The sequence below is a fragment of the Saccostrea cucullata genome, unplaced genomic scaffold (assembly GCF_032062105.1).
Source record: "Saccostrea cucullata isolate Sc308-1 unplaced genomic scaffold, CSIRO_AGI_Scuc_v1 ctg249, whole genome shotgun sequence".
Classification (NCBI taxonomy): domain Eukaryota; kingdom Metazoa; phylum Mollusca; class Bivalvia; order Ostreida; family Ostreidae; genus Saccostrea; species Saccostrea cuccullata.
The window spans coordinates 638,105-696,443 of record NW_026936117.1 but is presented as its reverse complement, the minus strand read 5'-3'; the positions used below and the strand labels follow the sequence as shown (position 1 = coordinate 696,443).

General features: G+C 33.5%; 6 protein-coding genes across 6 annotated transcripts; 2 read left to right on the top strand and 4 right to left on the bottom strand.

Annotated features, from left to right (window-relative positions):
• Positions 1–6,716: 6,716 nt before the first annotated feature.
• On the top strand, positions 6,717–24,810 carry LOC134244820 (uncharacterized). The gene is made up of 11 exons (XM_062727075.1): positions 6,717–6,804; positions 10,213–10,369; positions 20,825–20,864; positions 20,954–21,112; positions 21,202–21,257; positions 22,857–22,994; positions 23,121–23,292; positions 23,391–23,498; positions 23,770–23,985; positions 24,380–24,587; positions 24,713–24,810. The coding sequence occupies exons 3-11, from the start codon at positions 20,826–20,828 to the stop codon at positions 24,745–24,747; spliced, it is 1,131 nt and encodes a 376-aa protein (XP_062583059.1). The 5' UTR covers positions 6,717–6,804; positions 10,213–10,369; position 20,825; the 3' UTR covers positions 24,748–24,810.
• A 1,580-nt stretch (positions 24,811–26,390) lies between these two features.
• Positions 26,391–29,399, bottom strand: LOC134244821 (prostaglandin E2 receptor EP3 subtype-like). Its single transcript, XM_062727076.1, has 2 exons — positions 28,569–29,399; positions 26,391–26,647 (listed from the first exon to the last, which is right to left on the bottom strand). The coding sequence occupies exons 1-2, from the start codon at positions 29,340–29,342 to the stop codon at positions 26,444–26,446; spliced, it is 978 nt and encodes a 325-aa protein (XP_062583060.1). The 5' UTR covers positions 29,343–29,399; the 3' UTR covers positions 26,391–26,443.
• A 5,632-nt stretch (positions 29,400–35,031) lies between these two features.
• Positions 35,032–36,243, top strand: LOC134244778 (prostaglandin E2 receptor EP4 subtype-like). The gene is made up of 2 exons (XM_062727019.1): positions 35,032–35,852; positions 35,940–36,243. The coding sequence occupies exons 1-2, from the start codon at positions 35,055–35,057 to the stop codon at positions 36,156–36,158; spliced, it is 1,017 nt and encodes a 338-aa protein (XP_062583003.1). The 5' UTR covers positions 35,032–35,054; the 3' UTR covers positions 36,159–36,243.
• A 132-nt stretch (positions 36,244–36,375) lies between these two features.
• LOC134244786 (uncharacterized) lies at positions 36,376–48,604 on the bottom strand. Its single transcript, XM_062727026.1, has 25 exons — positions 48,195–48,604; positions 47,961–48,106; positions 47,727–47,819; positions 47,432–47,588; positions 47,223–47,262; positions 46,901–47,059; positions 46,721–46,776; positions 46,337–46,474; positions 45,733–45,904; positions 45,512–45,619; positions 44,986–45,201; positions 44,437–44,644; positions 41,577–41,805; positions 41,009–41,154; positions 40,797–40,889; positions 40,528–40,684; positions 40,034–40,073; positions 39,361–39,519; positions 39,132–39,187; positions 38,847–38,984; positions 38,540–38,711; positions 37,905–38,012; positions 37,609–37,824; positions 36,618–36,825; positions 36,376–36,459 (listed from the first exon to the last, which is right to left on the bottom strand). Exons 1-25 carry the CDS (start codon positions 48,377–48,379, stop codon positions 36,425–36,427), a joined length of 3,435 nt encoding a protein of 1,144 aa, XP_062583010.1. The 5' UTR covers positions 48,380–48,604; the 3' UTR covers positions 36,376–36,424.
• Positions 48,605–50,254: 1,650 nt separating this feature from the next.
• Positions 50,255–52,195, bottom strand: LOC134244785 (anti-sigma-I factor RsgI6-like). The gene is made up of 6 exons (XM_062727025.1): positions 52,035–52,195; positions 51,598–51,769; positions 51,237–51,344; positions 50,809–51,024; positions 50,466–50,673; positions 50,255–50,333 (listed from the first exon to the last, which is right to left on the bottom strand). Exons 1-6 carry the CDS (start codon positions 52,193–52,195, stop codon positions 50,296–50,298), a joined length of 903 nt encoding a protein of 300 aa, XP_062583009.1. The 3' UTR covers positions 50,255–50,295.
• Position 52,196: 1 nt separating this feature from the next.
• On the bottom strand, positions 52,197–57,207 carry LOC134244817 (uncharacterized). Its single transcript, XM_062727072.1, has 6 exons — positions 56,599–57,207; positions 56,305–56,397; positions 55,854–56,010; positions 55,316–55,355; positions 53,202–53,360; positions 52,197–52,328 (listed from the first exon to the last, which is right to left on the bottom strand). Exons 1-6 carry the CDS (start codon positions 56,675–56,677, stop codon positions 52,245–52,247), a joined length of 612 nt encoding a protein of 203 aa, XP_062583056.1. The 5' UTR covers positions 56,678–57,207; the 3' UTR covers positions 52,197–52,244.
• Between the last annotated feature and the right edge of the window lie 1,132 nt (positions 57,208–58,339).

The window sequence follows — 58,339 nt, the reverse complement described above, 5'->3', positions numbered from 1 at the left end:
AATGCTTGAAGATTACGAACATAGAACTTGAAGATTTCGAGATTAGACTAAAAGAAGCACAAGTATTACAATTATTTGAACATGAAATTAAAACAGTAGGCAGTAAATTCCAGAGGTGGGATCAGATGCCAAGGAAGAGCAAGTATTCCCTATTGACCAGTCACACTCACCGTGAGGTCTGGACGTTGATATGACAGACAGAAATTCTGTAGTCATCTTAAGCATAAACAAGAGGCCCATGGGCCACATCGCTCACCTGAGTAACTTGGGTAATGCAGTTCTTACCAGATTCCCCCTCTTGCTATATCTATCATGTCCCACTACCCCCTTCCCTTTTATGATTTTAAAACTTTAGAATCTAAACTACCCCAGGATGCTTCCACATAAGTTTTAGCTTTCCAGGCCCAGTGGTTCTTGAGAAGAAGATTTTTAAAGATTTGTTTTATATATTTATAATTTAATTTTATTTGTATTCTCGCCTCTCATTGGTTGATTACCAAAAAGGAACGCATAACATTTTGTATAATCTGGTTTGGTATAATAATAATAATAATAATAATAATAATAATAATAATACTTTATTTAAAGAGGGTAACCCGATTAGTGCAATGCACTAGTCTTCCTCGGGGCCCTCTAAACACATTCACAATAATGCAATATTAAAAACATCGTACAATATTATAATAAATAATACAACGTGACGTGAAAAAAACGTACATATACAGATTGATTCAAGAACATGAAATTATATAACTTTTAGTTTCTACATGTTATAATGAATTTTTCTACATTTTTACGAAAAGTTTGTACAGTTGGTGAGAAACGGATATGCAAAGGTAATTTGTTCCATAAATGAACTCCAGAATAATGAAAAGAATTTTTAAATTGATAAGTTCGATATTTTGGTAGTTCGTTTCAGATCGTAGAACATAACTATTAGAGGAAATAAATTCAAAGGAGTCTCTTAAATATGTTGGTGCCATACCATGAAGTGTTTTGTACAGTAATACATATTTATGAAAATCAATTAACTCATAAATGGTCAGCCATCCAAGTTTTTCAAATAATGGTAGTGAAGGGGCATCATAAGCTACATCTAAAATAATCCGGGCTGCCCTTTTTTGCAATTTAAAAACTCTATCTATGCCAGCACCTGGCGCATTACCCCAAATAGTAAGACAATAATTCAAAGAAGGCAGAATGTATGCATTATAAAATATTTTTCTCGTGTGTAAGGGAAGAAACTTCTTAATTCTGCGTAAAGTATACAATTTATAAGTCAAAGATTTACAAACTGAGTCAATATGATAATTAAAGCGCAATGAAAGATCAATATGTACTCCCAAAAGCTTTTCAGATTCAACATTTTCAATTAATTTGTTTGACGCATATAAATTTAGTTCAGGGGAATTTATTCTTGATTTTCTCTGTTGAGTTCCCATGAGCATACATTTTGTCTTGTTGGTATTTAACACCATTTGATTTTTGGAACACCAATTTTCTATCCGACACAAATCAGAGTTTAGGGCATTTTCAATATCTTCTACATTTTTATGATATGTATGTAAGGTTGCATCATCAGCAAACATATCAATATCTGTTCTATTTACATGTAAAGGGAGATCATTTATATACAATAAAAATAATAGGGGACCTAAGATAGATCCCTGGGGCACTCCTGTTGTGACGGGCAAAAAATCAGAGGAATATGTACCTATTTTTACACACTGAGACCTTGAGGTTAAATAAGATTGAAACCATTTAATAGCCATTTGGTCAAAGTGATATGATTGAAGTTTACTTATAAGAATATCATGATTAACCAAATCAAATGCCTTGCTAAAATCGATGAAAGTTATGCCTACTAAATTTCCTTGGTCTATAGCTTGAAGCCAATTATCTGTAAGTTTTGTTAGAGCCGTTTGACATGAGTGAAATTCTCGAAATCCAGATTGTGATTTAAATAAGAGATCAAAGCTATAGGTAAAGTTACGTATCTGATTGGCTATGTGTTTTTCAACTAATTTTGATAATGTTGGAAGAATGGATATCGGTCTGTAGTTCCCTGGATCTGCGTGGTCGCCATTTTTGAAAATAGGAGTAACTTTTGCTTGTTTTAAACGGGATGGAAACACTCCATTAGTGATGCTAGTATTTATAAGATGTGTAATAGATTTGCATATAACATTTGCCGAAAGCTTTAGAAGACGAGGTCCAATCAGATCTATACCGGCTGACTTGTTTACATCAAGTGTATTCAACATATTTAATACTTCAAACTCACTTATATGATTTATACTGAAAACATTTTCTTTCCCTAGTTTAGTTTCTGTAAAACTATTTAATAATTCTGAATCAAAACTTTCTACTGACATATCTGCTAATAATTTACAGGATATTTCAGTAAAGTGTTTGTTAAAAATATCAACAATATCCTGTAAATCTTCGAAATCCGTACCATTTTGTGTTATACGGGTAGGTGTGAAATTTTTTGAATCTGATGCCAATTGGTTTAAATAACTCCACATTTCTTTAGGACTTGAACTATCTTCAATTGCTGATTTGTAATACTTTGATTTGGCTTGATCTATTAATTGTGTGACTTTATTTCTCCAAAATTTGTAATTTTCTGAATTTCTTTGTAGATGGTATGTATCACGTAAATGTCTAGCATCATTTATTTCCTGAGTAAGCCATTTAGGTCGAATTTCAGTCTTGACTCTTTTAGTTTTTACTTTGGCATGCATGTTAAGAATATCATTAAATAATTCATAAAATTTAATCATGATCTCGTTTGTGTATTTTAGCTCAAGAAGTGAGTTAAAATTTGCATTTTCTAAATCTCTTAAAAACTCATTTTCATTGAATTGTTTAAAATCTCGATATTGGATTTCAGTATGTTTTCCTCTACGCTGTATACAATTAGTTTTCCGTGTCAAACATACAGGGTAGTGGTCAGATATAGCAATAGGGGGTACATTTGTTTCACATATGTTTTCTGGTTTCGTTGTATAAAAATGATCAATTAAGGTACTTGAGGTACTTGTTATTCTAGTAGGAACAGTAACTATCTGTGAAAGTCCAAACTCCTCTAAAGCAGATGCCCAGTATTGTGGGGGGTCTTTCATTAGATCAATATTGAAATCACCTGATAAAATTATTTCAGTATCGTCACAGCAGGAGGCACGGTTCACCTCCCTTGCTAGGTCCTCCGCCCAGCAGGAGGGGGCAGATGGTGGACGATAAGCAGAGCAATAAAATATAGGTTTTGAATTTTTCAGATTTATCTCTAGCCAGATTGTCTCAATGTTACTGATTTCTAAATCAGCTCTACGTTTATATGAAATTTCATTTGAAATGTATATTAAGATTCCACCACCTGCCCTTAGTAAACGATCTTTTCTTTCAAAGACAAAGCCCTCAATATTCAATTCAGAGTTGCCTATCTGCTCAGTCAAAAATGTTTCACATAAACCTAAAATATCTAAAGTTTGTCTGTTTTGAAGTAATAGTTTAATTTCATCTTTTTTGGGGATAATATGACGAATATTTAAATTTCCGAATCGTAAACCTTTTTTTACCAATCCAAATCCTTGATTTTTATGTGTTGTTTGAATATCATTGTTATGGGTCAGAGGAACCGTTTTCTTTACTTGTGAAACAGAATTGAATGAGCCTGGCATAGGAGAAATGACAGTAGTTTGTTTAGCTGAACTAGGGCTACTTTTAGAATTTGTGATCGATTGATTCTTACATTTAACTTGTGGTTCTCTTGTCAATTTAAAATTTGTAGAGTTATAACAGTTATCAGTATCGTCACATAAACATTGAAAGTTATTACATTCATTACAAATAATGCTAAGGATAGAAAAAGTACTAGAATTTGATATAGATTTAGTACGGTTGTTAACGGCTACGCATTCTTTGCCTGATACCTAGAACATGTAAGGACAGGATTTCGTCTTGTGTCCTAATTCCCCGCAATTCCAGCAATCAAGCTTTCGTCCGTGTCTACAGTGGCGCGATGTGTGTCCGTGTTCACTGCAGAAGTAGCAAGTCACAGACTGGTAAAAACTTGCATTGGAGTCCGCTATGTTTCGACCGGAATTTCCCCGTAGAATTGAAACTTCCCTATTAATCCGTCTGAGTAGCATCGACGTCCCCTTGTCTGAGAGATGAATCCCATCTTTCCAATACTGAATGCCCTTTGCCTCCTTGAATTCACCTTTGTCGGAAATAAAGAGAGCTCCATACTCATAACAAACATATTTAAGTGTGGTATTCACATGGGATACATCCACATCCCGTCTTGGTAACACTTCGGAGAAATACACTTTGGTACCCGGAGAACGGTGTTTGATGCTGGAGATGATTTCGGCAGCGTCATGTTCAATGGCGTCCATGTCCCGATGAGATGAGGCATCATTTCCCCCGGCTTGGATAATAATGTGCGAGTATTCTGCTACATTTATTTTGAGAAGCTTAGCTTTGATGTTGGAAAGCTTAGCCCCTCTGTTTGTCCGTACATGAACACCCTTTTGTAGTCCTCTGGTTCTTATCCGTTGTAGAATTGAACTGCCAATTATAAGTTTGGCAATCCCAGAGTTTTCCTGTTGTTCATTCGTACCCGTAGATCTTGGAGGTGTTTGTATCGGATGGTTCCGTGGTTCCGTGTTCGTGCCAGAATCAGCTGTAGACTTTGCGTTCTTTTCCGGTAAAGGATGTTCGCATTGAGTATGTCTAGAAACAGAATTATTTGGCACCAAATTCAAACCGCGTACGTCTGTTTCCTTGTTTTTCACAACCTTGATTGACGTCTGGGTATTTTTGTCAAGCATTATTTGTTTGTCATGATCCGTTTCTTTTCGACACTTTAGTTTTTCTTTCAGGTCTTGTAATTCTTTTGCTAAATTACTAATTGCCAGTTGTAAAGATTGAATTGTACTTGCGCACTGTGTACAATTTTGTACATCACTAGACAGACTGGTCGACATAAGAGAAGCACTTTTGACTGGTGTTGATGCCATTTGTGGTGTTGATTGTTCAAGAACATTACTAGTATCGTTAGTGTCCTTACTCTTGATGTCTTGAATGAATTTGTCAAGCCAGGTATTTGCTGACGAACCTTGAATATGTAAGACGCTTGTCCCAGCATAGAGAGTGGCCGTCACAGAATCACAATCAGACTTGAAAATCTGTCCATTTTTTCCTACTTCTTTAATTGTTTTTAATTCTTCTTTCAAATAGTTCAAAATTGTTTCATATTTCTCCTGTTGGAATGACACAGTTATACTGTACTTGTTAAAAGTCACGTTTAGATAGTGTGGTATACTCACATCAGTAGTGGTGATATTTTCATCTCCATCAAATGATTGTGTAAGTCCAGAAAATGATTTAAATAAGCTTGAATTAATACTTTGATCCATATATTCATTAGACACAGCCATATATTTTGGCTAGGGAAACATAACACAATTACACATGGTAATTTAACAAAGACAACAGGTGAGATCTTGACGACCAGCTTAATCATCATATCCATGCAATCCCCTCATTTCCAGTCCTCGGAATCCATGGAAAATTCCAGATTTAATAAATGTACCTTCAACTTTAATCAATTACTCGTTCTTACCTCATGTAAACAAACATCATGGCTGCTAGATCTATGAATCAGTCATTACCTCCCCTCGCTTCAAATCACTTCCGTTACTACGGTTGTATTATTGCGCGGTAAATTTGAACTTATAAAAAGCAACACAATTTTACATCAAAAGTTGTTTAATTATTTTAAAATTAAATTATAAGGAATGACTTTAATTCTTGGCCATATTATCGAGTATAATCTGGTTTGGGTCAGTTTACGCGTTTTTATAATACGCGTGGCGGATTATAAAGCGTAAACTGACCCAAACCAGATTATACTCGATAATATGGCCAAGAATTAAAGTCATTCCTTAAATATGTACAACTTGGAATTCCCTATTGTGGCCCCGCCCTACCCCAGCGGTCATGATTTTAACAATTTAATATTTACACTACCCAAGGATGCTTCCATATAAGTTTCAGCTTTCCTGGCCCAGTGGTTCTTGTGAAGAAGATATTTAACGATTTGTTCCTAATCTATTTCTATGTAAAATTTGGATTCCCTATTGTGGCCTCGCCCCCGGGGGTCATGATTTTAGCAGTTTAATATCTACACTACCCAAGGATGCTTCCCTATTAGTTTCAGCTTTCCTGGCCCAGTGGTTCTTGAGAAGAAGATTTTTTAGTGATCCCTCCTATTTTTGTCTTTTCTTGATTATCTCCCCTTGTAAGGGGACTTAGCCCTTCTTTTCAACAATTTAAACTCCCCTTCACCCAAGGATGTTTTGTACCAAGTTTAGTTAAAATCGGCCCATTGGTTCTTGAGAAGAAGTCGAAAATGTGAAAAGTTTACAGACGGACGGATGGACAGACAGACGGACGGACGACGGACAAAATGTGATCAGAAAAGCTCACTTGAGCCTTCGGCTCAGGTGAGCTAAAAAGTGTATGAGACTAGTGTGTCAAAAACGACTCAATGATAGATCATAGATTATTTGGCTTGCAAGGCCATTTCAACAACCAAATTATATCTATAGATTTTGTACCGGTACATCCCAATTTGTTTAATACGGTTTATTCACAAAAATAAATATAGTTTAGTTATTGTTTTATTTTGTTAATTTAAAGGTAGAGTTCACAGAATAAAGACTGCTGTGCTTCCCCATCAAGAACTGAGGTTTGGATGGACAGAGATAAGCGGAGATTTCTTTGTACCAGCAGGTAAAAATTAATGATGAAATCAATAACAAACTGGTTAAATGGGACTTGTTACACGAGATGGTGGCTTTCCAAATATTATTGTCCCACCTTCGCGAAAGCGAGGGGACATTAAATCTCATTCGTCTGTCTGTCTGTCCGTCAGTCTGTCCGTCACAAAAACTTGAACCTTGCCCATAACTTGTCCTTTAGTGGAGCTATGACTTTCATATTTCACATGTGTATTCCTTGTGACAAGACCTTTCTTTGGGTACCACCAAATTTGACCTTTTGACCTTGATCTTGGAGTTTGACCCACTTTTACACAAAAATTCCAAACTTTTACTTTGGCCATAACTTTTGAATAGTAGGTACTAGGACTTTCAAATGTCACATATGCATTGTTTGTGGCAAAACCTTTCATTGGATAACAACAATCTTGACCTTTTGACCTTGATTTTCGAGATTTACGTACTTATGAAAAAACTTTAACCTTGACCATAACTTTTGAACGGTGAGGACAAAGGCTTTTGTACTTCACATATGTAATCCTTATGAGAAGACCTTTCATTAGATACCAATAACTTTTGCCCTTTGACCTTGACCTTGGAGTTTTAATTACATTTTAAAAACTTTAACCTTAGTTACAACTTTTAAACAGTAGATACTAGGACTTTTATATTTTACATATGTATTCCTTTGGCAAGACATTTCATTGGATACCAACAACCTTGACCTTTTGACCTTGGAGATTTATGTACTTATGAAAAAACTTTAACTTTGACCATAACTTTTGAACGGTGAGGACTAGGGCATTTGTACTTCACATATGTGATCCTTTTGAGAAGACCTTTCATTGGATACCAATAACTTTTACCCTTTGACCTTGACCTTGGAGTTTTAACTACTTTTTAAAAATACTTTAACTTTGGTCACAACTTTTGAACGGTAGATACTAGGACTTTTATATTTTACATATGTATTCTTTATGGCAAGTCCTTTCATTGGATATCAACAACTTTGAATTTTTGACCTTGACTTTAATGTAACCAAGCGGAGATGAAGAACGCAGGTTCAGTTTAATAAATTTATTTGGAATGAAAAAGCAATGGCAGATCTACAAATACAAAAACATATATACAATATCATAATACACATAGACACTGAGACAAAATACTTTTATTTCCTATTCACTACAAAAATAAGAAAATTTAAGTTTACTAAGCCCAAAAACGTCAATTTCATAGTTTAAAATACCTTTCTCTCAAAATATGAAAAATACTTGAGATTATAACTTGGACTTAATAAATAAAATACAAAAATTTGATAGACTAAGAAAATTACCTTTCAAGTGGTGACAACGGGCAGCTGGTAATATGTAAGTTAAATTTCCCGCACTAACAGGGATGGGCCCATGCCTCAGTATATATAGCAGAAAAACTGGTTAAACAAGGGGGTACAAGTTTACTGGCCAATGAGATTTTGTGAGTAGAACTCATGAATGGAGACTACTACCAGATATGGCATAAAGTAAATTATGGCTCAGTAAGGCATTCAATAAAGATAAAAAATTATTTTAAATAAATATGACTCCGCCACATTAAAGATTTATGTACTTATAAAAAAAACTTTAACCTTGACCATAAATTTTGAACAGTAAGGGCTAGGGCTTTCATACTTCACATATGTAATCCTTGTGAGAAAACTTTTCATTGGATATCAACAATTTTGACCCTTTGATCTTGACCTTGGAGTTGACCTACTTTTAAAAATCTTTTTACTTTGGCCATAACTTTTTAACGGTCAGGATTAGGGTTTTCATCCTTCAAAAAAATCAACTTCAGTGTTACTTTTTAAATAAATGACATATGATAGGATGTTCGTATTACACACAATATGTCATAAAAATAACATCTCACCCACAAAGACAACGAAAGCGGGGGACCACAATTCTTTGAATTTGCTTGTTTGTATTGCCGACTACGCATGGAACTGATTTTTGCTTCATTTCAAGTAATTTTATATAAAATAAGTAAGTGAAAAAAATATGTAAACTAATATGCAGCTTAAAGAAATATTAAAATAGGTCAGTATTAAAACAAACACAAAAATTATTTTTTATGACATATTGTGTCTAATATGAACATCCTATCATATGTCATTTATTTAGAAAGTATCATTGAAGTTGATTTTTTTGGAAGGATGAAAACCCTAATCCTGACCGTTAAAAAGTTATGGCCAAAGTAAAAAAGTTTTTTTAAAAGTAGGTCCAAGGTCAAGATCAAAAGTCAAATTTATTTTTATTCAATGAAAGGTTTTCTCACAAGGATTACATATGTGAAGTATGAAAGCCAAAGCCCTTACTGTTCAAAAGTTATGGTCAATGTTAAAGTTTTTTCATAAGTACGTAAATATTTAAGGTCAAGGTCAAAAGGTCAAAGTTGTTGATATCCAATGAAAGGACTTGCCACAAAGAATGCATATATGAAATATAAAAGTCCTAGTATCAACCGTTAAAAATTTGTGTCCAAAGTTAAAGTTTTTTTAAAAAGTAGTTAAAACTCCAATGTCAAGGTCAAAGGGTCAAAGTTGTTGGTATCCAATGAAAGGTCTTCTCACAAGTATTACATATGTGAAGTACGAAAGCCTTAGTTCTCACCGTTCAAAAATATGGTCAAGGTTAAAGTTTTTTCATAAGTACGTAAATCTCCAAGGTCAAGGTCAAAAGGTCAAGGTTGTTGGTATCCAATGAAATGCCTTGCCACAAGAAATACATATGTAAGATATAAAAGTCCTAGTATCTACTGTTAAAAAGTTGTGACCAAGGTTAAAGTTTTTTAAAAGTAGTTAAAACTCCAGGGTCAAGGTCAAAGGGTCAAAGTTATTGGTATCCAATGAAAGGTCTTCTCAAAAGTATTACATATGTGAAGTATGAAAGCCTTAGTTCTCACCGTTCAAAAGATATGGTCAAGGTTAAAGTTTTTTAATATGTACGTAAATCTCCAAGGTCAAGGTCAGAAGGTCAAGATTGTTGTTATCCAATGAAAGGTCTTGTCACAAACAATATATATGTGAAATATGAAAGTCCTAGTACCTACTATTCAAAAGTTATGGCCAAAGTAAAAGTTTGGAATTTTTGTGTAAAAGTGGGTCAAACTCCAAGGTCAAAGTCAAAAGGTCAAATTTGGTGGTACCCAAAGAAAGGTCTTGTCACAAGGAATACACATGTGAAATATGAAAGTCATAGCTCCACTAAATCAAAAGTAATGGGCAAGGTTCAAGTTTTTGTGACGGACAGACTGACAGACGGACAGACTGACGGACTGACAGACTGACGGACAGACGAATGAGATTTAATGTCCCCTCGCTTTCGCGAAAGCGGGGGACAATTATATTTCATAAATTTAATATAATTTTTGGACTTTTCAATAGGTTCAACCAGTGTGAAGTTATTCCTACAAGTAACTGAGCCTTCTGTGAACTACTTACTGGACGACTGTAGTTTACAACAGCTTCCTCATAATCAACACTGGCATACTGATGCTGTCAGTAGAATAAGTAACATCAGGAAGGCGTCAGTGTCGCTCAGGTATCGGCATCAATTAAATGTTTGATAACGGCAATTGATGGCCACATTCGATTCCAGAATTTTTAACTTAGACAATAGAATAGATTCCAAAATTTTTAACTTAGACGATAAAATTCCAAATATATTTATAGAATGGCGCACGGAACACACGCTGATGGTATATCAATACAGGTAGTAATATTGTCTGAAAGACGATAATCTTTTTGATATCTGTTTTTAAATTCAAATTCGATACACCATTTCTGTTTCTTTACTGATTGCCTGTCCACAAAAAAGACCAAAAAGCTGAGCATTTAATGCACTGGACTTTTAGTCCTTTGCAAATTTATTTTTTTTTTAAAAGATTAGTTAAAGCTGCAAAAAAAATTTCTTCAAAGAACTGTTTTCATGCTCGGGACACGTTTTACAGCTTGTTCAGCAGAGACACGCCTTTCCGTTTGGTACAGCAGTAAAAGCATCTTTACTGGTTGATGACGCACACCATGCCTATCAGGACTTTATATATAACAATTTTAACTGGGCTGTCCTGGAAAATGCTCTTAAGTGGAGACTCCTTGAATGGACAGAGGTTAGATTTATAGCTGGACAAAATATCAAAAAGAATTCAGAGCACAAAAATAGGAAACATTATTTATTTATAATTTTTACTTACAGGGACACACAAAATTTGATACAGCAGTGAGAGCGATAGCGACACTACGATCACATGGGTAAACAGTTTCTTCTTTCTATTTAAATTCTTGTTCTCAGTTCTTGAAAGGAAACCGTCATTAATCTTTTAAATAATACTCACATGGTAGGAGTACACGCCATGTGTTACCGGTCTGCAGGGGATGCTAACTCTTCCATGGGATCTTATCCCATGTTTCCTAGATCCTTGTTTGTTTTGCTCATAATTTTCGTCGTTTGAATGGAATTTTAGGCTTGAATACTGTTTGTAATCTCCATATATTTCATGTAAATGTTTGTAGATTACATGTCAGGGGACATAACGTATTTTGGGCGGTAGATGGACATTCACCAAAGTGGTTAGCAGGAAAGTCCCATACGGAATTTATCAATGAAATGAAAAGGCACATCAATGACGTTGTATCGAACACCAACGGGACGTAAGTTGGGACTTTCGGTTACAACTAGAAGCAAAAAAACACATCATATAGCTCGTTAAAACGCTGATTCATTTTCAGTGCAAAAAAAAATACAAAGGTTAGCTAAAATCTCAAATTTCGTACGAAACTTTTTATCCAAATCATGCAAGTATTTACTATTTAATTAGATAATTATAATTATACAAAAGAATCAGAAAAAGCTAAATAAACAGTTTTTAAATTTTCAAATGATGTAGGCTCCTTTTTATAGGTGCTTTTATTTTCTCAGAAAGAGGAGGTTATATTGTTTTGATTCCAATTTTGCCTTTAGATTGATAAAATTTAATCCATTTTTTTTCTTACATAGTTTAGATCACTGGGATGTTTATAACGAAGCATTACACGGACGTTACTTTGAGGAACACACTGGCGACCCTGATATCATCCAAAAAATGTTCAGTTGGCTTCATGTCGCTCAGCCACAAACAAAGCTATTCCTTAATGACTACAATATTGTGAATTCAAATCTTTTTACTACGGTTAGTGTAAAACGAACTCCATAGACAGGATTCAGAAATAATTGTAAGCAACCGAGTTAAAAAGTGTTAGATAAAGTGTTTAATTATTTCGATTTCCTTTCGGACTTAAAGGATAACAGTATTGATAACACTTACTTATTTGTTCCTTTAGGCTCTGAAAAACCAGGGACTACAGCTAATCAAAGACAGAGTTCCATTGCATGGGATTGGTATTCAGAGTCACATTAAGAACTCTCAGATAAATCTTGATGTACTTAAGGTACCTTAAATTCACAAAATGTTCAGTAGTAATTAAATTGTTTCTTTACAAATATCTAAGTACGTTAACTTGACGTTTTTAAATATTGTATAATCAGTTTCTCAGTATTTTGAAATCAAAAAAGAGGATAACAAAAATAAATGTCTGGTGAGTATTGGTATGCTTTTATGTCACATGCGATGACTATTAAATTACCGCACTCATATCTAAAGCCAAGCATATACTGTATAAACACACTAGAAAATCATTAAGTGCTCATGGCTGATCCTTTCTAATATTCTTTAAAAATTCACCAATGCCATGGTATTCAACAGTAATTTTGTCTTTATAGTGTATAATGAATAATAAGATATTTTGTCTTTGTTATACAGAAAGGACAAAGAGGGTTTTTGTATTTTGTAGTACAGACTGGATAAGGTAGCAGAAGCTGGACTGAAGATCTGGATAACAGAGCTAACGATTCTAGAATCCGACAGTACCAAAAAGGCAGCGGCTTTGGAGGAGCTTCTTACTCTGTATTTTAGTCACCCTGCGGTAGAGGGCGTTCTGTTGTGGGGGTTCTGGGACGGAGCAATATATGATCCCAATGTGTCACTGTTTACAGGATCTTCTATAGCAGTGAGTATCCAATGTGTCACTGTTTACGGGATCTTCCATAGCAGTGAGTATCCAATGTGTCACTGTTTACGGGATCTTCCATAGCAGTGAGTATCCAATGTGTCACTGTTTACGGGGTCTTCCATAGCAGTGAGTATCCAATGTGTCACTGTTTACGGGGTCTTCTATAGCAGTGAGTATCCAATGTGTCACTGTTTTCGGGGTCTTCCATAGCAGTGAGTATCCAATGTGTCACTGTTTACGGGATCTTCCATAGCAGTGAGTATCTATTGTGTCACTATTTACGGGGTCTTCTATAGCAGTGAGTATCCAATGTGTCACTGTTTACGGGATCTTCTGTAGCAGTGAGTACCAATGTGTCACTGTTTACGGGATCTTCTATAGCAGTGATTATTTCATCATGAATCAACTTTGGATGGTAATTTGTGACTGATTATCGGTTAACTATCAAGAAAATGCCCAACTGTTTAAAGTATCCTCTATCCTCTATTAAGTAAGTTTAACAATACATTACAGCATTAACAGTTAATATTTTCAGGAACTTTCGTATTATTTTGGAAATTCTGGTGCGGCTGTAAACATCCTTATAACCAGAATGCTACAAAACTAATGCTACAAAACTACAAAGGTTCATTCTCTATAAGGCCATTTTCCGGCCTACGATAAAATCACTTTAAAATGTGATTTTATATAACTATAATCATTCCAGTTCATGATTTTGATGTTTGTTTTTCAACATCAAACATCTAAGTCACGTGATTTAGAGATAAAAAATGGCTGTAAGTAAAAAAAAATTGAGGGTAGGTCTATTTAAATCAAGTTTCTATGCATGTTTCTGAATGTAAATTATCAAAAATTGTTTCTTTGTGTCGGAAATACATAAGACTTAAGCAATAAATTCGAGGATTTTTGAAATTTAAGGTTCAAGATATTTTTTATGACAAGAATTCCGATGCATCCACATTTTGCATATTTTGAACGCAAATCTTTACGAAATTCACACTGTATGGTGCTGAAAAAAGTTTGATTGGCAATTTATTGAAAAGTTTTAAATCATATATAATTATATTGTAATTGTATATCATTTCTATAGATGTGGTACTTATCTTACGCATAAAATAATCATGTTAGAAATGAGGTTTCTAAACTCATAAGTTTCTATTGAACTCTAAAAGTTACGTATCAAATGTTGAATGTACTTAATGGATTTTGATTGTGGTTAAATAAAAAATTAAGAAAAGAAATTCAACAATTGCAAAAAATAAAGAATTAATAGCTTAATAATATCAATGCAAGTACATGTTGACTATCCATATACGTATAAATAGTCAATACATATAACTCAGAGCGGTTGCATTAAAATATCCATCTCTAAGTAAAATGAAATAGCGTCGTAAAATAGCTTTGCTTTTATTTTATTACTCTTGTTGCACGATACATACAATTAAAAATGCCATCTAAACTTTATGTATTTACATGTATAAAAGTTGACCCCCCCCCCCCCCAGTGTCTAACAGCACAACATAAAATGGAGTAGAATTTTAACAGTTCCTTCAAATATGCATATCAGATTCTAAAGTTTCCGTATATTAGTATACGGACTTAGGAGTTCTACAATATCCCAGATACAAAATGAACCCTAAGGGTTTGATGGGCCTTTCCAATCTTGAAACCTGTAGGTTAAATTCAGTCTCTTTCCCAGTGCAGCGTCAAAAACTTGTTTAACACGGATAGTGACAGTTCCCTGCCTAGGTCTTTAGCATTTAAGGTAAATGTCATGGGTCTCTTGGATATTATCTTTTTTTATATATAAAAAAGGTCCCGTCCTGCGTTGGGCGTTGGTTAGTAATGCAACTATGCATAAACACTTGACCTTAAGTGGATGATCTCTTTATCTGGTTGAAAAGTCCTTAAATGGGGTAAAGCAACATTCAATTATCAATCACATATTGCATTTAGGAATCTCTCTCCTCTTTACCAGTTTATTTTTCTAAGACAGGACTACTGTTCTCGTAACATATATCGATGCTATCAAAGGAGTGTGATGAAAAGACAGTCCTCTCAATATTAAGACCTAGTTTACAAAATATGGATCACGTGATACTCGTACGGAAGTGTCCATATAAAAATTATGTGTGTACCCATAGGAAAAAAAGTCTATAACACATATAATAAATGCATGTTAGCGCTTCAACCAAGATTGCTTTTATCATTTCTAGAACATATACAGCACTCATAAGGAAATACAAAGAATATATGCAATACTCATAACGGAATTCAAAGAAGTAGCATATAAAGATAAACTAAATTATCATTATAAATATAAAAGATAACTCATATTTACACCTTAAAGCCTATAAAAAGTTTTTATTTCTTAATTTTTATCAGACATTTCAAAGAAACGTCTCCACTTGTAATTTCATGACATCCAGTCTTCTCAGTCCTTTGATTTTTAGATTTTTAAGTAAAAAGTTAACATTTTTTAAAGTAAATATGCATGACTGATATTAATCTTAGTAAATCAATAGAAAATTGTACTCTAACCAAAAGTTCATATAAAGAAATAATCTACATAGGCTGATATCATTCCTTGTGAGTACTTAGCTTTTTCTGCAAATATCATAAAAATGAAGTGAAAAGTTTTTATTTAGATGTCATAACCACCTTTAACCAAATTCATAATTTGGTAGTCACTTTTTATGTCTATAAGAAGTTTACATGCAAATTTTGGTGTTGGTTAAAGGTGGTTATGTCATGTGTGGGTGTTATCTAACACAGCCACCCTCTTGAGTTTTTCCATTACTCTAATGCTAATTCGGACCGATAGTGTCTTACTTTGGGACCCTATATCATTAAAAATACTATTGTATCATTAACCAACCAATATTTATCATTGAATTGGAACATAAGCCTAGTGATTCGTGCAAAGTTTAAGGAAAAAATGCAATCTGAAAATTTGAAGTCATTGTAGGCCGCAAAACGGCCTTATAGAGAATGATCCTTTGTAAAGTATAATTGTGTTGTGCCAGTTTGTCACGATTATTCGATTTCAAAAGTCTGTACTTATAGTGCTACAATGTTTGCCTACGTACATGTGTATTGTTCTGATAATGGCCAATCCAACGAACCATCTAATCTTTCCAGTATTTCACCATCAGAATCAGAAAACTATATTCACATAAGTTCTTTAGAGCGTTTGATCGACCATTAATCTGTACTTACCTTTTTCGGGAATGAATACATATATTTACATTTGCAAGTGTTTTCCTTTATATAACACTACTGAAAGCAAGCGTTTTTATAACTGTGTAAATACAGGTATGGGGTCAAGAGGTCATAGATGTGCGTTTGGATAAACGTTCGACGTAATTTCTCTGTGACGTCATAAAGGGTCGACGCGTGTTTAGTGGATTACATACATGCCGTTGGGTTTGAAAAATTAACGCATTTCACGCGTTAAAAGTAACAATCAGGCAAATATAAAGTATGAATAAATCACAAATGTAAATATAAGTAATAAGGTATCATTTTTTGAGTTTTGTTGAGATGTAAAACGGGTTGGCACATGATCAAATCTTCCATAAAGCCCTTCGGGCTTTATGGGATTTGATCACGTGACCAACCCGTTTTACATCTCAATAAAACTCAAAAAATGATACCTTATTTCTTAAATAATGACATATTTTTTGCAAGGAAAAACAAATTGTTTTACAGGCAAATGCTGCTGGACAAAAATATTTAGATTTAGTGAAGAAAGCATGGTGGACAGATTACACCCATACAATGACTTCCGGTCAAGTATTACATACCAGTGTGTTTAAAGGAGACTACCAACTGCTAGTTAAGCATAATGGAAATACAATTCATCAAGAAAACCTGGTGATTGATTCTGCAGGGAAGGATATTACAGTCCATGTAACGGGTATGTTTGATTAGATAAAGATAAAATATAGCATTTACATCGTTCCTGAATGAGACGCTCCATAGAAAATTATCTTTGATTTCCTTTCAGACGACCATCACGTGACACAGATTGCATTCGGCTAAAGAACGATCAAAGGAAAATTTTAATAATGTTCTTTATTTTTGTTTAAATCAGCATTGGGTTATTAAACAACATGTAGTTGGCAGCATGGTCTATTTAATTATATATATTTGTATTCTGTTGGCTTTTATTGAAGTTCAAAATTGGATATTAAGCCATGCCCAGAAAAGGCAAACGAAACTAACTGAACCTTTCTTTATCTGATAAAAGGTTGAAGTAAAAATATAGTACACTAGTCATTCTTAGATTATCAGAAAATGCACTCACTTCCTCTGTGGTTAGGTCTTTCTTTTGTCGCCTCTCTCGTTGAGGCTGCAACTGAATATCTTCACAATGCGGACTTTGAGAATACAAGTTTTAATGGGAGTTGGGTTTGTGAGGATTGTATCATGACGTCATACTCAGCAGACGTTTACCATGGGAGTAAATCAATCAAAGTTACAAACAGGTGAGTTAAATGGAAGGTTTAACTGATCTGGCAGTATCAATGGATATGTTTCTATGAAGGAATATATAAATCAAGTAAGCTTTCTTCGTCTTTAACTTCGTATAATATTATATGAAATTAATGAACAGTGAACAAGCTCAGAATACCACTGAAATAATATAAATTCGGAGCAGACCCCGGATCTCTAAACAAATGTTTGATATTTTATCCTCATTAATTTGTCAATAACATGTTAATTTTTAATATTGATCGTAGGTGCTCTTGGACATCAAATTATCTGGGAGACAAATCTCTAAAAAAAAAAAAACAAACACTGATCAAGCTCAAAAAGCCATTGAAACAATACAGATGTCATTGTATTCACCAATGAATTCGCAACACTTTTCAACGAGAGGGTTATAATTCGATGGGACCTTCTAAATGGTGCATATATATTTTTTGAATACGGGTGGCTGCTGGCAAACTGAATTATTTTCCTATTGAACCTCCTTCCAATGAGATTTATTTTTCTAAATTAACAGCCTACCCTTTATATGTTAAAATAAGGTAAAATAAACCTAGCCCAAGGCTTTACATGTATATGCTAAACCAAGGTAAAATAAAACTTAATTTTACCAAATGTCCTTTCTACCAGACATGACAATTCTCGCGTGATCATTGGTAATACACTGAAATGAAATACGGAGAGAAAAGTTTTAAAGTTCAAAAGTCCTTTAAAACAATGTAAATCGGGACCAGAGCAAAAACACCTTTAAACACATCAGGGGATGGATCAGGTGCTATGGAGGAGTAAGCATTTCCTATCGACCTTAGGGTCCATTTGTTCATGTATTATTTTTTCCCACTTTAAGACATGTTTCATACAAAAGTGAATACTGCTACTATTTTTTATTATAAGAAAGGTTATATTTCAAAGGTCAAGGTTATCTAGTCTTGAATGAAGTGTTTTCGTCAGTGATTCCTAATTAGTTCTCCTCTTGATGAGTAGAATGATAAACTTTCGGTTCTGGATTTATTTTCATTTTCATTTTTTCATTAAAGATATTGTATTTTAAATCTGAGGATTTCATATTTTTCCCCGTAAAGTATACCTAGTTTTTTGTAGATTCAATTGAATCCGTTTTCAGAATTATTATGGATAAATTTTATTTACTTATTTAAATTCAGATAAGATTTTGGGATACTCCATTGAACGCCTTTCCAGCAATGTTATGGATATTTTCTATAAAGCGATATCAGACAATATAACTGGTCGTCACCCCAGGCCAACGTACACGTCCCTCCCGGACACAACTATGTCGGTAGGATGTATTTCAAATTGCTTGATATGCCAAACAATGTGACTACTGTAGAGGTTGATCTAATGGCTGCAGTCAACACTCATGGTAAGTTCTAATGGAACATACGGTGTATAGTAAAATACCATGGTGTATATACGGTATCGGTAACATCCTATTGTTAATACATGCGGGTATCTGCTTAAGTAACTTGGCAACATGTTATGTAATCTGAGTAAGAACACAGTGTATGGTATGTACTTTGGGATCCATATCTTCTTTACTGTTTTTATTTTTAACGTCAAAGCAAAAAAAAAAAGCCAAATAGTTTAGTCTTTACCTCACATTCTTCCCTTATGCAATTTAATCTGGTTTAACAGATATTTACAATTAGTTATCAGCTTTATCTTTTCAATGTTTCAAGGGAAAATTCACGGAATAAATGTCGCTGTACTTCCTTATCAAGAACTGAGATATGGCTGGACAGAAATAAGCGGCGATTTCTTTGTACCCGCAGGTAAAAATTAATGAGAAAATCAAAGCAAGATGACAGGATTGAAGATTATCGAAAGAGAAGTTGTTTTTAGATGCTTCTCTTTATACTTCTCTGAAAGAGAAATATTTTTTAACATTATGACCTAAATTTTCCTACTAACAAATAAAGTAACAATACTCTTTAGATAAGGATATATAATAAAAATTAAATAATGTTACTAAATAAATAATGTCACTAAATAGATTTTTAAAAAAATACGAATGTAAAAAGGCTACTGACGAATATGTCGATATTGTAGGAATGTCAACAATGGGGTTGAAAAAAGAGTTTTGCAAATTCCATAGTCGGGGTGATGTCCTTGTTAACGATTCAACCCTATTTTTAAGTCGTATTTGGCTGAAGTCTTTCATGCTAATTGTTAGACTTTATTTTATATAAAATATGACTACGAGTTGTTCTGTTTATCTACTTAATACATAAGGCTTATAACCGATGTGTCCTGTCAACAGGGATGCTTACTCCTCTTGGGCACCTGGTTCCATCACCTGAATTTCCGTGTCCTATCCCCTGTTTAAAGATTTGTATTGTTTTTATAGATCAATCACTGTTCAATACCTTATTTTCTTCATTGGGGTTTGAACAATAAAGTTCTATTTTCTCTGTCAATATTTAAACTTTTACCTATTTTTAATTGGATATTACAAAAATGTGAATGATAAAAACTCTCACTAGTCCTAGTTTACTCATATTGTTTTTATTCTCCTACTATAAAAAGTATATGAAATCAATGTTCAAATTAAAATCCTGAAATATGTTGTCTTGTGGGATTTTTTTTTCATTATTACTTTTCACTGCATAACATTCAAAATTTAATTATAAGCATTTATAAATGAGCTTTGTCAAAGGTTATATTTTCATGTTGATGTATATATATATATACATGTAACACACATAAATTTCTGAGAAAAAATCGAAAAAACTATTACAGTATGTAAAAAATAAACTTAGTAAAATTCCCTCTGCATTATCGTAGATTTAACCTTTTTAAATATAAAAGTACTAGTACTAGATTTTGAAATTGTTCTTGAAAAGCATTGATATTGATATTTATTTATTATTTCATCGTGTCTATTTGAAACCTGCTTTATAAGATATTGTGCTATTTTCTCAATTAAAACCATCAGTAATCATTATATTTAAGACATTATGCCAAGGATTTCGTTTTGTTGATTACATATTTAACAATCACTAACTTTGAGGGTAACTTAAAAATGTTTGAACATTTCGATATAAAATATCAGCCTATCAAAATTATCCATGAAAAAATAACTTAATCCCTACTACTGTGTACTAGTACTTCCCCAGCATTTATATAAGGTCAGTACTTTCTTTTATGCATTACTCTGCAACCGTTACTTTATTCAATTGGCCCTTTCAATAGGTACAACCAGTGTGAAGTTATTCCTTCAAGTAACCGAGCCTTCTGTTGACTACTTACTGGATGACTGCAGTTTACAACAGCTTCCTCATATTCAACACTGGCATTCTGATGCTGTCAGTAGAATAAGTAACATCAGGAAGACGTCTGTGTCGCTCAGATATCAATAAAATAGTAAAAAAAGAATTTAATTGATAACCATTTTAAAAACCATTCATAAAAGATGAATCGCAAAATCAATTCACAGGATGGCGCATGGAACACAAGCTAATGATTTATCAATACAGGTAAATGTATAAGTATGTTTTATAAATAGTTGATTTTGATAAGTTGTTTTATATACCAACATATCCATAACAAAAGAACATTTATACAGCTTGTTCAGCAGAGACACGCCTTTCCGTTTGGTGCAGCAGTAAAAGCATCTTTTCTTGTTGATGACGCCCACCAGGTCTATCAGGACTTTGTCTTTAACAACTTTAACTGGGCTGTCCTGGCAAATGCTCTGAAGTGGAACCACGTGGAGAGGTCAGAGGTTAGATATGTATTTAAACGGAATAACCTTGAAGACATAACAACTGTTTAAAAGTGAGAAGTATCATTGATTTATATTTTGATTGACAGGGGAATTCCCAGTATGATACAGCTGTAGCAGCAATATCGGCACTACAATCACATGGGTAAGAATGTTCTTATTCTTAGAAGTGTGATACATTGGCATATAAAATGATCTTTCTCTTTCAAAATGCGCGTAATATGGGTAAATGAGGTGTTCTTTGCCTTTCAATCTGTTGTGTCACATGGGTAAAATACGAGGGCTGTTAAATAAATAATGTCCTCGGTGCTCGACAAGAAGCAATAGACGCTTTTGAATGATTTAGTCTTAATGATTTAACTTAATATTCTCTTTTAATTAAAATACATGTCCGTAACATTTTTATCCAATTTCCGATTGTTTTTAGAACTCATTTTTGGGTATGACCTTTAGTATACTGGAAAATGGCAGATCCTGTGATTTCCTTGACTTGTTTCTTCCTTCTGAAAGGTATTTTTCAAGTTTGGAAATAGAAACAAGTCAAAAGGTCAAAGATCTGGCGAATATTGTTAATGTGAAAAAACATTAACTTTCTGTTTATCCCCAAAACTCCTTTACTCTTCAGGGCGTGAGGGTTTGGACGCTGTCATGAAGAAATTTAATGTAGTGGATTCCTGATTCTGGGTCCTTCCTTTAATAAACATTTCGATTTTTTTTACACAATATTTGCTTTAAAGAATCCTCCACAAATTAAACTGTCTCCCCGAATATGAATTTGAACAACAATACCACTGAAATTTAAGAAAATTGCATATAAATATGTCTTTGTGCTCTTGCAATTCTTTGCGCTTGTCAGATCTTCGCTGTTTTTGTCAAGTACATCTTATGGTAAATTTTGTTTTGAGGGTTTTAAGCAATAGATTCAAGTTTCATTATCTGTTTGAATTTCAAACAAATGTGGATAAGTACAATTACTGATATTTAAAAAAAATTGTTAAGACATTCGTACACGCTGTCGTTTTCACTCATTTTTTAAATTATAGGGTGACCTTTGAGTACTAAGCTTTTTTACGGTCAAACGTTTCTTAAAAACAGTGTAAACTACTCCCGAAATGATGTCTATCAAATTTGCTATGTGTCTTAAAGTCAATCATACATCATCAAATATCATTTGTTGAAATTAGGCAAACAGTACATAAGTTGTTATAATTTTTTGTTGGCAAGGACGGTACCCATTTTTGATGCCAATTATATAATTTTTTATCATTGAAATCCACCTGCTCATTTGTCTATAAAACAGGCTTTGATTGCTGTAAATTTCACATATTTCAGTAAATATTTCTTTGGGATTTTTAACAAGTTTTACAGCAGCTTTAATGAAGCTTTTATTTTCACTTTAGTTTACTGATTCTTTACCATTCATTTATAATGCAGTGTCTCGAATAGCCCTTGTTTTCCAGCTTCTCACAATGAAACTATGTGATGAAAAGTGGTCACATAAACGGTTATATATTCATTAAAGATTCAATAATGAGATAGCGTCAAGCTTAATGTCATATGATATCTGTATTGTATGTCATACTGTTCAGGACATTATTTATTGAACAGTCCTCGTATGCTATCTTCCTTTCCTTTAAGATTTGTGTCATATGGGTAAAAAGGGGTTTTTTTTCTTTTAATACGTGTGTATTGTTTGTTTAAGGAAACCGTCACCTTGTATTAAGAAATATTTTAATGTTTCTAGATTGCATGTAAGGGGGCATAACTTATTTTGGGCGGTAGACAGACATTCACCAAAGTGGTTATTAGGAAAGTCCCACACATGTTACATCAATGAAATGAAGAGACACATCAATGACATTGCGTCACATACTAATGGAACGTACGTTTGGAGTTACAATTAAATAATTGTTTTCTGAAAAAAAAATTATTCAAATGATTTTTTTCTTACAAATTCATTTTTTAGAAGAGGTGCATTTATAAACTTGGTACTTTTCTTGAAACATAGTTTAGATCACTGGGATGTTTATAACGAAGCATTACATGGACGCTACTTTGAGAAACACACTGGTGACCCTGATATCATCCAAAAAATGTTCCACTGGCTTCACGTCGCTCAGCCCCAATCAAAACTGTTCCTTAATGACTACAAGATTGTAACTTCAAATCTTTTCACTACGGTGATTCTAATTTTATTTCCCCTGAATTTTAAATAATGTGTATAAAGATATGAAGCCTTGGCTTTAAACATTAAATGAATTAATTTAAATTTCTGAAGGCTCTAAAGAACCAGGCACTACAGCTACTAAAAGACAGAGTTCCGTTGTATGGAATAGGTATTCAGAGTCACTTCAAGACTTCTCAGATCCACAAGGATATAATTAAGGTGCATATACAGATTGCTTAATTATAAGTTGTATAGTATGAAGTTCATCATTCAATACAAACAATATCTAAATCGTAATTTTCTCGAAACTTGTATATCAAATGCGGTAAAATATCAGAAATCTGAATAGGAAATAAACGGTTTTTATATTTAAAAATTGAATTCTTCAATTCAAAATAACCCTGCACAAATGTGAAATTAATATTATGTAATATCTGAAAAGCTATGTATTAAATGCAGATCAGATATAGGGTATATTTTGTCTTTGTAGTACAGATTGGATAAAGTAGCAGAAGCTGGACTGAAGATTTGGATCACAGAGATGACGATTTTTGAATCAAACAGCACCAAGAAGGCAGCGGCTTTGGAGGAGCTTCTAACTCTGTATTTCAGTCACCCTGCGGTAGAAGGCGTTCTGTTGTGGGGATTCTGGGATGGTGCCATACGTGATCAGGAGAGATCACTATTTACTGGACCATCTATAACGGTAAGAATCCACACGGCTGCTCATTCGGTTGAGCGCTCGCTCCGTGATTGAAAGGTCGTGCGTTCAAGCCTCGGCAGGTACTGATCTCAATATTTTAAAAAAATGGCATCAACAATTCCTTCGCTAACTTTCGGCACTTTGAAGTAAAAATTGCGGGTCCTTCGGACGATACAAGCCGAAATAACAAGGTTGGAACAATAAAAATCCTTCACTGCTCAATGACCCTGGACATGCATGCCGATCGAGTAAAGGTCTAAATTTGAAGCCCTTCATCGGGATGTTTTCGAACGGGGCGTAAAAGAACATAACGAACAATCAGTCAATAAAAATTGTGCATGCGTACTACTGTAGTGCAATTTGTGTTAAGGTCAAAGTTGCAAATTGCCTTTTACAGGCAAATGCTGCTGGACAAAAATATTTAGATTTGGTAAAGAAGACATGGTGGACAGATTATACCCATACAATTACTTCCGGTCACGTGTTACATACCAGTGTGTTTAAAGGAGACTACCAACTGCTGGTTAAGCATAATGGAACTACAATTCACCGCGAAAACCTGGTGATTGATTCTGCAAGGAAGGATATTACAATCCACGTTACAGGTTTGTTTATTTCCTTCTTAAAGTGATAGATTTCTTTGAAAAAACATGTTTTATAGTTTTAAGACTGATTTCGTTACAGATTGTTATAGAAATAATTATATTTTCGACTCTCTTTTTTTTTTCAGACGACCATCAAGTAACACAGATTGCATTTGGATAAAGAATTGATCAAAGAGAAACCATTACAATATCCTGAATTTTTATTAAATTTAACATGCGGATTTTTTAAAAACGTAATTAAACTCGACCTTCTTTGTTTTCATGCTTTTCAATTTCAATATTAGAGAGAAAGGAAGCTATTTGGATACGGAATATTTTTATTTTATATTTCACCTTCCTTTTTAGGGAACACGGTTAAACAAGTTACTCTGCGACAAAAAATAAGCCCAGCCATGATTAACAGAAAAACTGCTTTTTCCAGACGTTAAGATTTTCTTTATCTTCCCCAAATTTTTACCCTATTCTAAGGTCCTTGCATAACTCCATGTGGTCAAGAATTGAAATAAGTTGAATATGCAGTACAGTAACTACAACAGGCTGTTTTAATCAGTTTGATGTCTTTTACCCCTTTTCATTTTGAATAGGAATGTCTGTTATAAACATCCAATAGAATATTTTTTTTTTAAATGACCCTTTACCTGACCCTCATGGTTCCACATAAAAATGTCTGTAGTTTTTGTGCAGATTTTCAGTATCTCTTACCGAGAAAATTTAATGTTCATAAAGTCTTACCACTATTGATGTCATAGTTTAAACAAATTCAACTATATGCTACATGGAGATGCTTCTTTCATATCAATATGATTTATCCTGTCCTTCTTGGCTTAAAACTTCACTTGAGAACAAAGCTTCTAGGGATCCTTAATCTAAACCTATTTCTAGTATATTCTAAATCAGACTTATCACTATCTCATTACATTACATGTATACAAGAAAAAGAGTCGATATCAAGTGTAGAAGACATTAAAATTATTTTAATTTCTGACAATGTTTAAATTTATTTATTTTTAATTCTATTATAATATTATCCAATGATAAGTTTTAATAAATATGTCTTACAATCTAATGACATAAACACCGATAGGTCAACAGACCCTAGTCACAATAAACCTGTCAATGAAAAACATCAACTTTCAAGGTGTGGTACAAATAATGACTACAGGTAAATGGTTTAAAAAGGTGAAAATTACAAAAAGTGATCTACATGTGTCACAAAAAGGCTATAAAATACAAATTTGTGATCGTGGCATAAAGCATGGACCCATGGAAATTCCAGAGGCGGGATGAGCTACCAAGGAAGAATAAGCATCCCCTGTCGACCGGTCATACCTGCCGGGAATGAATGGGGTAGATGAAAATAAACCAAAGTCAAATTAAAATTATAAGCAATAGCCTTACAATTGGAATTACACTTGTTTGTCAAAATATGATTAAATAATTGTTTCTGTTGCATTTCCTCAATTTTAAATGACCACTATACTGTTTACAAAGAGATTCAAGACTCAGTTTTCTCAGCTTAACGAATAAAATGATTTTATTTCCAAACAGCATCATTACAACGACCAAAGAATTCAAGATCTTATATAAATGAGGTTGTTAAAATTTCATGAAGAATATACATAAATATAATCGCAATGCATCGTTCAATGAAAATGACAATATAAAGGCATATTAAAGAATTATTAAATAGCAGTTCCATACAAAAGAGCATTAAACATCTGCATAGAACAATGCATAATAACTATGTAAAGTATCTGAATCTAATAATCATTTAAGAAAAACATTGATTTTTTTTTCATTTGAATTAACATTTTAAGGTCTTCAATATATTCTTTAAGGAATACATAGATTTTAAATCATTCTAGCAGTGATTCCTGTTCAGATGGTCTTTGACTTCCAAGTAATCTGCATAAAGACACCAGTTTTGTGACGGACTCTTTTCTGAGAATTATATACAACCAGGGATCGATGATAGCATTCAGGAACGTCAACCGAACGAACCATAACTCCAGTCTCCCAGCGCCCGTTCTTTGTCCTGCAGCGTGTAGAAAAATATCAACCTAAAATTTAAAAAAAAAACTCTCAGCGGAAAAATTGGAGGGGAATTTATGCTTTTTCAAACTCATAAATCACAGCTAATTAAGAATCATTCAATCAAATAAGTTACTAAGTTTCATACATATAACTGTTCTTAGAAGCACTGATTGATGTTTTTAGCAAAATTTTAATGCAATAAAAACTACAAAGTCAAGCAAAAAAGACTATATGTAAATTGTTTTAGCCTTTGATATAACAACATATAATTTGATATTTTCTACATCTTTTAACATACAACGGACATGCTTGTTATCAAAGATTTACAAGTATCGTTGCGTTTTAAAGTAAATATATTGAAAACAATAGGGAATCGAGGAACATGCATATGGAAAGCACTACGAATTTTAATCTTTTGACAATAAGACAAAAAAATTATTCCTGCTTTTAATGTTTTACAAGATTACGATCAGTATTTTAGAATAATTATACGCATCCCAACAGCACTAGAGATAAAGATCGCGAGAAAAATACAAATACATTGATTACTATCTCCTATTTTCAAGCCTAAAAAAGACAGGTAAAAGTTAATATTTGTAAAAACTTTAGAAAACAAACATTTAAAATCAATGATCAATTAAAGTAGGTGAGGATGGGAGCATTAATATTCAAAGTTTTTTTATTCAACTATGAAAATATAACTTGAACAAACAAATAATAGACCGTAATTTAGACGATTACTTCATTATTAATGAGTATTTAATTATGTATTCTTATTTCATAATCCCAGTGCCTAATCAGAATAAAAGCCTTGGAAGGATTATCAGTCTTCAAAAGAATATTTAAAATATTATCTTGGACGCAACATGAATCTATCTGTTAATTAGCATTCCTCTAAGCGCTAGTTTATGTTTGTTCAATTTATGACTTAAAATCAAAGTAAAACAGAAAAAAATGATCCTCGACTTAAAAGATGAATTTAAAAAAATATATTTTTATTATTATTATTATTTTTTTATTTTTTTTTTTTTTTACAAAATACAACCTAGAATGTATGCAATGACGATAAGCAAGCAAAAAACAAATGTATTTGTAATTGTTGAACTTAGACTATCCTAATTTCCTGTAATTATTGCCTTGATTATATAATTATATATGGGTTAATTTACGAATACACTTAAAATCTGTTTTACAGTTATTCATAAAATTCTATTTTATGCCCCCAAGAACGAAGTCAGAAGAAATATTGCTTTTTGTGTTTTTTCTTTCACAGAAAGCACAAATACAGACACATACAAAATAACAAACAAATTCTGTGTGAAAGTTTTGAAAGTGAAAAATACAAAAGGAGATGGATACCAAAGATTTTATAAGATAGATCATTGTTAAATATCTCCACCTTTTTAAATAATACATATATAATTTGTCAATAGAAAATTGTGAAGTATTTTTTTTTCTTCAAATTTTGTTCATAACATCTGAAGAAACATGTACATAGTCACGTATATATGAAGACCTCCGAGAAAATAATTTGAACAAGGTACATGCACTGTAAAAAAAAAATTACTAATTAATGTCACGAGGAAAACTAGTAGATTCACTGTCCATACAATCACTACCTTAATAGTAGTTTTACCAGATATTGGTATATTTACTAGATAAGATTAGTAAATTTAGAATTTAATGAGTAACTTTCACTAGGTATCTAAGTATCTATACGACCCCCGCTCCACAACTCACTATCTTAACCAGTAAACTGAAAGTTTACTAATCACGACCAACGCTTTACGAAACACACTAGTTAAATTCACTAGGTTTTTCTTTCAGTGTACAAATGTTTCATGAATAAAAAATATAAACTCAGGGGTTATCTGATCCTTAACTTAAAGAAAAAAATATAAAGCACAAGCATAAATTGTAAATTTTACGTATAGACTTTGTACGTACAATTAGTGGACTCCACGTTGCTACGAACGACACTGTAACTGCCAGGATGAAAATCATCACGTGGTGGTCGTAGTAACCGGAAACGAGGTTCGAATCTAGAAGAGTTCCTTTGGCAAAGGGATCAATGCAAACTTTGCGCAATGTAACGACGTTTGAAATCAATGTTATGAATATGATTAATAAGCCTATTACTGAGTAAAGGTATGACATAATCAGATCACCACCAGTGGGTTCTTTGAAATTGAAATAGCACCATGATCCGGGATAATACAAGCTAACTGAACCAACACCAACCAGTTGCAACATGGATATCACTGAGGAAGTTATCCATATAAACACCACAATGACTTTGTACCTTTTCTTAGCATGCGGGGCCCTTAAAAGTGAAGGATTCTTCAAAACAATTAATCTATCTACAGAGAGAGCAGCGATCAACATAGCAGAAGCTAAATGAGTATCCACCATAACAAAGGCGGTAAATTTACATACATCGGGTGAAAAACAGTATGTGAACCGAGAAGTATATCTCTTGATGATGAAAGGATAAGTTAGTAAGATTCCCATAAAATCTGTGACTGCTAATGCTGTAAACATTTTGTAGAAAGATGACCATCGATGATCCTTCCGATTTATCCATACTAGGAGTACTGCGATGACATTTCCAAGAATACCGAAAAAGAACTCTAAGGCGGGGGGAACCCACGATGCCGTTTCCGAGTTTTTACAGTCGTTGTATGGAACAATCGTCTGGTTTTCCATTGAAATTCCGTGCATTTTGTACCATCTGTTTCTCAAAAGATACCTTTATATGTATGCTGTTGTATCCTCTATCATAAATGAAAATAGCCAGGTAATAATACAGGAGATTATATAATTTTACAGAGTTTCTGGTCGTATCAACATCCTCATTGATAATAAACATTGTGCAAAATGATTAAAGCATGCTGAATTGAACTTCATTGTACACGTTAGATAGTGTCATTCTGATAACCCATTTTCATTTGCTTTTAATTTGTAAAAATAAATGACAAGGACGTAATTAACCTGATATTTATGATATTTATTTTTAAAATGAAACAATCAAGCAAAGCAACTAAATTTGATGACCTCATGCATGTTTATTGTTTATTGCACATGTTATTGATTTTTAGCAAAAGAATTTGATCCCATAGACTACGCACTTTTTATAAATCTGAGCACACAGACACATAGACTTCAAGACAAGGTTGTAAATGACAATTTAAATAGATTGTTTTCAATAAAAACATGTGTTCCCCTTCAAGAATATAAGTGGCTGAATATTAAATGATTTTCAATCGAATATAATTCTTTATGAAAAATTAAGAATTCATTTAAAAGATCTGATTTATTTTCACAGTTTTCTTTTTGATTCGTAATTACAAACTATACGATTTTGTTATAATAAATTAATTTCTTTAAAATACTTCCTAAGGAGAATACAACAACCTACAACAACCTAACAGGTAAAATGGTCATGTTTCTTGAGAGGAAAAACATCATCTCAATTACCTTAAATCTAACGTAAAGTTTAAACTATGTACTCAAAAATATTTAATTCTGCTTTCTTTTATGCAGTTAATTATCTACTGGCAAAATTATTGGCAATGTGGGTTAACCCTTTTCTAGAGTCCTGTAAACCTGGCTGCACATGTCATCATCAAGGTGACATCAACAGTAAAGGAGATTAAAAACTGGACAATAGCCTTTAATGTGAGTTCGGGTAAAACTTTTTACATGTGGCCAGAGTAATTGTTATACATTGATCATTTAAAGGCCAAGGCAAATACAGCAAACAATAGATTCTTAATTGTTCTAGCATTGATACTTTAGACCGTGTTTCTTTTATTCATTATCACAGTTTCAGTACTGTATTATTTAAAAGTGTTTTACAAAAATACTTTTATTGACAACCGAAAATCATAATTCAATAATCAATCAATGTCATCATATGTTGCATTCTAATATTACAAAAAAATGGAACGAAAATTTTAAATTGCTTAAAATGTTTGCATAACCTCTGTAATGTTTTATCACAAATAAGTTCGAAATGAGTCATTATCCGTTATAAAAGGATTTAATGTTAACTTTATGAATAAAGACACTCATTTGCAACAATGTGTTTCAGAAGTAGTGAAAATCAGATGTGGACACCAAGGAATTTTTGGAAAATTTGAAATCACAATACCAATGACATGAAAACTTACCACTTTTTCAACTTTTATATTATTTACAACAATTCCTAAAACAAAATAAAGTCAATGCATTTTTCCGTCATTAACAGCTGCTTTTTTCAATAAAAATGGAACTCATAAATTTGCTTACCTTGTCAATGGTCATTTGCAAAATTACTTTATTGATTAAAAAATCTAATTATACACACAAGTTCTCTGTAGTTGATATTGAAAAGATACCTGAGTTCCTAATTGACAATATCTTTTTGGTTTTTTTAGACTAGGTCTTGCAACATTCTGTTGGAATCCCCATGGAAACCAATAGTGCGCCCCTTTTTTAGCAGAATCATTTTTATACATATGAAGCAGAATTTGTTCAGAATCTTATAAGAAAAAAAAAAGAAAACACTTGCTACGGTCTACAGCTCGATAATTAGATATATCGACGACGTAATGTCTATTAACAATGGTTATTTCCTTTCTTATGACTATACGATATATCCCGGTGAGTTTGAAATAAACGATATCATAGAGTCTGACACATCTATTTCATAAATGAATATTTTAAAAATAAAAATATTACTACTTCAATACAGTACTCTTGAAAGACTTCAAGAAAGAAATTAAATCAATCTTTCAACTTTTAAGAAAAGATAAGAGCAACTTTAACAGTGATTTAAAATTAACATTAGATATGTTAACAGACTTCGATTAACTGTTACCTGTTTTCCTCACTACTGATTTAAATAAAATACAATGTGATCTTTTCACAGTTATACATTATATTGTACATTCTCACTAAAATTGATTACATATTTATATATACATACATGTATATATTATTTGATTTATATGCAATACAACTTAATTGATATACCTGTGCATTGTATTAGATGTATAATTGTTTGTGACTTTGTATTTAAAAAATAAAGCACCTTGCGTGGTGCTTTAGGGCTTACTATTATGTATTTTATAGAGGGAGCTTAGTCAGGGCCCCATCCATGGCAGCTGCCCTACATATCAATTGTTCATTGTTATAAGTCTGGGAAATAAATGTTGAAAAAAGGAATATTTTACTCAAACAACGTCAATGGTAATCTTAGAACAAAGAATTTAGATAAACATCATGATGATAACATTAACTCTTCAATTGTCAACTTTCCTTACTTATGTATCAAACCTTTATCACCAGTATATGGAGTTTATATCTCTCAGTTGATTCGATACCTAAGGACATGCTCTACGTATGAACTATTCTTGAAAAGAGGTAAGATATTGACACACAAGTTGGTGAAACAAGAAGCCCCATTTAAAGTCATTATTTCGTGAGGACTTTGGTCAGCAAATACAATCTAGCAATAAGTCATGTGCAGACTGACGTTTTGCATACTAAATATTAAGCCGTTATTTACACATCAAAATTTCTTGTAACGAATTTTCTAATTAAATTATCATTCGCAATTTTTGAAAGTGTCGAATGTATCAAATTCAAAAATAAAATTTCACGATAAGTCCTTTATTGGCTTCTATACCGATCTTTCTGAACATGTGAAATATTATGAAAAAAAAATTTTTGATACCGAAATCTAAATGAAAAGTTCAGAAAACTTATGACAATACGATCAGTGTTTCGAACATTTTCAATCCACCTGTGAACCTTAAACTACCTTACATACAAGGTGCCAGTTTTAACTGTACTTTGCTATATTTATGTTGTTGTGTGTTGATCTACTCGTATTTAGATCACCCATTTGCAACCTTTAGTCAAGTCTGTACTAGTTTTCATGTAATGAGTATTTAATCTTCAAGTGATATGTTTTTTATTGGGGTATTGCATCGTTTTGAATAATTTCATTGGTCCTCTTTCTACGAATCAAAATATTGATCTTTCTTATCAGGTTATGTTTATGTATACATATTGATAACTAAGAGGCAGGTCGTTGTAGATCAGCGAGAGATAAAGTTATATATATGCCCAGGCATCATGAACAAGTTACTCTTATCCGCATTCTAGCATCTCTTGCTTTGCTTAAGTTGTCGCATAAATTTTTAAAAATTAAATAATTAAAACCAATGCATTCGTTCTAAAAGAACTATACTTAAGGTAGTCCGATCCTCGAGTTCCAAAAAGCAGGCCTTCTATAACTGAAAATGCTTACAAAAATATCTCTGAATTCTCAAAGTAATTTATATTTAACCATGCATGAATTTCTTCAAACTTCATCATTAAAATTAATAAAAAAAATATATATATAGGGAAAATCAGAACATCTCTAATAACATCGATCGCGAATAAAAATACCTTCTATTCCTTTTCTAATTGAAAATTAATCATTAAATGTATTTCATAAATTTGCTCAGCATGTGACAGAACTTATTTGTCCATTTGCAGGCGCGTATCCAGGATTTTTTTTTCCGGGAGGGGGGTCCACTCAAGTGAAAAATCCAAGCCAGAAATTTGTTGACAAGCCAAATAAAAAAACACCTTATCTCGCCAAAATGTGGAAATCTATTTCACGGGGGGGGGGGGGGGGGGGGGGGGGGGGGGGGGGGGGGGGGGGGGGGGGGGGGGGGGGGGGGGGGGGGGAGGGGGGGGGGGGGGGGGGGGGGCGGTGTCTGTGTTTTATAGGGAGGGTGCAAGGTAACTTTTTACTTGATTAAAAGTTGATTTAATAACTCTAACAATTCAAAGGGGGGTTAGGGGGAATCCGGACACACACACCCCCCTCTAGATCCGCGCATGATGTGGGTTGCTAAGTAATACACTGAGCCGCCGACTTTTCAGCAAATTATTACTTACAAGTTTCCAGATTGTAACTCTCCTATGAGAGAGGCACAAAAAGTATTCATTTCAACATGGAGGTGGGACAGGTTGTTTCTGTATACAAACGTGCATAAATAAATGAACGATATTTAGGGCTTTTAAAATTCATTAAATGTTATTGAAAGATAATAATGTTAAGCAGTGATGCATTTGATGGTTTTATCAAGCTCAACTATGCATATTTACAAATCTACCTTCAATTATAGGGTACTTGAAAACGAAAGAAACGTCGGTAGTCTTTATAAAAGGTAACCGATTTTCTTGATTATACAAACATTTTCTAAAAAGTTTGTGCTTTTTTTTAAGTTACAATAAGGAAAAGAATCAATATGTCATTTAGATTGCCGACGTGCAATGATCAGATACATGTGTACCGTATTTATTAGAGATCTATTTCTCTTCCCTCGTCTGAAAAGGATCACATCCACTGATATTTTCTTTTTCGTTACGATTTTTTTTTTTTTTTTTTTTTTTTGCTTTAAAAATTGTGCCTTTACATTAATTCGGTTTTTCTCGAGCTGTAAAGTGCATCCTGACAGTCATGTAGTTACATGTATGATAAACCAGTATATCGAAGATGCAATGTATCCAATGTTTAAGGAATCACTGTCTAGTTAGTGTAGTATGCTAGGGCATCAACGATAGTTGGAATGCAAAAATTATCCCATGTTTCCCACTATCGTTGATGTCCCTGGCATACTAAACTAACTAGACAGTGATTCCTTATATTTCCATTTCATTGTGAAATAAAATTGTAGATTTAGACTTTTAAAATGTAGATTAATAGATTTAAATCACATGAGGACTTCCATGCCAATTTCAATAGTCCTCGCCAACTGACGTCAAACACAAAGGCAGCCGCACGAGATCTACATGCATATTTGGCCTCCTTAGCGTCAGACACAAAGACAGATGCGCACGAGAATTGCATGCGTATTAAGCCTCCTTAGCTCCCGACCTATCGACCTGCCTAATTTGCATTCCGGCAGAATTATCAAGAAATAAACTACCCCTAACTTTTTAAGAGTTATCACAGAGGAAAAAAATTAGAAATGGAAATATATAAATATCTGTCCCACCTCTCTGTTTACGCGGCAACGAAACTCCCCTTCTCAACGAAAGAGCGCATCAAGGGAGATAATCTCGAAACTTGAGTATTGATTGACGCACCATAAAGCAAAAAGTTATGTATTTCTTAATATGTTTATTTATGTATCTATTATTAGATGTTTTTACGGATAATTAATATGGCTGTCTGAAAGTTTTTCGTATATGTAATCAGTGTGTGAATTTCATAGGACAATATAGTCAGTTACCGCAATGATAAGAAACATTTCATGTCTGCTTAGTTCAAAGGCATGTTTTGGCCAAACATGTTTTTTTCTAATTTTATTCCGTCGATAAAGTTGATGTACAGAACAATATTTTGTCAGATTAGATATCATTATTTAAAATGTGTATGTTATCTTTATGTTATTATGCAGTATTTCAGTTGAACTGTTTAGATGGTTCAGCATGAATTCGTCTTCTCCAAAGTATGACTACCCTATATGCTATAGAAATGATACCCAGACTCAATGGGTGCCTGCTGGATTGGAATATTTCTTTGGAATCACTGGTAATATCATCGCCTTTATTCTTCTCTGGATCAACCGCCGAGAACATCAATGGTTTTCCTTCTTCAAACTCTTCACTGGTCTAGTAATCACGGACTTTATGGGGATATTCCTGGTATATCCGTTTGTGATGCACAGGTATGCTACCCATTTCAAGTGGTGCTACCCGAAGCCACTTTGTCAATTCACTTCCTTCGTCTTCGTCGACGCTCATTTGTCTGCAGCTTTAATTATCTGTGCCATGTCTGTTGACCGGTTCATGCATCTCAGAAATTCAGTTTTCATTACAAACAGGAACTATACACTTATCCTCATTGGAATATGGATTCTATCTAGCCTGATATCTTGTTTACATTTAATTGGAGTTGGGCGGAGTAATATGTATTTCCCGGGATCCTGGTGTTATTTTGATTTTATTGATGATACTACGGGAAACCGAGTCATGGCGTACCTGTATTCCATTATAGGCTTTCTTATCATTTTGGGTACTTTAACCATTAACACTCTCACAATGTACCGGATATGCAGAGATCCAGTACAAAGAGGAAACCTTCTGGACACCAGTGTTGTTTCCGGATTTTATGACTCTCACGTGATCATTTTTATAAGCGCTGTTACCGTCGTATTTGTTTTTCTCTGGACCCCTCTTGTGGTAAGTTATATCATTATTTAACGATGTTAAACCCTTCCGATAAAATTTTGAATAAAATTAAATCTTTTTATGTGATTTCATTCTTAGGTTGATATATTCCTGCATGCCTTAAACCTCAGAAACAACGAAAACAACGAAATCGAGTTATGGCTTCTTCGACTGACTGTCCTAAATGCAATTATTGATCCTTGGTTGTACATTGTCTTGAGAAAGGAATCGCTTCGCAAAATAGTTGAGATTTATCACAAATGTAGAGGATCGAAGGAGTTAAGAAGTATGAATGAAACAGACGCCCTCTTACTATAGATTTCACGTACAATTATATGACACTAAACGTAAAACTGCTCTGCTATCGGTATTTTATGTCTTGTGTAACAAAATATAAAGTTAAAAATAAAACAGTTTTCATAACTTTATAATTGCATGATTCGATAATATTTCAACTTATCTTACAAAGTTCAACGTCACTATATTTGATTGAAGTAATTGAAAAAGACAACAGATACTTTGTTAAAATCCCCAGCATCCTTTTATTTTATTTTTTTTATAAAAGATCAACACTAGTATCGCTTTCATCCAAATGCAATATGGGAGACCTGATGATCATCTGAAATCGAAGAAAATTTTGAATTAAGAATTTATTTTCAACTAAGATGACAATCGAATACAAAATTAGGGATAACATAAGACGTTTAATAATTTAAAATTGAAAAATTCTTTTAGTATAACTAAATTCACACAACAAAACTTTTTATAACCATTAACCTGTTAAATGGATGCTCAAATTCTTCCCCGTTTTGTCTAAAGTGAATTGTTCCTGATGAATGACGTGGCCATTACTTTTAACCTTCAGTACGTAATCACCAAGGAACCCGGATGTATGAACTCCACTGTGTGTGCTTATTGCATGGGTAAAGTCGGTTCTCCATGCTTTACGTGCTAAGTCAAGGTACACCTGTCCCGCCTTGTTTGGCTGTGTAGGAAAGATCAAGATATGTTTACGTTTTTAACGCCGCAAATTTGTATATATAGCAGGGGCGTAGCAACAGGGGGGGCCAGGGGGGGCCTGGCCCCCCACTTTTTTTCCCAACCTTACTTATACTATAGGAAATGTTAATTGAAAGCCTGGTTGACCCCCCCCCCCCCACCTTAAGTGATGTACGGAAAATGTAGTATTAGAATTGGTACTAAAAGTAGTTTTTTTTTTTTCTTTCTTTTTTTTTTTTTGCTTGTCAACTTTTTCAGGCAAGTAAAAAAAAATTTTCTCTGGCTGGCTTTCAAAAACGATGCTACGCCACTGCATAGTTTTCAAAAGGTCTGAATTTAAAGCAAGAGTCATATCCTGATGGCCGCCATATTGAAGGTCAACGACGATTTTTCTTCTCTGTCTTACTATGTTTAAAAGGATGTAGCAGAAATGTTTCGTGAAAAATCTTTATGAAATAATGTTTTCAAAAAAGGAGGATTCAAAAAATATTTATACTTCAGAAAAACAATGGTTCCTATCCCAGAATGGCAAATATTAAGATTTAAAGTTGGTTGAAAAATAAAGGAATATATGCATTTGGACCTCCAATATGGCGGTCAACGGGAAATAATTCTTGCTAAATTCTGGCCTATCGAAAACTACATGTACTCGTATCTATACCAGACTTGTTTTTTTGCAGGAGTTTATCGGTATGGAAATGTAATATTAAAAATATAATGAAATTATACATATTTACAAAACTTGTTTGAAATAGTACTTTTTAAATACCGTCAAGTTTGGTCCTTCGAATAACTTATCAACTGAGTGGTGTATTGCACCGTCCCAGAATCCCCAGAACATAACGCCCTCTACCGCCGGATGACTGAAGAACAGAGTCAGGAGATTTTCCAGAGCCGCAGCTTTTTTGTTTACGTCACTTTCCGAAATGGTGAGCTCTGTTATCCAGATTTTCAGGCCAGCTTCTGCTACTTTATCTAATCTGTACTATTAAGAATGATTAAGAATTTTAAAATTCATTTATTGACGAATAACTATATAATAAGTGATTATAAGTTCAATTTTACCTTCACCACGTCTATATCTATGTCACCGCTGTGGAAATGACCCTGTATTCCTACGCCGTAGACAGGTATACCCATATTACGGAGCTGAATAGCCTGATTTCGAGTAGCCTAAAAATTTTAAATGCTTATGTCTAATAGAAAGCTGGATTATAAATAGGCCTACTTGTTCAGTAATATAAAATTCAAATCAAGCCAATAATAAAAAAAAATACATGTAGAAATTGAGAAAATATCAAAGAAAAGAAATTAAATTTTTCTCTTTATTTCAAAGTCAAAACCGATTGCCTAATTTTGCTTCAAACCAGGAACCAGGGAAAAGGTTATAGTTCATGACAAAATATTAAATAAATATTTTATATATTTGAATTATAATCAAATAAATCTAAAATAACTACTAGTATTGGAGGACAAAAATACCGCCTAATGAAATTCCAAGATTTAGTCTTTTTCGCATACTTACTTGTATTTAATAAGTAAATTAAAAATTTATCTCCAAAATGTTATTCAATCTTTTTGCAACTTTTTACGGCTATTCTTTATAGTGAAGATTGCAAGTAATATTTTGCATAGAGATTATAACACGTAAGATATATACGTGCAATAAACAAAATCTTGAAGGACGAAATTGAACAGACCGTTGTAACTTGTGAGTTTGTGATGACGTTGTACTCGTTAATGAAGAGTTTGACGCCCGGCTCCGCCTGGTGAATCCACTGAAACATTTTGGCGGTAATATCCGGGTCATTGGTGTGACGCTCAAAGTAATCACCGTGCTGGTTCTCATTGTTAACATCCCAGTGTTCCAGTCTGAAAACAATTCATGAAACCACGTGCTCAGGAAAGTTTGTAAAGGATTTGATTACGGAAGGATTTCCTCTCTCTCTCTCTCTCTCTCTCTCTCTCTCTCTCTCTCTCTCTCTCTCTCTCTCTCTCTCTCCTTACGTTCCTCTGGTATGGCTTATGACTTCCTGGACATGAAGTTTCATTTCGGTGACGTATTCTGCTGCAGATTTTCCCGCCAACCACGCCGGTGCATGCCCTTCCACTCCCCAAAACATGTTGTGGCCTCGGATCTTTACACTTTATTTAAATAAAGTTTACTTGTTATTTTCATCTTTCAAACAAAATATGTAAATATTCTTCAAAGTTGCAACACCGATGAAAGGATACTAAATTCCCCCTCGATAAAGACTATTTGAAGGCTGATGGTTTGATATAAGTACATACCCGTGAGAACTCAGGGCTTTTATAGCATTGTCAGGTCTGGCGAAGTTAATATGGCCCTTAATTGAAAAACAGCAAGGGACATGTAAATTATAAGTATCTAAGCTAACTTTACCATTAAAAATTGAATTTCTTCTATAGCTATCAAACTTGCAAAAAAAATCTGTTAATTTAAATAAAAGGATATTATATTGGAAATCATAATTTTAACTAATTTGAACAAAAAATTAACCTTTGACCATTCCATGAGACGCCACTTAAGAGCGTTAACAATCACTGCCCACTCAAAGTTTTTATATACGAAGTTCTGATACGCATGTTGGTTATGGTTTGTCATCATGTCGGCCACTACACCAGCACCGAATCCGAAGCTACTCTTCTGTTGCTGCAACTAAAGATATAATAAGACCAAATCTGAATTAAGTACTTTATGAATCATAGTTTCTCGCATAAATATGGCTGTATTGATTGATTGTATCTTGTTTAACGTCCCTCTCGAGAATCACTCATATGGAAACGCAACCACTTGCCGGTGGAGAGCTGCAAATTTTGTCTTATACTCGGCACTTAGGGCCATTGAGCATAGAGGGATCTTTTTCGTGTAAGCACCTACTGCGACACGGGACCTCGGTTTATACAGTCTCATCCGAAGGTCTCCACGTCCCACAGTGAGATTCGAACCCGCGACATAAGGTTCAACTCCTTACTTCGCGACTCTTGAGCAGACGCTCTAACCACTGCGCCAAGCGGGCGACTAAATATGGCTGTAATATTGCCGACTCGGTGTTAAACACTAACCAGTCAATTCAATGCTTTATGAATAATGGTTTGTTTTCTCAATTACAGAGGAGCATCTCCTTTTCGAATTACTTAAATTGGAATTAAGAGAGAATAACAAGATTTACCTCAACGCTAAGTCCTTGAGCTGACGCTCCGTTTACTAGGCTGAAGAATAAATGTATTCATTGATACTAGAATTAATCATTATTTCCCAAAATTCATGGCTAGTTATTGTTTCTTTCATTTCTTTCAATATTAGAATCAATCATTATTTTCCAAAATTTATTGCTAGTTATTGTTTCTTTCATTTCTTTTAATATTAGAATCAATCATTATTTCCAAACATTTATGGCTAGCTCTTGTTTCTTTCATTTCTTTTAATATTAGAATCAATCATTATTTCCCAAAATTTATGGCTAGTTATTGTTTCTATTTTTTCGGCTTCGTAAAAATCATAAGCACTGGAAACTTTCAATATAAATTTCAATTACAATAAAACCTTACAAGCGGACACTGATTTTCCCCTCATGGTCCTTTCAAAGAAACATCATGTGACGTTTATTTTCTGATGGAATTATTCGTTTTTCAAACAAAATATACAAAAGATTACAGAACTGACCTGGCTGTTATGGGGGCTTTCCTGATATTGTTGATCCTAGCATTAGCCTCCGATTTCCAGTTGGGGTTTGTAGGAATCCTCTGAAGGCTGGAGAAGTCTTGTAGATAATTCACAGTGGAGTTGTGGACCTGGACATACAAGGTAGCTCCTGTCGCACCTGTTTACAGACAGTTTATATATAAAACGTCTTCATTTATATATATTTGAAAAGCATAGCTTCATATACATAATTATTTATTTACAAAGGTAGTTGTGCATACAAAACTCACCCTGCTCTGCAAAGAAGTCCCCTCCGACTTCTGTCCATCCATACTTCTCTTGCTGCATGTGAATTTGACCAACAGTTCTGTATTTTGTATGTCCTACAAAGAGATTCCTCTAAGACAAACATCACATGAAAAAACACCTAGCTTTACATTTAACTTACGTTTTACTGCATATTCAATACTGAACACGGCAGAATTTATAAGAAGATACAAACCGTTTACATGGACTGCTGCCATCATTTCCATGTACACGTAGTGGGCACCTGCTGGCATGTTGAGTAACTTGATGTATGCTTTGGCCGCGTACCAGTGTCCTCCAGTAAGACTGACATCCTGACGGACCGCTGACCAGTCATGGTGCCTTATGATGAAGAACGACAGCTCATCAACATAGAATGCTGAATACCCTACCGTCGATTTTCACTTCCTCTTAATTTTTTAGAACCATTTTTATTTGATGTTTTGAGTCTAAATCATTACTCATGTTGATAAATTCAATAACCCAACCTATGATCTTTCATCTTTCGTGTTTGATACAGAACTATCACCCCGATTGAGACCCCAACACTTGCCGGTTGAGGGTTGCAAATTTAGACATGCATATACGGCCGTTGAGCAGAGAAGGATCTTTTTCGCGGCAGCGTATACTGCAACACGGGAGCTGGTAAACGAAGGACCGGTCTCCACGTCCCACAGTGGGATTGGACCCACGACGTAAGGATCAACTCCTTACTCCACCACTCGATAGTAAACGCTTTAACCACAGAAACAGTTTTGTCTAACCTGTTCGATATTTTTATACATCTGCTTCCCTGATATTTATCAGCTGTATATGACGTCACCCTGCAGTCTGCAGCCTGCCAATTTCCACTAAAAGACGTGCTCTCGAAGTCTCCATTTTTAAGTAATTCGGTCTCCGCATTAGAGTGAAATATAAACAATAGAAGTCCGTATAATAAGGAAAATTTTGACATGCTATGTGTATGCTTGCATAAACTAGAAACCCAAACTTATTTTGAATCTATCTATACTTATAAGATTGTATTGTTGATTCACGTGGTGGGCAAGATAAGGTATGAGTGCCTTTGTCAGATCTAGATCAAATTTCTGACCTCTTGACTTTTTTAGGACTAAAGTTTCTTTGCTTGGTCGTTCACGCATATTTTGTCTGTATGTTTGTTTAACGTCTCTTTGAGAAAATTTCTCTCATACTGAGATGCCACCACTTGCCGGTGATGGTTGGAAATTTTGACCTGTATTCTGCAATTGCAGTCTTTGATCAGTGAAGATCCTTTTGTGCCAGCACCTCATGAGACACATGACATAGGGTTTTACTGTCTCACCCTCGAATTCCAGTGGGATTGAAAACCTGCGACGAAAACCTGCGACGAAATTTCAAGTCCATACATAAGATCTGCGACTCTAGAGCAAACGCTCTACCATTGCGCCAAATAGGAAACTGAAATGACAGTCCAAGTCTTGGCTTTTAATTTAGAACCATATTATCTGTCTGATAAGAGTATACAGTTGCACAAATCTAACTTAATTTTAATCAGTGATGCAGGAGTATTGCTAAAAAGTTGAGTAAAAACATGGTATCCGAAGTGTTACGGACTTTTAAATAAGGGACGTGTGAGACACCCAATCACCATGTTTTTAAAGAGTAAAGGAGTAAAATAAATAAAGATACATGTCCATGTAAGCTTGACATCGAATGTTTCAGTAAATTTCTTTATGGAACAAATAGAAAGTCTGGTGGTGTTCACGGTCTGCAATATTTAATTAAATTTAAAACTAATTATCGTTCGATATCTGTAAAATGCCATGTTACCAATCATTCAATGAAAAGCTTGATTTACATGATATAAAACTATACTTGTCAAAATTTCTAAGTCCCCACTTTTATTTTTTCAAAAAGTCCAAAACCTTAACATCAATGTACTAGTTGCTTACAATTTTGCCTTTAATTTGCAATACTTACCTGTTAAGGCCCAAAAAAAATTGTAATTGAATGTTTAATTACTCGACCGTGACCGTTTTTGTTAAAAAGCATGAAGTTCGAGTTCCATATGTTTTTCGGGTGTATTCTTCATATTTTTTACTTCCATTTGTTCTCCATCTTTAATTGGTAAAGAAAAACAGAAAAAAGTTTGATTAAAGTGTGGTGTATGTCCACACAACAATGTGAAAGTGAAGTTGAAATGGCCCAAGCTGGTCGTAGTTGACGAGAGTTCAGTTTCCTTTCACTGTATGACTTTATTTTACTTAAAACCTTTATAATTATCGCCCGAAAAACCTACAAAGCATACCTGAATTCCTTTTAATCATTAGAAATCGCTAGATTTTCAACAAACACAACAAAATCATCCTAGAATTTATCCGGAAAAATCAATGGAACCGGAACCGGAAGTGCCCTCCCCTCAATGTCAAACAAGAGGAATGGGGTACACATGTAATAAGACATTATTTAACTTTTGTTAGCAAGGCACAGGCACTTTCGGTAAGCCCCCTTGTCATCCTAATCTCAACCCAAACTTACATGTATGGAAGAAGATAAACCGGAGTTTGAGACAGCTTTTCCAGCAGCAGAATCTAGGGGAACTAGAGGACGACCTAGTCTCCACATGGAAAAACATTCAATAAAAAGAATTTTTCTTAAATAGTGTAAACTCTTTGAGGAACGGTTGTCTTGCTGTGATTTAGTTTGAATGGAGGATATTGCAGTATCTAACGTTGTGAATTTTTAATTCTAGGGTGCCTTAACATTTCTGCATATTGTGATCAAGTGCTTCAATAAAATAAATTAAGTGAGAAAAAGATGTATTGCTACTTTTTTTTATCCCGTATACTTATTAAATTATACTGTTAAAATAATTCAATATAAGAGCGCTGTAAAGCAAAAACTTGCCTGGGGACTTAGAAATTTTGACTAGTATATATAATAACTTTTGATGACTGATTTATAAGAAAAATGACATAACGCTGTCGTCAGTCCCCGATCTTAGTATTGGTGGAATTTTTCAGAGCCTTTTCACATCTGATTAACCCCGTTGTGAAGGAGAAAGCTTGTGTATAAAGAAACGTTGATGGAAACAATAAAAACAACAATTACTTACATTAGATAGTGAATAAATTTTTATTATTATTTTATCTTTAAACACATTTTATCTTCATTTAGTGAACAAGATGCAAAGATACAATATTAATTGAAATATACTCTGGTTATACTGAACCCAATACATACATGTATTGAATTTACAGCAAATTATTTCTTATTTTTTCTACTTTGTTGGGTGTTTAAAATACAAAAGTTTTTATATAACATTTTTTTTTATTCAATTTGTCATGTTTTAATTAGGATTTTCAGATTTTTTAATTAATTATTAGTTATCACTCTTATTACTCTACTTTTTTATTCAATGAATAGGAAATAAAACAATATATACTAGATATGATAACTTTTAATATTCTATAAACATAAAATTTTAAAGATATGCTTTATGCTTAACCAAACACAATCTGTGAAACATGCTGGTGGTCATCTGTAAAAAAAAAAAAAAAAGAAGACGAGTAAAACGAAAAATAAAGCAAAACAATTAAAAGATCAAACAATGGTTAAGACGAATTCCTCATGGAAACTTACCTGTAAGATGAACTGTGAGATCTTTTCCCGCTGAACCTAAGCTAAATGTCTCGTTGTGAATCACGTGACCGTTCCGTCGAACGCTCAGAACATAATCCCCCGTAAACGCTGTAACATTTACTGTGTGACCTGGATCTATCCTACGTTTCATGTGAGATCTCCAGGTGCCATGAACAAGATCTAAATATTTCCGTCCCGCAGCATTTGGCTAAAAGTTAAATTTAATAAACTGTGATATATGTTACTTAATTTTCAGATGAAATATGTGGTATACGGCGAATAACGAACAGAATTCGAGCTTAAAAGTCCATTAGACATTAAAAAGCATGAGCTGAGCAAATATGAACCTCTAAAACATTGGAGGTGGGATCAGGTGCCATTGAGAAGTGAGCATCCCCTGACGACCAGACACACCCGCAGTGTGCTCCTTGTCATGTTCAAATCATTAAAAAGTAGTGAAGTCAGTGGATCTTATAAGTTACAAAATTTTCTCCGTCAAAAGACTTTAAAAATTGAAGATGTTTTGAAAATAAACAAATATATCTTTACAGATATATCTGGACCGTTGAATAAAGCCTCGTCTTGATGCCAGTTAGAACCGTCCCAGAAATGCCAAAGAATGACCCCCTCTACTGCAGGGTGACTGAAGAACATCGTCATCAATTTCTCCAAAGCTGCCGCCTTCCTGTTGTCGTCTGCTGCTCCGACTGTCAGCTCGGTGATCCAGATCTTTAGTCCGGCTTCCGCCACCTTATCCAGTCTGTACTGTGAAGAAAAGATGGCAAATGCATTGTATATATAAAAGAATTGTACAGACAGAATGGCAAGTAAAGCAATCAAAGAGATTATAAAGTCTGTGCTATAAGTAAGGATGGCAATGATAATGTTGAGGTTTTATTATTCAATCTCTAATTAGTTTTCGAAAAATTACTCACAGATAAAGATGTGTTTTAAACTATTTCAACAATTTATATACATAAGAATATACACGAAGTCAAAACAATTAGTTCGTAATCAAACTTTTAATTGTAAACCAAACTTACACTATTTCATTGAATAAGAATAATACATGTACCTTTATAACATCCATATCGATATCTGTTCCATGAAAATGGCTCTGTAAACCAACTGCTCCGATAGGAACGTGACTTTTGATAAAATTAACAGCCTGATTTTTGATTGCCTGAAAGTATTATGCTGATATAAATACATAAAATTAATTTTTATAACTCGTAATTTTCAGTTGTTTGTTTTTCCGATACAAAAATAAATATAAATTTGACGTAATCTGACGACCGTGGTCATGGAGGACTGAGAGAGAATAGAGTAGTCATTAAGGAAAAGTTTAATGCTGGGATCACGGGAGTGGATCCACTGAAACATTTTGTGGGTGATGTCTGGGTCCCTCGTGTGACGTTCGAAGTAATCCCCGTGTAGGTTCTCGTTGTTTACATCCCAGTGTACAAGCCTGTACAATAGAAAATTAATATTCAATTTGCCATGACCTTTATCTGTTTATATTACCATCCTCTCAATATTCGCACAATTTGATGAAAAAGAATTTTTAAAAAAACAACATAAAATTATTTCTATTTTCTATGAAAGTGAGACATAAACATGGGACCTGATCCCACCTCTGATGTTTTGGAGGTGTGTTTGCTCTGCTCCTGATTTGTATTGTTTGAATGAACTTTTTGAGCTTGAATACTGATTTTTACTCAATATATTTCATTTGACCGTCATAGAAACTTTTGTCGCATAGCATTTTAGTTGGAAAGAAAATATTTTTTGTGTCATGTAAAAGGACTTTTATATTTTCATGCCATCAAAAATAGGTATTTATATATATGGTTTTAATCCTTTAAACATATTATCGTAGTATTATTTTTTTTATTGTCACCTTCCACGGGTGTGCGACATAACATCATTTACATGGGCTTCCATTTCTTTGACAAGATCTGATGGAGACATCCCCTGTAACCAAGTTGGCACGTGCTTGTCAACATCCCAAAACATGTTGTGACCGCGAACCTGCATTCTGTGAATTGACCAAAGAATTTCTCTTAAAATCCTCGTGAAAAAAAGTAAAAGGTAAAGATATCAAAGAGTGACCAATCTCATTCATGCAGCGATCAAATTGAATCGTGAACTGGACAAAAACTAGTTTCTAGCTGGTCATTATTGTCTTTGGTAAAAGGAGTAACAATTTTTAACCAATGCTAAAAACTGGTTCAATCAAGATTTAATTTTTGTTCAATGCATTTAAAGTTCAGAAGATGCTTACCCATGAGATTGAAGAAGTTGTAATGCGTTCATTGCAAGTGTATAATTTGTATGACCCTGGAAAAAATGTGAAATGAATACCGTCACCTTCCTTCAAATTGTCTCTGGATTGTTTTAAATAAGAGATAATCTGACATCTATTGAACGTTCACCAATTTCGAGTTTGATATGTCTTTCTTACCTTTCTATGTTCTAGTGCTTTCCATTTCAGCATATTTGCTATGACACCCCATTCAAAGTTTTTGACGACAAAGTCTGTATATTTCTGGTACATAGGATTTCCTAGCTTGTCGGCATGGACGGCTGTTCCGAACGGAAATGCACTTTTTTGTTGAATTAGCTAAGTGAAATCAAGAGCGTTATTTTGCAAAAGAAAAAAAACTGAATAGAAAGATCATGAAGGACAATGTAATTTTCTTTAATGAGGATCAACTGCTTTCAAGTAGAAAAGTGATATAAATTGTTTAACTACAAGATATATATTATGTACATGTAATCCATACCTCAGCATAGAATCCATGAGTCTGCTGTCCTGGTGCCAGTCTAAAAATGTAAGTTGCTTCATTAATTTATGAACGAGATAATTCTATAAAATATGAGTTTTCTATAGTTTTTTTTAACAGACATTTTATTTCTATGGGGATTAATCTTGTATCATTTTTACATACAGTAAACACCTCACGCTATTAATAAAATTTACAAGTTCACGTACTTTATTGTGACGGGTGCTTTACGGAGTTTGTTGATGCGGTTATGAGCTCTCGATAACCAGTGTGAATCGTGTTGTAATGGTTGAAGACTTGCTGAATCCATCAGATAATTGATATCAACATTCATTACCTCAAGGAAAATCGTTGCTGATGAAGTTCCTAAGATATGTTAAATTCTATAAATATTAATATATTATAATCATTTGAAATGCTGCAAATTTCTGAATTATTTCACATGGTACAATTAAAGGATAAAAAGATAGCACAAGGAGCAATATAATATAAAGATACATGTACCATTAAGTGCAAAGAAATCGCCACTTATTTCTGTCCAACCATACTTCAATTGTTGCATAGGCTGTTGAGCCACTTTTAGATGTACAGTTTTTCCTGAAAAAGAAAACATTGCAAAATAGCTTAATCGCTGAAAATGTCTTTAATTATTACACTACTGTTTTTCAGTTGTTTTTCTTTTTCTTTAAAAAAAAATGTCCATCACTTTCATTTCTTTATATACTGAAACTAAATTACCGTTTACTTGAAGGTTGACTCTCATAGACAAGCTAGAATACAAAGTCCCCGGGTGAAGATTAAGAAGTTTTACGTACGTCTTAACGACATAGTTCTGTCCGGGTGAAATTGGGACAGTCTGGTGAGGCCCTGAGTAAGTATGTCTTCTGAAAATGAAAGAGATGCCATCATGTGTTCTGAGGTTAAAATACCACAACTACCGAAAATGTAAATCTCCATAAGGAAAAGACTAACCTGTTTGTAACTTTAACAGATTGTCTCCCATGATAGGTGTCGCTAGTGAGGGTGGTCATCGTACAGTCGCTACAAACCCAGTTTCCGGAAAAGGATGAACTTTCAAAATCAGAATTATGCAGCAATTCATTCTGTGCTTTTATACAACTGATGACAAGGGAACTTACAATTATATATAGTAACATATTTCTCAGTCATTCGTATAATCTTTGTCTCTTAATGTACTAAGTCAGTACTAACATTGGACGCGATAAGACAATGTCCGAATTCCTGAAGATTAAATGCTACCTTTGTTACGTGAATACGAGAGAGAATGCATGGTATTTCACATATTTCGAGGACAATTCGACGTTTTCTTAATTTATATTATAAAAGTATTAGGTGCTTTTCATAATCAAAGCTAATATTTATTTGTTTTAGTGAACTTTCACTGTTCATTACATAATGTATAAAAATATGAAATATAAAGTACGCTTTATTTCTTAAAAGTCAATCATCGTTCGAATTCAAAAGTTTAATGTTTACATATTGTTAGTATAGATTTTCTATCGATAGGTCAAATTTGAATAACATTTTTCATTCAAATCAATAGGTCATTGCTTTCCAAATGAATGTCTCCAGAATTTTCTTGTTTTCCCAAACAAAACAAGAAGCAAAATGCAAATGTGAAGGGAAAAAGGACTTTCTTTCTCTTCCATGACACGGGATGCCATCTCTATGATATAGGACGCTATTTGCTCTATTTTGAATTTGAATTGTTCTGTAGATCTTTGAGCTAGATTCAATGTCGTCAAACTAATTTGTACCTTTCTTTGTTCAAATATTTTTTTTTATTAAAAATGACATGCTCTACGTATGAACAATTTCTGAAACGAGGTAAGTTATTGACCAAATAGAAGATGAAATGAGAATATCAATCTTATTAAAAGTCTTCATTTCGTAAGTTCTATGGTCATTACAATAACATTGTCAGCAAATAAAATTTATCACTGAGCCAAATGTTGACCGACTTTTTCATACTAATTATTAGGACATTTTTACACACTGATGCAAGATGTAAGCACTATTTGGATGCAAAATACAATCTTTTTTCTTTTCTTCTTTAATTTCGTAACATATTAATCAGTCGAAAAAGAAAATAATTCATGTCCATGGCTAAAATTCTCTTTTTGGTAGTAATGTATCGCTTAAAATAAGTTTCTATTTTCAATTAAAAAGAGGAAGAGAAACAGGCAGACCTACAATGTTATGCCGCATAAACGAAATTTTTCAACCTTAATCATTGAAGAATAAGAATTTCATTTAAGGTCAAGATCTAGTAAATGACAGATGCCTATAGATTTCTCAAAATTGAGAAACAAATTTTTCTAATGATCCTTTACAAATGTAGCTTGGTTGAATAAAATGTATCGAGACTTTTTTTAGGTAAACTCAATGAAAATAGATACTTTATATGCTATTTCTAATTTAAAAAAGAAGGTCTTGCATAAATATACTTTTTTCAATGTCAGATTTTGGAAATCTTTTAGTATTGTCGACAGTCTCTCAGAAAACGAATTTTCATATATTCTTGACTTCATCTTTAAAATAATAATAATAACACAAACATAGGTAGCCGGGTTACTTTTGACATAATTTTGAATTGAATGCCATGAAAATGCTTCATTTTCTACATAATTCTATTACTGTCGTAAAATACGGGAAAAATTAAGTTTAAATCAATTATAATGTCATAATGCAGCTGACACTAAAAAGGCTTATTTACTAGAACTTGACCTTAACAATGAAGGATGGCAGTGGATATTATTTATGAAATACCTTTGTCGGACGAAGCAGAAAAATAAATAACATTCTTGATTTTAGTTTTTAGCAGTCGGGCATTGCTGTGTATGGTGTTTAAAGTCTCTCTCGAGAATTTTGTCACTCGTTTGGAAGGTATTGCTGTGATATCATAGAGTAAGCGAATAAAGCAGTTTATTTATAATGATAGTGGGATCCATTTCTTTTGTAAAGCAAATTGAAATATTCGTTATTTCTGTAATTCATATCTTTCAGGCAAAAACAAATAATTATGCAGAACATCAGTCTATGAACAGGGACATTATCCAAACACAATCTGTGAAACTCCATGGTGGTCATCTGAAATCAAAGGAATAAATAAATCGTAAATAAAATACAAGTACTTGATTATCACACGACACCTTCCAAAAGTATTACAAAATTCTATGTGGTTTAAATTTGCACTTTGAGGTTGACTTTGAAACAATTTACTTGTTAGGTGGATTGTTATATCTTTTCCTGATTTGTCGAGGCTGAAATTTTCATGGTGGATAAGATGTCCATTCCTTTTTATGTTCAGCAGATAATCTCCCAAAAATGCATGTGTGTTGACAGTACTTCCAGGGTTAACATTGTGAACGAAGTGGGTCTTCCAGGTTTTATGGAAAAGATCGAGGTATTTCTGTCCAGCTGCGTTCGGCTAAAACAAATTTATATTTCAGTGACTCTTTGAACACAAATCACCAGCTTCATTTATAAATATCAAATATAAATATTGAATTATATATAGGAATTATATTTTTCAGTAGTTATTACTGATCTTCAATTATATTACTGTTATGTTATCTCCAGTAAATAGAGCATTCTGTTTGTGAAATATGTGTCTATACCAGAATCCCCAGAACAAGACGCCCTCTACCGCCGGATGACTAAAGAACAAAGTCAGGAGATTTTCTAGGTTTCTGGCCTTTCTGTTGTTATCTGTGTCAGTCAAGGTCAACTCGGTGATCCAAAGCTTCAGCCCGGACTCGGCAAGCTTATCCAGTCTGTACTTGAGTCAGATATGTAATATTACATAACAGTATAAAGAATAATGTTCTTACATTACAGTATAAAGAATAATGTTTTCATTATTAACGTTGCTTTGTAATAATTTTTACATAAAATCAGTCAAACTAACTTTGAAAACTTTCAGTACAAATCGTTTTCTTATATCTTCCATAATCTGTTATTTGTTAAACGAAATTGTTGCGCAATGGTTACTTTGAGAACATCGATGTCAATGTTGTGTGAAGAGAAATGTCCTTGGAGTCCAAGACCATAAACAGGTACCCCATCCTTCATTAGATGTAATGCTTGATTTCGTAGTGCCTACAATGAAATGACAAATACAGATTCGATGTAATTTTTATTTTATTTGCGGTTTCGCGTGTATATATGTGTGGGGGTGGTTTATTTTATTTGCAGTTTCGCGTGTATATATGTGTGGGGGATGTATTTCGTGTTTTGCAAATCTTTTGTTGATTGTTTCTTAAATTGTCGGTTGACGCATTATTTTTCTTTCATCCTTGTCATTTTTTATTTGTTGTAGTAGGTGAGTTGATTAATAACAATTTGAACATACTGTTGTAAAATAATGATGGTTAATGACTTCGTAGTCGTTGAGGAACAGTTTCACGTTCGGCTCATGTTGGTGAATCCACTGAAACATCTTCTCTGTTATATCTGGGTCACGTGTGTGACGTTCAAACCAGTCTCCATGGAGATTCTCGTTGTTGACATCCCAGTGTTCTAACCTACCAACAAGATACACTCTGTCTCCAATATTTCTCAAACAAATTAGTATTGCTTTCTTCAACTCACTGTCTACCTTTATATAATGACAGTAATATTGAGTTGACAATTCATTTGCATATATAGACAATTTTAGACATTTTTAAATTAGAATAGAGTATTACTTATCACAGAATGTACAAGGGTTTTTATGAGGGATGTTTTTGCTTTGTTTTGGTTTTATTTTTATTTCATAATCATAATCCTATGCTAAAATAATCAGCTTACTTCCCCTTTGTCCTTGAGATCACTTGGGTTACGTGATCTTTCATAGAAGACAAAAGATCATTTTGGGATTTTTCTTTCAGCCACTTTGGAATAAACCGATCCACATCCCAAAACATGTTGTGTCCTCGAACTTTAATTCTGTAGTGATCAATATCATACATTTTACAATGATTTATCTTGAATATATATAACTCATACGCCTGATGAAATTTAGGTTATCCAGATGTGTAATACTTGCCCATGAGATTTCAGTGCAGAAATAGCATTCAACGCTCTGTCTAAGTTAAAGTGATTCTGCAATAAGTATTAATGAATATAATAAAAAAAAAAACCTTTCAACCAAGAATGAAACAAGCAGGCCCGAGGATCATGAAACTGGCTTAGACTTAAGTCAAATTATCAACTGTCTTCAAACAAAACTACAATTGAAGTCATCTCTAAATTTGCAGATAACAACACCTTTTGTAAAGCAATATTGAAAATTAGTTAAAGATGTTTCTTTTTAACTTCTAAAACATAAATATTTTGACCCCAGCTTCAGATGTTCTTGATCTTAGGACCAGGTAAAGAGAGTTGAAATATTTCTCTTTCTTAAATAAAAATTTACGATCTTACAATCTATCTATTCCATCTCCATGTTCGAAAACAATTTTATAGAAATCAAACCATGCCTACTTCTACCTACTTAAACCTAGAAGAACCTTGTTAAGTAAAAGAAAAAACCATATTTCTGTCTACCCAAGTATATCACTTTTAAGTCACAGAATAATGAATTCCCTGTCTATTCTAACTTAAACATTCCCTTAAGATAATCAAACAAAGATTACCTCTGTCCACTAACTTCTGTCAACTCTTCCCTAATACATCAAATTTCAGTAATGAATTAATATCCATCTCTGTCATCTCCTCTTTAGTACATCAACTTTATGCAATGAATATATGACTACATTTGTCCACTCTTCCCTAATCCATGTGCTTCAGATAGTAAAATCACTTTTGTTCATCAAAGTCATGATATATCACCCTTAAGTTATTGAACAGAAATCTTCCATTCGACCCTCAGACACTGAAATCAAACCATCTCTTTCTTCTAAACGTTCTTGATCCATCTAATATAATTGAACCACAACTATTCTGTCCATGTCAATTAATTTAAACTACCCTTACCTCTGACCACTGCATTGCCAACCACTTCAGAGCACCTTCAAAGACTGTCCACTCAAAGTTCTTGTACACGAAGTCCTGGTATCCCTTTTCAGATTGATTGGTCATGGATTGAGCAACCACAGCAGTTCCAAAAGCGAAATCTCGTTTCATTTGGATCAACTTCACAGAGAGAAGGAAATGTATTATAACTATGATTTTGCCATCAATTCAAAAAAGAGAGAAAAATTGACAAATAAACGGACTCTAGAGGTCTAGAAATACAGGAATGATACTTTGTAATTTGACAAATACACGTTATAGCCTTGCGTTCAAGTTCAGTCGCGACAGATCTTAATCGATACAAAATTGGTAGCAAATGTTTCTTTGCCAAACGGTTTGCACCTAAAAGTGAAAATTGCAGGATTGTCAGATAAAAAGTTTAAAATTTGGGTCCTCTAGTCATTAAAACCGTTGGCATAATAAAGAGCCATCATTGCTCAGTTGCACTGAGGGCTGAGTAAAAGTCTAAATTTTAAACTCTTTACAAATGCACGGTGGCCCCTCTAAATGAGTGAAAATTTCTCGAAGGTGACGTAAAACTACAGAGACCACAATAAAAATCACGTAAAACCATAAAAAACGTGTTTTAATATAGTGTAAGGATTGTTTACTTACATCGATATCTGTGAAACCTATAGCGCTGTAAAACTAGACGTGTAAGTTTGACATGAATGCCCCCGAAAACATTCATTTTTTATACATTAAATGAATCTGTTTCAAATCTGTATAATTACTATAAAAAGATGTTAACTTTAACCTTAAAACAAAAATTTTGGTAAATTTGATTACTTTAAGTTTTGTATCATCTACTTCTCTTATATATGAAGCAATATTTATTGTCACCTTCATATGGCCGATATAATGACTCTGTCAGCAAATACAATCTATCACTATGTCAAACGTAGACAAACCTTTTTCATGCATATTGCTAAGCCATTACTTTCAAATTGAATTGTCTACCGATTTTTCCGTTCGTCCGATCATAAGGAGGTCATGGCGGGTGTGACCGGTCGGCAGTGGATGGTTACTCCTACATGGCACCTGATCCTACCTCTGATGTTTTTAGAGGTTTGTGTTTCCTCAGATCCAAATTTGCTTTTTTATGGACTATTGAACTTGATTAATGTTCGATATCTTCATATTTCATTGATCTGTAACTCGTCAGTATAAATTTAAGTGAGAGTTGCCTAGATTCATATCATCATTTACAAGCACTATTAGTAAGAAAAACAATGATTTATCACAAGATTTGCATGCATAATGTCAAAATTTCTTTTTAAAAATGGGTTATGAAAGTTATGATTGAACTATAACTCGAGAAACACCAAAGAACTATATGCGGTATAAAACATATATTTGCCCCCACAAAAGTCAAATTTTGAAAACTTCCTGAAATGTGCTGAATTCAATAAATTGAATGAGAAATATATATTAACAGAAAATATTCTAGTGTCAAAGCAGTGTATTCACATTTCTTGTTTTATGACGTCACAAACTAGTCCGATTTTATATCCTTATTCAGAAAAAGGATAAAACAGACAAAATTTCAACAATTTTAGCTTTGAAATTTATAGAGCGCAAGTTTGTTCAGGAACAATATTGACATATTTCATTGATATTATCATTCTACACATTATATCAAAATATTGATCCTGAACACACATGCGCTCGGTGACTTTTACTCAAAATATCGACGAAATATGTACATTTTTCTGTAAAATTCATAAAACACTGAAATTTACGTCATGATTGTGACGTCATTACGTACATATGGCGTCATTACTTATGAAAATATTCAGTGTTTTGAAGTCAGCATATACTCCCCTGTTCAAGAACTTAATTAAATATATATCCATGTTTGATTTTTTTTTTGGGGGGGGGGGGGGGCAAATATTGGTTATTACCGAATAAAGTTCTTTAACATTATTTACAGGCATAGCAAAATAGCTAGAAACTAACTATGACAAAACGACGAAGGACAAAATTGGTATAGAAATAGTTATTTACTGCTTCAAAGATTTTACGAAATAACCAAACTCTTTTTTTCAAAAACAATTTAGGTAAGTTTAACATACCTCGATTGAAATGCCATGTGCATTAACCCCATGTGCCAATCTAAATGATTAAATAAATACATACATTTAATTGATGAAGTGTTAAAACAGTTTATTGCTCTTTTTCCGTGCATAGTCTCTGAAACATTTTAAAAGGTGCATGAAACATGTACAAACGTTCACCAAGGTTAAAAAACAATAATCATGCACCAGGTAATTGGAATATTTCGTTAGCACAATCCTTAATAGATCAGCTGCATTTACTCTTAGAAAAAAAAATTATATAAATCATTTAACCATACAAGCAAAATTCAATTCAATATTCTAATGTCTTTCTTTACATTTTATTTAATGACTTGTGGTATGAAACTTCGCTTTCAATCATGATGAAAAGTACTGGCCAAAACGATTAGGAAGTACTTAAACTGTGAAGCCAGACTGCATTTTCAATGACGTATGATGACCTAGTTAAACTAAAAGATGATAGATGGAAAGACAGAAGCATTATACGTAATCAATGTTGTGTCATGACGTAGCGAATCAAAGATTGTTTAATTACTTGAATGAAACAGGGGCCTTTCGGATACTGTTGATTCTTTTTTGAGCATCTGGCATCCAGTGTGAATTATGGGGTAGCTCCTGAGCACTGGCGAAGTCAACCAGGTAATTGACAGAAATGTCTGGTATCTCTATGTATGGATAAGCAACTGTGGCTCCTAGAAAAATGAAAGAAAAGGTAAGATATCAAAAGAAATCGATCTCATAAAACTGCATGCTATACAAATCTGTAAACAAGGCATAAACATGGACTTTCGGAAATTCTAGAGATGGGATCAGGTGTGTAGAAGTAGTAAGCATCCCCTTTTGATCGGTTACACCAGCCATAAGCCCTTTACAATGATCAGGGAGATGGAAATACAAACGCCTAACAAATGGTTTGAATTATGTTGTATGAAATATGAAAAAAGACAAGAAAGGTTTATAGAACAATTCAAAATAGAGAAACTAACCTTCTTGGGCATAAAAATCGCCACTTATTTCCGTCCATCCAAATTTTAGCTGTTGCATAGGAACCTTTGCCAACATGAAGTACTTCGGATGTCCTTAAAATATCAAGTTTGGTGACAGAAATTGTATAAATAGAGAAGAAAAAGATGAAGAAACAGAACACTGAAGTACATGTTTAATTTTCATTCTTTCTATCAAATATCTTTTTCAACACTACAATATCAGCTAAAAAATCTCTTTGAAAGTCAGATGATAAACAGTGAATTTCCAATTTGTAATATGCGATTGCAGGATACCGTTTACTGTAAGAGCCACGTTCAGTTTGACTTCGGCGTAAGGGTGTCCATCAGGAAGGTTAAGGAGCTTGAAGTACATCTTAACCACATAATTCTTCCCAGGAGTGACATGAAATGTCTGCCGGACTGCCGACCACACATGATGTCTACAACATCAGAAAGATTTACACAAGAACAAGAAAGCTTCATTTGAAGGATAAATATATAGCTAATTCAAAAACTGGTATAGAAACAATTATGTTATATTTATGTCTAAATCATTACTTTCGTAAGTGATTCAGAATAAACTCAAACCAAACTTAAACAAAGGCAAGGCAATTATCATTGCTTCAACCATAAAAACAGGAAATAGGGATGGATGACATTTTACTCGCCTATGAGAGACCATGATACTGCGAGTTCCATGATATTTATCATCAGTACGGGAAGTCATGGTACAGTCAATAGCTACCCAATTACCGGAAAAGGAAGTGCTCTCGAAATCAGCATTGTGGAACAATTCAGTGGACGCACCTGTCCCATGAAATGTAACACAAAAACAAATTGTGATCAAATAACCCAACAGCATAGTGAAAACCTGTTACATACCGAATGGCCAGAAATGACTTTACAGGCCGTTTTGCATAGATAAACCAAGGGTCAGATTATTACGATTTATAGAGCCTTCCAACATATTAACGAGTACATATGTCCGTAAAAAAACTTTTATGTCAAATATTTTATTTGTACAATATAAAACCTTTAACTTTGATCATGCACTCAAACAATGTCGAACAAAAATCGTAAAGGCTAATGAAATGAATAAAGTACAGATAATCACATTTGTTTATTATCAATATAAGGTTTAATATTCGTTGTTTTCATCCGTGTATTCTGCAAAACTATCATTAAAACTTAAATTGAAACAATTGTATTAATATTTTTTTTAAGTAAAAATATATCAATTTCACGGAACTGTTTTAACACTATACATATATAACGTGCATTAGGTATGATTTTAATACTCAACGTATAATAAGTTCAATAAGTGCTCAATTCAAACAGGTAAACGATGAGACCGGATTTTGTTTATTTGTTGACCTGTTCTTATTTTTATTTTTTCATTCAACAGTAAATTTTTCTGAAGGTCGAAGACAAAAAACTGTCCATATGGGTTTTTCAAATATGACGTCATCAAATCGTACGATGACATCTGACTCGGTTGTGTCCTCGATGGATATACAGCCATTTGTATCGTCCACGAATACCCCGATTAGTTTTCTCAGGATCGACATTTTGTTTACTGAACCGACAGGTAAATGACGGACGGGGTGACCGTGATCCCAGCATTCAACGCAGACCTGATGACATTTCTCACAAAAAGACATACACGTAGACACTCCAGCCAAACTCGTGGATATTGACTCTCAGAGACAGGCTAAAATACAAAGTCCCTGGATGAGGTTAATAAGTTTGACATACATCTTGACGACATAATTCTGTCCGGGTGATACTGGGACAGTCTGATGTGGACCTAAGTAAGTATGTCCCCTGAAAATGAAAGATGCTATCACGTTTTCTGTGATGTAATGTGTAATGTATACTATGATAATAATTAAGCCCTATGCTTTTGCTTTGTTTGGTGTTTGGCATGGTTTCATCATCAATCCTCATGCTCTCCATCTAGTTAAGATAGAATAAAGTTTCCAAAATCAAGTTATCAAGTTATCACATGAATTTTATTGAACGACTTGACCAACAA

Excerpts from the sequence above, each read along its gene's own strand:
- LOC134244820 (XM_062727075.1), top strand. The coding sequence starts at position 20,826 with ATGGCGCATGGAACACAAGCTAATGATTTATCAATACAG. Across the intron at positions 21,113-21,201 it reads ACCACGTGGAGAGGTCAGAG|GGGAATTCCCAGTATGATAC; the intron begins GTTAGATATGTA and ends TTTGATTGACAG. Across the intron at positions 21,258-22,856 it reads TCGGCACTACAATCACATGG|ATTGCATGTAAGGGGGCATA; the intron begins GTAAGAATGTTC and ends TAATGTTTCTAG.
- LOC134244785 (XM_062727025.1), bottom strand. The coding sequence starts at position 52,195 with ATGTATGATATTGATCACTACAGAATTAAAGTTCGAGGACACAACATG. Across the intron at positions 51,345-51,597 it reads ACCATCATTATTTTACAACA|GCACTACGAAATCAAGCATT; the intron begins GTATGTTCAAAT and ends ATTTCATTGTAG. Across the intron at positions 50,674-50,808 it reads TTACTGGAGATAACATAACA|CCGAACGCAGCTGGACAGAA; the intron begins GTAATATAATTG and ends AATTTGTTTTAG.
- LOC134244821 (XM_062727076.1), bottom strand. The coding sequence starts at position 29,342 with ATGCACGGAATTTCAATGGAAAACCAGACGATTGTTCCATACAACGAC. Across the intron at positions 26,648-28,568 it reads CAACGTGGAGTCCACTAATT|GTTGATATTTTTCTACACGC; the intron begins GTACGTACAAAG and ends TTTAAATTTTAG.
- LOC134244817 (XM_062727072.1), bottom strand. The coding sequence starts at position 56,677 with ATGTACTTCAAGCTCCTTAACCTTCCTGATGGACACCCTTACGCCGAA. Across the intron at positions 56,398-56,598 it reads CGTGGCTCTTACAGTAAACG|GACATCCGAAGTACTTCATG; the intron begins GTATCCTGCAAT and ends TGATATTTTAAG. Across the intron at positions 52,329-53,201 it reads TGGCAATGCAGTGGTCAGAG|AATCACTTTAACTTAGACAG; the intron begins GTAAGGGTAGTT and ends TACTTATTGCAG.
- LOC134244778 (XM_062727019.1), top strand. The coding sequence starts at position 35,055 with ATGTTATTATGCAGTATTTCAGTTGAACTGTTTAGATGGTTCAGCATG. Across the intron at positions 35,853-35,939 it reads TTCTCTGGACCCCTCTTGTG|GTTGATATATTCCTGCATGC; the intron begins GTAAGTTATATC and ends TTTCATTCTTAG.
- LOC134244786 (XM_062727026.1), bottom strand. The coding sequence starts at position 48,379 with ATGTTACTATATATAATTGTAAGTTCCCTTGTCATCAGTTGTATAAAA. Across the intron at positions 47,589-47,726 it reads CGATTTCTTTGCACTTAATG|GAACTTCATCAGCAACGATT; the intron begins GTACATGTATCT and ends AACATATCTTAG. Across the intron at positions 45,905-46,336 it reads ATGTCGCACACCCGTGGAAG|GCTTGTACACTGGGATGTAA; the intron begins GTGACAATAAAA and ends TCTATTGTACAG.